We start from the raw sequence: 72,089 nt of genomic DNA, 5'->3' as shown, positions 1-72,089 counted from the left end.
TTACTGTCATTAAATGCATGTTATAGGTTTTACTAATTTCATTAATTTATAAAAAATGAATTAGATTAAAAATCTAAAATCAAGAGTTGTATGCAAATATAGGTCTCAATTAATTTTAAATGGTCTAAAATTAATTCACCTAGACTTATGTCAAAATATTTCTAATATGATAGGAAATAAGTTAAACTTTTATTTTTCTTCTAATAGGATTAATTAGAAAGAATAAAAGATTAAATTTATAAAATAATCATCTATAAGGGACCTTTGTCTAAGGAAGGTTTTGTCTAGGATTGGGATATTTAAGCTGACGGAAACGGATCACCCTACTTGGGAACCGACCTGAAAGGTGAATTAGACAAGTATTTTATAAGCATGCAATACATGGTTACATTTGTTAAAATGTTTAATGAACAGAAATTATATATTGTTAAACTATTCAATATAAACATTATATTGAGCAAATTAATAATAACTTAGTTAAATTAATTAGTCGAATTTACCTAAGTTAATAAACCTTAGGTTAAAAAACACTCAGTGGGAGGAAAAAGATGTATATGATATGTCATTTTTTTTACTCATGTTCTCCCTAAAAAAATTCACACCATGAGATCCATGCTCGGCCTTATTATGCCCTGGGCGCATCCTCCCTTAGGAAGGTATTTGCATGCGTCAATATCAAAGTGAATGGAGAAATTGTTTGTAGTAAGTGGGAGAATGATGTGTGTCAACACATCCTATGATCTCCTTTATTAATTTGTAATGATTTTCTATTCTCGGCCTTGTGGCGCCTTGGAAGCGTCCTCTCAGGAAAGTGTATATATGGAAAGGGACAAATCAAACTCCAAAAATGGATAAAATCGCTAAAGTCAATTGCACCAATTATGTTCTTCCCTAAGGTAGGCTAATTGGGGCAGGGCTATAAGGTTGAAAATGAAGGGTTACACTTAGGAGAAAATATTAAGGAAGTTAATGATTTCTTAACTAAATTCACGGTAAATAAATATTATATGAATAAGAGTTATTCTAGTGTATTGTTTAATTGAGAATGTCTCAATTCAATGAAGGAATAATTGTACATCTTGAGGTGACATTTATTCTAAATCATTGAAGTATCATTGCAAAATTAAATGATATTAGGGTTCATTAAAAATTTTGCTAAATCTGGTTGGATTAAATGAGTTTTTACAAAGATATATAATATAAATTATTTGTTTTGTTCAACAATTTATAATCATGACTAGCACTATAATCACTTTGCTTGGTACCGATAAGTTAACCAACGAAAATTACATGAGTTGAAAAAATACGATTAATACTGTCTTGGTCATCAACGACCTCAAATTTGTTCCAATGGAGGAATGTCCTCCAGCTCCTAGACCGAATGCATCACAAAATGTTCGTAATGCCCATGACAGGTGAACAAAAGCCAATGATAAGGTCCAAGTCTACATTTTAGCAAGCTTAGCTGAAGTCTTGGACAAAAAAGCATGAGGCTATGGTCACTGCACTCGAGATCATGGAGTCATTGCATGAGATGTTCATGCAACCGTCCACACATCTTAAGCATGACGCTCTCAAGTTCATCTTCAATGCCAATATGAACGAGGGATCATCTGTTAGGGAGCATGTCCTTATCATGATGGCCCACTTCAACGTAGTAGAGATGAACGGGGCTGCCATAGACGAGTCTAGTAAGGCAAACTTTATTCTAGAGACTCTTCCAAAGAGTTTCCTACAGTTCTGCAACAATGTTGTAATCAACAAAATAAAATATAACCTTACCACCCTTCTCAACGAGCTGCAGACTTACGAGCCCTTGATGAAAGTCAAAGGATAATATGGGGAGGCAAATGTTATTAGTTCCTCGAAAAATTTCTACAAAGGTTATACCTTTGGGATTAAGTTTGCACCTTCTTCCTCAGGCTCAAAGAAATGGAAGAAGAATAAGAAATGTGGCAAAGGGAATAAAGCTACCCTTGCTCTTACTGTTGCCGCCCAAAAGGACAAAAAGTCCAAGTTGGAAAGGAAACCCATTTTCATTGTAACCAGGAAGGACACTGGAAAATAAATTGCTCAAAATACTTGGCTAAAAAGAAGAAGGCAAAAGAAGGTAAATATGATTTACTGGTTTTAGAAACTTGTTTAGTGGAAAATGACGATTTTGCCTGGATACTTGATTCAGGGGCCACTAACCATGTTTGTTCTTCGTTACAAGAAACTAGTTCCTGGAAACAGCTAGAGGCTGGAGACATGACTCTGTGGGTTGGGACAGAACAAGTCGTCTCAGCAGTTGCAGTTGGGAGCTTCAAGTTATTTTTTAATTCAATATATACATATATTGTTGGACAATGTATTTTTTGTTCTTCATTTTAAGATGAATTTAGTTTCTATATCAATTTATTGGAACATTCATATAATATATCATTTGTTCATGATAAAACATTTTTTCAAAAAATGGTATTGATATTTGTTCATAAATAAACAAAAATAACTTATACGTACTAAGGCCGATAGTATAAAAAATGCTCCATAATGTTGAAGTGTTCAACACTGCAACAACACAAAATAAAAGACTAAGAGTTTCTTCAAAAGAAGATACCCATCTTTGGCATTTAAGACTGTATCACATAAATCTTAATAGGATTGAGAGGTTAGTTAAGAGTGGACTTCTAAAAGAGTTAGAAGAAAATTCTTTACCTGTATCTGAATCTTGTTTAGAAGGAAAAATGACAAAACGACCTTCCACTAGAAAAGGTTATAGAGCCAAAGAGCCCTTAGAACTTGTATATTCAAACCTTTGTGGTCTGATGAATGTTAAGGCAAGATGAGGGTATGAATACTTCGTCACTTTTATAGATGATAATTTAGAAATGAGTATGTTTACCTAATGCAACAGAAGTTTGATACACTTGAAAAGTTCAATGAGTACAAGGCTAAGTTGAGAATTTATTGAGTAAGAATATAAAAACACTTCGATCAGATTGAGGTGGAGAGTATTTAGATATAGGATTCCAAAACTATTTGATAGAACATTGGATCACATTACAACTCTCAGCACCTAGTACACCTCAACAAAATGGTGTATCGGAGAGGAGAAACAAAACCCTGTTAGACATGGTTCGATTAATGATAAGTTATACTTATTTACCTAACTCATTCTGGGGTTATATAGTGGAGACTGCAGCTTATCTTTTGAACCAAGTTCCATAAAAAAGTGTTTCTGAAACACCTTTTGAATTATGAAGAGGTCATAAAAGTAGTTTACAACATCTCATAATTTAAGGATATCCAGCTCACGTGCTAGTCACCAACCTAAAAAAATTGGAACAACGTTCGAAGTTATACCTCTTTGTAGGCTACTCCAAAGAAACATGCAGTGGTCTCTTTTATGATCCAAAAGATAATAAAGTATTTTGTATCGACAAATGCGACTTTCTTAGAGGAAGACCACATTAGGGAGCATAAACCAATAAGTAAAATTGTATTAAATGTGCTTTCGAATGAGACGACTGAAACTTCAACAAAAGTTGTTGCAGAAGCAAGCACTTCAACAAGAGTTGTTGATGTTGCTTCATCTAGTTAAGCACATCATTCTCAAGAGTTGATGGAGCCTCGACATAGTGGGAGGGTTATTACCCATCCTGATCGCTATTTGGTTTAACAGAAACTCAAGCTATCAAACCAAATGATGATGTTGAGGATCCATTGACATACAAAATGTTGGGAATGTCCTAAAACTCGCAGTTCATAAATTTTGTGTTAAACATTCTATTTATCAATAAAATATTATTGAGTATCTTATTAATAAAGTTGTTTATTTTGAATTATATAATGAAAATCTAATAAACATATCCACGGCTATAGTGAATACTTTAACTTTATGTGGTGACATAAACAGGATCAAGTTAATAGTATATAACATAAATGGTCTATAAGTATATGGATGAATTTGGGTATCTCATCCTGGTAACACTATTGGATGCGACCCATTTTGTATAAGTAATACAAATGATGTGATCAACAGATCATTCATGTAGAGACATGTGAGTGGAGGCATCCTATGCAATGAGTTTGCATATAGACTAGACCACGAAATAGTCACTTTTCTTTCTAACGATCGTTTACTGTTAAAACTGACTATTTCATACTTAAGTAACCCTGGATAAGTTGATCTTAATCCTGAGCTAGCTATAAACTCCTGTTTATTTAGGATTATCCTTTGATTTACATGGGTGAGAGTAGTCCAACAACACTGCTCAATAAGTCTTCAATTTTGGGGATAAGATCGGATAGATAGCTGGGGACATAACCCTGCAAGATGGAATTCACTCCTACCCATTTTAGGATTAGCAGATAGGTTATTCTCTTAAGTGTTGATTCCAGGTCTTGAACAATCGGGGCCCCGCCTTCTCATGATAGAGAAGAACATGATTCATAAGTAGTATTATGAATCAAAATTGTTCATTAGAGGGTCAGTGGAAACTTAAGGAACAAGATGCATTTACAGGGGTAAAATGGTAATTTTGACTCAGCTGTAATTACGAACAACCTGTGAAGGATCGACTTACTAATTATGGTTTATATGGACAAAAATATATCTAGAGTGAGAAGAGTGCAACTATCAAGCTATAATGGTGTGTCTTGATAGTTAACGAATAGTAATTCATTTGATTAAAGAGTTTTAACGAATTAATTATAGATCGTTGGAGCTCATGATCTGTAGGTCCATTAGGTCCCTCTACTAGCTCATTAAATTGGAATAAAAAATTGAGTATTGATGTATGAGATTAGGGTTATGAATTTGAAATGTTTAAAATCATTTTTAGGGTTTTCAATTGATTGTATATGATACAATTAAAAACGTTTAGTTTAATTAAAATTAAATGAAATTGGAAAATCAATTAATATTTAAAATGTGATTTAAATATAAAATTTATTTATTGGTGAAATTGATATTTTATTAATTTAATATCTATAAAATCAGTTTTATCTAAATTAGTTATCTTTTGAATTAATTTTGTAAAACTAATTTAAATAACAAAAATGAAATCATTTTTAAGTTAATGGGGTTTTCCAATTTTTTGAGAAAATCCACTAACAAATATGATGGATTGTCACCAAAATCCATTTCTTTTTGTGATGATCTTCAAGCCGGAGCTGCCCTTCATGCAACCCTGTATAATTACATGAATTCTACCTATATATAGAAGCTCCATGCATGAAGATCATTGAGAAATTTGAGTTTTACTTGCTGAAGTAAAAACCTGAAAAACCCCTACACATCCCTAACTTATTCTTCATTAATTCAACTTGATCTAAGTGTTTCCATCACACGTTCCAGCTTGAGCATAGTAGAGAAGATCTCGGTGGTAGTTCTCTTGAAGTTTCAAGCTCTATTATGGTGGATTTTAGTTAAATTTGTGAAAGAAATCTTCAAAGATAATATGTGTTTCAAACCCTCTTATGAATATCATATGAACATCATGCTTAAAACTCAAATTAAATGTAGTTTAAGTGCTTATTAATTCTGAAGTCTTCCATTGCATGTTTTATCATTCCATCAAAACAAGCAATGGCTGATGTGGACAAAGATGAATGGATTAAAGCCATGAATCTGGAAATGGAGTCTATGTACTTCAATTCTATTTGTGACCTAGTGGATCAACCTAATGAGTTAAAACATATAGGTTTCAAGTAGATCTACAAGAAAAAAAAGGGTGTAGATGGTAAGATGAAAACCTTTAAGGCTAGATTAGTGTCAAAGAGTTATACCCAAGTTGAGGGAGTGGACAATGAAGAAACTTTCTCACCTATTTTTATTCTTAAATATATCTGAATTCTCTAGTCATTGCCACATATTATAACTACGAAATATGGAAAATGGATGTCAAGACTCCTTTTTGAATGGTAAACCTAAGGAGACCATTTACATGCAGTAACTAGAAAGATTCATTGAATAAGGTCAAGAGCAAAAGGTTTGCAAGCTTAATCAATCCATCTATGGACTAAAACAAACATCTTGATCATGGAATATAAAATTTGATACTACAATCAAATATTATGGTTTTGATCAGAATGTTGATGAACCTTATGTCTATAAGAAGATTATCAATAATTTAGTAGTTTTCTTAGTGTTATATGTGGATGATATCCTACTCATTGGGAATGTAGGTTTACTGACTGATATTAAGTAATGGCTAGCTACTCAATTTCAAATGAAATATTTGGGCATAGTTTGTTTTAGGGATCCAAATTATAAGAGATCTTAAGAACAAAGCACTGGCTTTATCTCAAGCATCGTATATGAACAAAATGCTTGTTAAGTGTTCGATGCAAAATTCCAAGAAAGGTTTATTATCTTTCAGACATGAAATTATCTTGTTTAAGTAACAGTATCCTAAGACAACTCAAGAGGTTGAGGAGATGAAATAGATTCCCTATGCATCTGTAGTGGGTAGCCTGATGTGTGCCATGTTGTGTACTAGGTTGGACATTTGCTACGCTGTGGGAATAGTCAGTAGATATCAATCCAATTCAGGATTTGATCACTGGAAGGCGGTTAAAACCAGTTTCAAATATCTTAGGAGAACGAGAAATTATATGTTTGTGTATGGTGCTGAGGATTTTATCCTTACATGATATACTAACTCTGATTTTCATACTGATAAGGATTTCAAGAAATCCACATTAGGATTAGTATTGACTCTTAACGGATGGGCTATAGTATGGCATAGCATCAAGCAAGGTTGTATTTTTTACTCTACCATGGAGGCAGAAAATGTAGCTGCTTGTGAAACCACTAAAGAAGTTGTATGGCTCAGGAAGTTTTTGACATATTTGAAAGTAGTTCCAAACATGCCAATACCCATCACCTTTTATTGTGATAATAGCGGTGTTATGGCAAACTCTAAAGAGCCCCGAAACCACAAACAATAAAAGCACATCGAGCACAAGTATCATCTCATTATGGAGATTGTGCAATGGGGAGATTTGATCATCATAAAGATCGCTTTGGAGCACAACATTGCTGATTCATTTACAAAGGCTCTCAAGGCTAAAGGTTTTTAGGGTCACCTGGAGAATTCGGGCCTACGAAATATGCGTCATCTTGTCTAGGGCAAGTGGGAGTATTATGGGGTATAAAATATGCGCTAGTTTATTGTGTTTTATATTATACACCAACTTGCTTTAGGACAAGTGGGAGATTGTTGGATTTAGTGTTCTAAATCTCGTGGATCTCGTAGTTTGTAATTTGTAAATACAATTTATATATTTAATAAAATAAGAAGTATTTTATTCGACATTTAGATTTCATTAGCTCAATCCAATAAACAAAGATCCATTCTTATTTAATGAAGCTTGAACAGTTTGTGGTAGACATACAAGTGGATCATGTTCAAGGAATAACTTAAAAGGTCTACAGTATATGGATAAGATTGAGTGTCTTATCCTGATGATACTACGGATACAACCCACTTTGTAAATTTTACAAGAGTTGTAAGTGTTACAAATGATATGATTCATATTGTTCATATGGAGACATGTGAGTAAGGGTATTCTATATAAAGAGTTTATATAAGACCGAACCGTGAAATAATTGGTTTCTCTTTGTAACACTGTTACTTGAAGAGACTAACACTTCACTAAGATGACCATAGATGACTTGACCTTAATCCCGAGTGAGTTGTGAACTCTTGTATACGGGGGCAATCATTTGATCTGTATGAGTTAGAGTGGCTAGTTTCGTCGACTCAATAAGCCTACCATTTTAGGGATTTGTCCGAGTAAGAAGTTGGAATATAGCTACACAAGATGGAATTCACTCCTTTTAATAGTTAGGGAAAGTAGATGAATTACTCCCTTAATAGTTGATTTTGTGTCTTAAATAATGAGGTCTCACCCTTTTATTAACCCGAGAGGGGTTAGTTTATAATTGGACTATAAACTATTTGTTCATTAGAGGGATCAGTGACACTTAAGAAGTTAGATGTAACTACAGGGGTAAAACGGTAATTTGACCCAACTGTAGTTATGAGCAATTCATGAAGGATCGACTTACTATTGATTGGTTATATCCATGGACAAAGAATTATATGTACAGTATGAAGAATGCAGCTATTGGTCTTTAGTGGAGTGATCGGTAGTTAATGAATGTTGATTAATCTAATTAAGGAGTTGATTAATCTTGTATCATTGGAACTTCTAATCTGTAGGTCCATAAGTCCCCTTGTTAGCTCATTAAGGATAAAAATAAGGAATAATTATTTTTTGAATATTTGAATTATTCAAATTATTTAAGGGAATTTAAGCTATTATTTATATTAATATGATTAACATAAAGTATAATGTATATTGATGCATTATAGTATATTGTTAATTATAAATATGATGTATAATTAAAACTATATAATATGTGAGAGATAAATGTTTGAATAAGATTAAAATATTAGTTATATGAACATGATTCATATAAATATTATATGTTAAAATTAATATGAAGATGATTCATATTAAAACTATAGGTTATAAAAGAGATGTGCATTTTAATGTGATTAAAAAGCATAGAATATGATTGATTAATTAAGTTAGTTATTTAAGCAATTATATTATAAGGTTTTTTATTATAACAATATAATTTTATATTATATTATATTATAAAATTAATAACTCCCTAATACAGGGGAGTTATTCTTCACGTGGATGGGAGTTAGTGTAACTCTCATCCCTTCCCTCTTCATTTTAATATGTATTGAAAATACAGACAATAGGGAGATAGTTTTTACAGAACGTGAAAATCAAAACACTTTCTCATTCTCTCCTCCTCTCTATATTCACTCCCTTTGCCAAAAATAAATTTGGAGCCCACACATCCATCATTTCTTGTGTCCTAAGAACAATGAGGTGGTTGAGTGGTTGTGTCCTCAAGAACTCATTTTACTGAGATTGTGTTCTTGTTGGTTCAAGGGAAGGCTTTCTTGTTCGATCAGAAAAATTGCACTTCGTGATCTATGGAGAGGATTTTTGTAAAGAAAGAATTCTTCAAGAGTAAGTTTTCTCTTCTTCAAATTCTCAGAAGAAAGCATGCTTAGAATTCTTGTGTTTATCTTGTAATAATAGCATATTTTCTTCTCTATATTTAAGGGTTTTTCAAATTGAATTTCAATTGCATGAAAATCATTCGCTTCCGCGAGAAAATTGATTCCTTCATAGTGATTAGTGAGTATTCTGCACCAATTGAATAGTCGATAATGAAGACCTAGAAGGCAGTGATACATCCTGGATATTTTTGTTTGTATCAATTATACCTCATGAAAAGCATGGAGTAGACATGGATAATATGTACTAGTAGTGCAATCCATCGAAAAGCAAAAAGTTGGGTTGCTGGAAACTTAATCAAGTCCAAATACGATCAAGTTGGTCGAATAGACTGTCCAAGGGATATAATTGAAGATGTCCGACGAGATTATGGGGTGAATATAAGCTAGGGGTGGGCTTACCGTACCAGAGAGTACGCATTGGTGTACGTACGAGGGTTGCCGGAAGGATCATATGCTCTTGTTAACACATATGGTGAGGTACTGAAACTTGCAAATCCGAGCACGATCATTGAGATTGAAATAGAAGACGAACAATACTTTAAGTACATCTTCGTGGAATTCGGTCTGTGTATTAGGGGATTCTTAAACTGCATCTGCCCTGTAATCATTGTTGAAGGCACCCATTTGCATGAAAAATACAATGGTATGTTGTTAATAGAAACATGTATTGATAACAATAACAATATATATCCTATCGCATTTAGTATTGTAGATGGTGAAAATGATGCATCGTGGACTTAGTTCATGACTCATTTGAAGGCTTCGATTGGAGACATTCTGAATTTAGTGATTATATCAGATCATCACATCTCCATTGGAAAGACTATCTCAAATATATTCCCTGAGGCATTTCATGCTCTATGTATATACCACATTCGAAATAATTTGGTGGAAAGATTCAAGAATAAGGGCATAATATCACACTTCTATCTTGTAGCCAAAACTTATAGGATGTCAGAATTTTAGATATATTGGACAAGTTCCTAGGAAAATATTTCCCGCCTAACAAAAACGTCAAATATAGAGGAGTCATAATAGCATTCAAGCAATCTTTATCTGAATCTGTCAATGGAACATGGATTAGATTGCAGAAGTTGGTAAGAAAATGCCCACATCATGGACTTCCAGCATGTATCGTGATGGAGCAATTCTACAATGGCTTGAACCAAGCTTCAAAGACAATGGCCAATGCATCTGCGAGGATCTTTGCTTAAAAATTCTGTAAACGAAGCTCAAGAGATCATGGATATGATTGCAAATAACAATCAGAATTGGGGTGTTAGAGAACACACTTCAATCACAAAAACTGTTGCTAAAATACGAGAATTAGACATGCTAGCATCCATGAGTCAACAATTGATGGCAATCGAGAATATGATTCAATTTTTGATGATATGACTCATTCGACACAGTTTTTTCAGATTCTTGCTTCGATACAATAGGCTACAATCTCAGTTCAGCCTCATCCAGTCAAAGAGATGTCCATCTCAGTTCTACCCCTATTTTTTATGCGCATACAGCAACAGATGATGCTTCAGTAGTACCTCCCCAACAGTTGCATGATATTAGTGCTTTCATTGTTACGGTAGGCACTCAATTGGAGAGGTTTATGAGGTAGACCCACGCGTGTTGGCAGTATGTTAGGGACCGTGACGCGGCCTTCAGAACATTCCTTTTTCATGCTCGTCCTAGGTATTATCCAGTTGTTCCTCCCTTCCTCGATCACATCTTCTAGGATCCTATTGATGAACAACGAGACCCTGAAGTTGATAATGATGCTCCAGCTTAATAGGGGAATATCGTGTTCCTTCTTTCGTTCTTCCCTTTTATGACTCAAAACTCTATTTATTTTGTTTTATCTTTTTTTTAGTGTTGTTCGGTTTATTTTCTTTTATGCTAGTTATTTTTGTTTCTAGTAGGTCTTATGTATAATGGTTTCTATTATGAAACTTTTGGTTGTGTGTTATTTGGTTGTTACCTTGCTTTAAACCCGAAGAGGATTTGTCTATTTGTGCAAAACCTTTCTAGGCTAGTCTTCTGCATGCCCACTAGTTTTATGTACCAAGAGATCCTAGCCATACATTTTGCAACAAAGCCAAAGCACCATTCTTTTGGATTTTCCCTATTTGTAGGTTCTCTTTCTTAAACAATGAGGACATCGCTTATTTTAAGTTTGAAGGGGGAGGGGGGAGAACTTTCGCATTATGTTTATCAGTGTAATATTTATTGTTAGAATGTGTATATATATGTATGCTAGGCCTTTAAAGAAAAAAAAATTACAAAAATAGAAAAGGAAAGCTAGGATGGCACTCCTTCTTTCCAAGGTGGCCATAAAAAGTAGCTAGAAGTAGAAAATAATATACTTGTGCTCTCTTTACATGAAAGGTTAGCTTAGAAAGTGAGTGTTTTGCCTCAAATGTGATTCTTACTCATAGTCAGATGCTCGTAGGTGACTCGTGGGGACAAGCTGGAATGAAGATGAGATGACATTGAGGATCGTTCTTAGGCAATAAAACTTTGAAAATGAAGAGAAAAAAAAAAAGAGAAAGAAGAATGTGAAGGCTTGTAAGATGTAAGCCTTAGAACCAGCAAAAGTGTAAGTTTGAGGGAAGAAGGGAAAAAGTTCTTTTTGTTATCCACATTAGTTTGGTGTTAAGTAAGGTTGTTGTATGTCTTAGAGCACCCTAGGGTCAATGATTGGTAGCTTAGCTAGTTTGACATATTTGAGCTAGCTAGTGGGAAAGTTGAGTCGTTGGTTAAACGAAAACTCTAGTGAGGATTCTTAGGGAGTTTGTAGTTTGGCAAGGTATTGGATTAGAAACCCCTTCTGAAAGTTGTTTTCTTTGCACTTATCAAAATAAGCATGCATGTTTAGGCTTTTGATGTTGTTTTTATAATATTTTCATGAGGGCAAGAAAAAATAAGTTTGGGGGTGTGACTCGTGCTATGAATTACATGTTTTTAAGCCATTTTTATGCACCTTCTACTAGGAAAAATGAATTATTGCATGAATTTTCTCTTGAATTTTAGCTTAATTCATAAAATTTTGCTCTTGAAGGTCTAATTGGGCTTTGATTATGATATTTGATTATTTGGAGCTAATTTGGTGAATTTTGGTAGTTCTTAGTAGTTTTTACAGGATTTAATCTGATGCACCCGTAGTACTAGGCCCTAAAATTTCAGATTTCGTACCAATCAAAGGAGGTTTCGATTTTCATGATTTGATCAGTTATTTAGCTCCGATTTCAGCTGGAAATCGTTTAGACCTTGAATTTTGGTCTTCCCCAACCACTTTAGGGCTTATAAAAATGATGGAAGCCCTCGAAATAGAGATCATCAACACCTTAACCGAACCCATGTTCTTCATCACCATTTCTGTCACTTTCCAACAGTCATCTTGGGTTTATTTTCAATGTTTCAAGTCAGAACCTTATGAATGGGAGTTCCTCTAAGGTGTTTTGGCTTTAGGATTTCTCATCCCATGGAAGTGAGTATTGAGGAAAGATTTCCACCTTGGAAAAGGAGAGATTATCCTAGAGAAAAGCTTGGAACTTGAAGATTTATCTCAAGTTCATTGGAGTTGCAATTTTCTAGCATTTATTTTCTTTTATTTATTCCTTGTTTATTCCTTTCTTCTTTTTTCAATCGAACTCTATTGAAGTAATAATTCTTTTATCTAATAAAGAAGTTTATTTTTTCAATCATCATGAGCTAAATTATTCATAGGGGTTCGGTAATGTGAATGCCCTAGGGTCTTTATGGCTTAAATACTGCTGTTCTCGCACACTTTGTTGTTATTGCATTCTCTTTGTTGAAATTAAAGTTAATATTGGTAAATTAAGTTGGCCACTTAATTTAACAATCCAGTGAAGCTTTAGTGCTGAGAAGGCTAGAGTGTAAACAAATCTCATAAAAGGATATGGGACCAAGAACCTAAGAATAGAGGGTCACGTCACCTTAGGAATAAGGGACACCATAGGGTTAAGAAACTGAACTTAAATAAATCTAGGGTTCAGCTACCCATGGGAGCATTCAACAGTAGCTGCTTAGAACTCCTAAAGGAACTGGACACTAGATCAAATAGGTGTAGATTTCTACCCATGCATATTTCACTGTCCTAGTGTTATGTGGCCGCATCACTTTTGATATAAAGTTTGAAAGGTTAAAGCATTGTTAGCCTTGTTCAATTACCATTATTTACTATTTCATTGTTTTACCTCATTTTCTACTCATTCACAACACAATTCATTATGGTTACCTCCAGTTGCATTAAATTAATAGTCTTGATCAAATTAAAACTACTGCTAGTTCTATGGGTTGGATACTCGGAATACCCCGAGATTATTACTTCTTCGATTGTGTATGATTTCATTTAGACCTCGCTCTTCTAAAATATTTTACTTTCTATACATTTGATCGATCACCTAGCATACATACAAATACACATTCTCACAATAAATATAACATTGATAAACATAATGTGAAAGTCCCCCCCCCCCCCCCCCCAAAAAAAAAAAAAAAAAAAAACTTAAAATAAGTGATGTTTTGGAGTTTTGGCTTGGTTGCAAAATGTATGGCCAGAATCTCTTGGGAACAAAACTAGTGGGCATGCCGGAGACTAGCCTAGAAAGGTTTTGTGCAAATAGATAAATATGAAAATCTTGGTTTTGAATCCTTTTCGGGTTGAAAACAAGGTACACATAAAAGAGATATGCCCTAAATATCATCATGAAGAGCATATTTGCACAACAACCAAATAGCATGTAACCAAAAGTTTCATAAAAGCAGCCATTACAAATAAGACCCAGCAGAAACAAAAATAACAACTAGCGTAAAAGAAAAAATTAACCAAACAACACAAAAAAAAAAAAAGATAAAATGAAATAAATGAAGTTCTGAGTCATAAAAGGGAAGAATAAGAGAAGGAACACGATACTCTCCTACTGAGCTGGAGCATCATATCAATCTTAAAGCCTCGTTCTTCATGAACAAAATCTTGGAAGATGTGATCGAGGAAGGGAGGGACAGTCGGATAATACCCAGGACGAGCATGGCAAAGGAATGTTCTAAAAGCCAAATCATGGTCCCTAGCATATTGCCAATACGCATGGTTCTACCTCATAAACCTCTCCAATTGAGTGCCCGTCGCAACAATGGAAGCACTAATATCATGCAGCTGCTAGGGAGGTACTGCTGAAGCATCACTTGCTACTGCAAGCACATTAAAAACAGGGGTAGAATTGAGAGGGACATCTTTTTGATTGAATGGAGGCTGAACTGAGACTATAGCCTGTTGTACCGAAGTAGGAATTTCAAAAATCTTGTCGAATGTGTCCTTCTCGAGAGAAGGCAGTATAGAACTCCCAGATGGAGTTTTCCTGGTAAAAGAAGAGGACACCGAGGATGGGGTCTTGACGAATTTGTCCTTACAAGCTACCCTATTCCCATCACCACCCTGACCCTTTCACACAGCTTGTAGATTAGAGAGGGAAAGAACAAATGTCCTCTCATTCTAGGGCCAGACTCCAGCATCTCTTGATTCATGATACCTCCCACATTAATAAGAAGTTGCATCCTTATACTATATAAAAGCATCTCACATTCCAAAGATACAAAGGTGTCATGGGTAGTGGCATGATTTTGTTGATGCGGGCGCCCAACATTCTATTTCCCCTTTTTTATTTATCTGCATACTCAAGTGAAAAATTAGAAAGTTCAACCAACTAAATAAACTCCCAGGTAGGTTTCCAGGCAAAGGTGTTCCTTACGGTCATCTAAACCAACCTAGACAGAGTCTATTTATTGAAACAGATAAAAACACAAAACTCTTTTTTTTTTTTAACAAAATGGAATAAACAAAAAAAAAACAAAACAACAACGTACCTGTACATTCAGAGCTCGATCTTACTCTTGAAAGAAGACAAAGGTTTTTTCTCAGCTTAACACCTCTTTCCAATATGCCTTCACTTGTCGTCTGATCATTTTGACAGCATTTCTTTCCTGGCACTGAAAACTGGTTATTCTAACACGTGAACTAAATAGTTGCTTTTGTCTCCCATTCTTTAAATTTGTGGTACAAACTTTCTCCTTCTCTTGTGGTTCTTTTCTTCTTTTCTTTCTAAAAACTCTATTTTTTTAGCTCGAATTTTTAAAGGGAATACTCAGATTTTTCAAAGGAGATGATACTATTGATTTAAGTTATGTATTGATAAGTTTCATTACATCTTGTTTTGGTTGGATATTTTCTTCTATAAGCTTAGATGATTTGGTGTTACCTTCCTTAAGAGCATTTTTGGCTCAGTGTTGGCTACATTTTACAAGTAATTAACTTCTTCTACCACATCTTTTGTTTCCTCATCCAACTCATCTCTCGAGCTTTCCTTTTTTACGAACTCATATACCTAACGTGGGGTCAGGCTGTAGGACTCTTCAATTGAAGAACATTCTTCCATGTCTCCTGGAAATTTTAATGCTTTTAACACATTAAAAGTAATCTTCTGATCATTGACTCGCATGGTCAACTTTCCCTTCTGTACATGAATTAAAGACCTTCCTGTCGCTAAAAATGGTCGTCCCAGAATTATCAGTACTTCTCTATCTACTTCACAATCCAAAATTAGGAAGTTTACAGGGAACACAAACTTATCAACCTTTACAAAAACATCTTCGATCTTTCTTACTAGTTTAGTTATGGACCTGTGGGCCAACTAAAGAGTTACAGCATCGGCTTTACTTTCCAATCCCTAGCTTCACAAACACTAAATACAGCATTAGATTAATGTTGGCTCCCAGATCACATAGTGTTCTGCCTATACTTTGTCCTCCAATAGAACACGGGATGGTGAAGCTTCTCGGGTCTTTCAGCACTGGGGGAATTTTGCTGCTAACTAAGGCGCTACAACATGTAGTTAACACAACTATTTCATACTCTAGTAGCTTGCGCTTCCTAGATAGGATCTCTTTAAAAATTTCACATAGTTGGGCATTTCCTCTAGTGTCTCAACTAGTGGAATGTTGATATAAAGCTGCTTTAAAATGTCCCAGAACTTCTTGAATTGTATATCTTAGTTCGCTTTTTGCAATTTCTAGGGAACAGATATTGGCGGCTTGTATACTGGAACTGTATTCTTCTCTTTTGCAACTATTGACGACTCTCCTTCGTCTTTCTTTTTGTCTTTTTCAACCATCTTTTTCTTTTCTTTAGCTACTGGAGTCATCCCTTCCTTAGACTTAACATCAATTGATCCTTCCTTACGACTCTGTTCTTACTCTCCAGGCACTTTCGGTCCTTCATATTCCAGCCTATTTCTTAGGGTGGCAACTTTGCAGTGTTCTTTTCCATTTGACTTTGGAGCCTAAGTAGTGTCCCTGGGGGTTTACTCTGAATCTTTATGGCTAGTCGTCCTACTTGCATCTCCATGTTACGAAGAGCAACTGATAACTTGTAGAAATCCAAGTTATTTATACCATTTTATTTAGATTATGTGGTAAAAAGAAGGAAAAGTTGCGTCGACCGTATAGAAATTGGCTTAGAAACGCGAAAATTGTAAAGTGTCGTATGCACACCCACTAACCCCATTGTGATAGCAAAATGGAATGTCCAAGTCTTTGTTTTCTAGGAAATAGGTCACCGCATGCGATAATTGCTCAAGGACAAAAATGAACAACGCATCCACATTGCATGTGGCAATCGATCAAGAACGAAAAAGAACAACGCAATTGCAATGCATGCGACGATCGATCATGGACTCAAGCGATCGCATTTACACCGCATGCGGCAATCGATCGAAGATGTAAAGAGAAACGCATTTGCAAGGACTTCTGGCAGTGTACGGCTTTTCTATTGTACAATTCTGACAAATCAATCGTGGAGCAGAGCTGGCGTTTCCACCAAGCCATGGCAGGAGTTATCAGATTTTTCAAAGTGGGACCACTAATACAAGAGTCAAGGTCTATAAATAGCTTCCTCAAATTCAATGAAAGGAGGCTGGTCTGAAGAGATAATTTAGAGAAAATCCGGGAGAACGACGAGACAAGACTGAAAGGCACGTCTCTGAGCAAGAAATTATTTCCATTCCCGAAGAAGAAGTTCTGTGCGAGAGGTCACTTCTACCTGGAAAGCAAGCCTGAGAGGTAAGCTTTCCGCTCCATTTCTACCACACGCCGGCAAGCACATCGTCTTCAATTGGGATCTATGTCAAGACATTGACACCCTTTCCGTATTTGTTCTTGTTTTCCATTCATCTACTGTGTTCATCTTTAATCCTTCATTCACTATCTGTAACAAATGTTGATCTCTAGATTTCAATATCATTATCGTAATCATTATCATCTCTATGTTCTTTTCCACACATTAATCATCCATTTTCTTTATCATGTGTCACTAATCCCCTGGGTAAAGAGGAAGGATTAAACGAGTGAGTTAATCCTTGTTAAGGAAATCGGCTGAGTTTAGCTAAAGCATGCTCGACGGAATTTTCACCTGCGAGAGCAGAAGTGAAGATGTTATTTCACCTATCGAAAGAAGGTTGTAAGAATCCATTAACTAAAGCGAGAAGTATTTCCAGAGATGGAAACAACCTTGTGTTCATCATGTTCATCCCTGTTTCACCATAGACATATGGGAACGCGACCGATCACTGAAAGGTGTAAGCCAAAGGAAAGCGGAACCTTAGTCGCGTCCTCAGCAAGATTGACGAACTTGTGATATCCTTTCCCTCAACCAATTCTCTTTCTGACTCATTTCATAAGACTTTCCACCGCATTCATTAGATTCTTTTGCACAACTTCACAGCCAGACCTCAACTTGTATCATTAATTGTTTATTCATTTATTTTATCACTGCAATTTACTTTACCGCAATTTATTTACCATCGCATTTTATTCTTTACCGCAATTTATTTTTTACCACAATTTACTCTTTACCAGAATTTACTTTTCTGCAAACACAATTCATTATCCTTTATGTTTAACCGGTCACATATACCACATTAGTATCGCATTAATCACAACAATTCTCGTGTTTGACCTCAAATCACTCTAAGAAACTTGTGTTGGAATTATACTTTGGTTCCAGCGTAAGAAAACTTGTGACACGCGCACTACACGAACGCATACTACGAAAGCATATCATCGTCATCGCATACATTTAGAACATAGTATCGCATATTATTGTCGCAAAGCGCACATACACATACACAGACATACATCGTCAGTAGCCTAACAAGTTGTTTGATGACAACACGACAACGAATCAATTTTCGGTCATCAAGTTTTTTGGCGCCGTTGTCGGGGACAAGAACTTGAACCATCATTCACCTATTCATTTTTAAAACCTTTACAGCGACATCATTTATTGCCATATATTCTTTTAGTAAATCTACCATTATAGGGCTCTTCTCAGGGGGAAGTGTTGGCGGTGCGCTTGCTACTGCTGTTACATAACTTGAGGGAATCCCAATGGAGCTATCCTTGTCTGCTACTGAGATGTAGTTGCACTGCTGCTAGATTTTGCCCATACAAAATTCAGGTGTAACCTCCATCTTGGGTTATAGGATTTAGAATACGAGTCCCAATGCTCTTGCACCTTTTGGTAATAGGTTTGTGATTGAAGTTCAACTTGGACAACTGCCACTTTTTGTGGTCCCATCATAAAATTTTGAATCATATTTCCGATAGCTATCAATTTTTGGCTCATGGATACAAGTGTATCCAATTCTTGTATTTCAGCAATAGTTTTTTTGTGATTGAAGTGTGTTCTCCATCATCCCAATTCTAATTGTTGTTTGCAATCAATCCATGATCTCTTGAGCTTCGTTTACGGACTTCTTTAGCGAAGATCCTCCCGCAAATGCATTGACCATTGTCTTTGAAGCTTGGTTCAACCCATTGTAGAATTGATCCATCACGATGCAAGCTGGAAGTCTGTTATGTGGGCATTTTCTTACCATCTTCTAGAATCTAATCCATGCTCCATCTCAGATTCAAATGGAGATTTCCTGGATGTTATGATGTCTTCTCTATATTTGGCATTTTTGTCAGGCGGGAAATACTTTCCTAGGAACTTGTCCACTAGGTTGTCCTATGTGGTAATAGAGTTAGGAGGCAATGAATTGAGCCATGCTTCTACATGTCTCTACAAAGAATATGAAAATAACTTTAGTCGCAATGCATCTTTAGAAAAATCGTCAACTTTGAAAGAATGACAGATTCTCATGATGTGTTTCAAATGTTTATAGGGATCCTCATTCGATAGCCCGGAAAATTGTCCAAATGAATTTAGCATTTAGAACATCAAAGGCTTCATCTCAAATGTGGGCACATCTATTGGTGGATATGAAATTCCAATGTCTAAGGTTTGGAATGCATGAGTTGTCTCTATCCTCCACAATAAAGATAGAGTTCTAGGGGTTAGGCTGTGGTGGTAGGTGTTGGTCACCATTCTATTGTACCCATTCACGGGAGGATTTGGAGGATCGACTCCAAGAGGTGGGTCTATTTGAATGTGTCGCACAAATGCAGCTTCAGCAAAATTCTCCTGTGTGCTCAACTCCTTCTACTCCGACGCGTGTTTGCCCATAATTTTGATTCTAAATGTGCTTAGGATGATGAATGTAAATGGAGATGAATAATTATGAATGAGTGAAAATAAATGAAATACTGATCTATCTCCTAGTGTGAAGATAAGGTGATGCGTTGGTGATAGATGCGGACACACCTTGTTAATGCATACAAGTTCTCTTAAGTTAGACCCAAATATAAATCTAACCCAAGTTTCCTGATAAGTCCAGGGTCGAACATAGGGACTCTAGAACTTACTAACGCAGGGTTTACTTTCGGATCTAATACAGAGGTTTGAGAGGCATTGGTTATTTACACTAATTTAATGGCACACATGTAAGAAGAAATAGAAGTTCAGAGGGAGAGAGGGATTTATGGATGAATGGTTTTAAGTGTGAATGATATGCATTGATTTCCTAATAGGAATAGCAAGCCTATATGAGCACAATGAACATGGAATGAAAACGGTGCAGATGTTTGTTTACAATCTAAATGTATGTGTTATGCGTTGGAATCATGTTTTTTAGTTTATGCTAAGTTCAACGTCTCTCAATGAAAATGCCACACATAATCCTATCTCTAGGGTGCATGCATTAGTTACGAAGAACAGACGATAGACATGATCGACTCTATCTCTAAAATTTCTTCATGCCCTAACTTGCTGCATTCAACAGTTAAAATACTCTCTCGAATGACTTAACAACTTTATCACTTTAATCAACTGATCAGAAAGACTTAAGCAACATATTTCATGCTTTCATCAAGCCAGAAAGTTCATAAACATAACAACTTTAAAAGTAAACAGATGGAGAAATGATGAATGGTCAAAGATAAGATTGAATTAAAAACTTGTTCGCCCGTAATTTTGATTCTAAATGTGCTTAGGATGATGAATGTAAATGGAGATGAATAATTATAATGGGTGAAAATGGATGGAGGACTGATTTTTCTCCTGGTGTGAAGATAAGGCGTTGTGTTAATGATAGATACGTGCACACTTTGTTAATGCATACAAGTTCTCTTAAATTAGACCCAAGTATAAATCTAACCCAAGTTTCATGGTAAGCCCAAGGTCGAACGTAGGGACTCTAGAATGTACTAACACAGGGTTTGTTTTCGGATCTAATGCAGAGGTCTCCTTATTAACTGAGAGGCGTTGGTCATTTAATCTAATCTAATGACACGCATGCAAGAAGAAATAGAAGTTCAGAGGGAGAGAGGGATTTATAGATGAATGGCTTTAAGTGTGAAGGATATGCGTTGATTTCCTAGTAGGAATAGCAAGCCTATATGAGCACAATAAAGCTGGAAGGAAGATGGTGCAGATGTTTGTTTACAATTTATGCTATGCATTGGGAATTATGTTCTTTAATTTATGTTAAGTTCAACATCTCTCGATACGAATGCCACACATAATCCTATCTCTAGGGTGCATGCGTTAGTTATGAAGAACAGACGACAGACATGAGTAGGTCTATCTCTAAAATTACTTCACATCATGACTTGATGCGTTCAACGGTTAAAATACTCTCTCAAATGACTTGACTACTTTATCACTTTAATCAACTGATCAGGAAAACTTAATCAATAGATTTCATGCTCTCATCAAGTCAGAAAGTTCACAAACACAACTTTGAAAGTAAACAGATGAAGAAGTGATGAATGGTCAAAGATAAGATTGAATTGAAAACCTGTTCGCCCGTAATTTTATTCTAAATGTGCTTAGAATGATGAATGTAAATGGAGATGAATAATTATGATGAGTGAAAATGGATGAAGGACTTATCTATCTCCTGATGTGAAGATAAGGTGATGCGTTGGTGATAGATGTGTGCACACCTTGTTAATGCGTACAAGTTCTTTTAAGTTAGACCCAAGTATAAATCTAACCCAAGTTTCCTGGTAAGTCCAGGGTTGAACGCAGGGATTCTAAAATGTACTAACGCATGGTTTGTTTTCGAATCTCATGAAAAGGTTTCCTAATTAACTGAGAGGCATTGGTTATTTACATTAATCTAATGGCACGCATGCAAAAAGAAATTGAAGTTCAGAGGGAGAGAGAGATTTGTGGATGAATGGCTTTAAGTGTGAATGATATTCTTTGATTTCCTAGTAGGAATAGCAAGGCTATATGAGCACAATGAAGATAGAATGAAAATGGTACAAATGTTTGTTTACAATCCAAGTGTAGTGCTATGCATTGGAAATTTTGTTCTTTAGTTTATGCTAAGTTCAACATCTCTTGATGCGAATGCCACACATAATCCTATCTTTAGGGTGCATGCATTAGTTACGAAGAACAGGCGACAGACATGAGCAATTCTATCTCTAAAATTACTTCATGCCTTGACTTGATGCGTTTAACAGTTAAATTACTCTCTCAAATGACTTAACTACTTTATCACTTTAATCAACTGATCAGGAAGACTTAAACAATAGATTTCATTCTCTCATCAAGCCAGAAAGTTCGCAAACACAAAAACTTTGAAAGTAAACAGATAGAGAAGTGATGAATGGTTAAAGATAAGATTGAATTAAAGATAACAAGTGTTTATACAAATAATCTCAGCTCAGTGAAATAAAATGGTGAATGAAAATGTAAGATGCAAAGGAAGAAGTCAAGCCACGAAGTTCAATCTCTTTCCCTCTTTGGCTTGTTTTTAATGCTTGTTGTGCCAACTTGGTGGAGGAGTTCAACAAGATATCTCCCTCGAGCTTCTCTCCAGCAACACCTCTTTATCAATGGTGGAATGGTGGTCGTCCCTTCTATTTCTTGCTTGCAGACGGTAGAGAGCTTCAAACTACTAGCTTTTTGTAATTGTCTACTATAAAAAATTGTCTAACTCTTGATTTTGCAGGTGGCTTCCCCTTTTATAGGCAATCTCTCAACAACTTTGTCATTTGACTGCATTAATTTCCAAACCCTATGACAGCCGCCTGCCACTTCTAGATTGCTAAAACGTCGTTAGTCGATGTCCATGCCTGCAAGTGGTGATTTGAAATGAAATGCATGAGCCAACTGTATCCTTCATGTGTTAAACAGTCTGGGATGCGTACCCCTTGCGTTGGCCTTCACTGTAACACTTAGTAAATTTCTTTGATTCGTACGTTGAAATACATGATTGAAGCGGCTTTTTACTTAAAAGGATTCTTTTGTATGATTTTATTACATATATGGAATTGCATGGGTTTTCCTTCATAATGAGTGTATTTACATCACTAAAGATCCTAATTATTCTAACTTTGAGAGAACAATAACTTGTATTTCTACAAGTTATCAACACTTTCGCCTTTGTTCTTGTCTCCGATGGTGAAAGGTTCTTTCTATTTCGGAATTTGGTTGAAAAAGGCATGGTTTTCTTCTCATGCACCGACTCTTCCTTGAAAAAAAAAACAGCCATAGAAAGGAGTTAGATTTTCTTACAAAGGAAACAGAAACGATATGAATTTAATCACAAAATACAACATGCTGAAAAAACAAAAAAGAAAAAGAAATAAGAAAGGAAGAAACACTTACCCTTGAAGAACTTTTCTTCTCATGAGAAATCTCCTCTGCCAAAAGGCCATGAACTCGAAATCCTAATTTATCTAAAAAAGCCACCACTAATTAGTTTCCTCTGTATTCTCTAGGATGAGAATTCAGCAGTTTTATGGGCTCTGGCTTTTTGGTGAGGGGAAGAATTAGAGATGAGAAGAGAGTTGAGAGATTGGGAGAGATTAACTATTACAGAACTCTTCTGTAAAAAACTAAAGGAGGAAGGAGATGAAGAATAATATTCAACCAACCTATTCCCACTATCACGTACATTGGTTGAGAGAGAATAGGGGAGGGAAGTTATTTCGCTCCCATTAATGCAAATTAAATAAATTAAATTAAATTATAATTAATTTAATATTAATTAATTAATATTATATATATATATATAGTAACTAATTTATTATATATATATATGTACATAATTATATGTTATATCATATATAACATGTAACCATAGTTTCTATATTGTATCAGATACAATATAATCTATAGTTTCAATTCTCTCACTAATGAGATCTAATATAAATTCCATTTATATTAAATTTAATTATATGAATCCAATTCATATAATTAATATTCGAATCATATTCAAATATTTATTTCCTCTCAATTAAATTTTGTATTATAATGTATCAAATACATTATAGTAATTATATCATATCTAACTAAATTAAATAATTATATCACATATAATTAATTCCTTCAATTAATTTGAACAATTCAAATTAATCCCAAAACTGATTCTCATAAATTCCCATTAAGCCATAGAGAGGACCTCATGAACCTATAGCTTGAAGCTCCAACAATATGTGAATAATAAATTAAACTTCTTTAGTTAAATTATTCACCATCCGTTAACTGTCGGGCACTCCACTAAAGACCGACAGTTGCACTCTTCGGACTACAGATATATTTATGTGCCTATTGGATAAAATTAGTCAATAGTGCGATGACCCTTCACAAATTAATCGTAAGTCTAGCTAGGCCAAAATTACCGTGTTACCCCTATAGTTACATCTATCTCCTTAAGTACCACTGATCCCTCTAATGAACAATAAATCATAGTCCAACTATGACTAAACCTCTATCGATCTAAGAGAGAGTGTAGCGCCACATTGTTCAAGCCCGAAATCAGCCCTTAAGGGAGCAATTTATAGCTAGGGAAGGAGTGAATTCCTTCTTGTGTAGCTGTGTTCCCAACTCCCCAATTAGACAAATCCCTAAAATGGTAGGCTTGTTGAGTCGGAAGTATGGTCACTCTCACCTATACAAATCAAAGTACTATCTTCATAGGCAGGAGTTCACAACTCACTTAGGATTCAGACCATGTCACCTATGATCATCCTAGTGAAATATAAGTCTCCACTATGAACGACATTATATAATGAAACTAGTCATTTCATGGTCCAGTCTTATACAAACTCCTTTGTATAGAATATCCCCATTCACATGTATCCACATGAATGATCAGAATCAGATCATTTGTAGCACTTTACAACAATTGTAACATCTACAAAGTGGGTCGTACTCGTAGTGTCACCAGGATAAGGTATCCAATTTTATCTATCTACTATAGACCATTTAAGTTATCACTTAAACATGATCCACCTATATGTCTCTACATACATGTTTAAGCTACAGAAGATAACCTTGGATGTTAGTTTATTGGTTTGTGGATTTAATGCTACTAAATGTCAAATAAAACATCTCATATTTTATTAAATAAATAAAATGTTTGTATAATACAATTATAAACTACAATACCCTACAAGATTTAGGGTACTAAACCCAACAAAAATGCCACATGTCTCCAGCAGGGCACCAAAAATTTGATTAACTAAATGTATGAGAAGTAAAATATTTTAGAAAAGTGAGGTCTAAGAGCAAGCATACATTGTCGAAGAAGTACTAATCTCGAAGTATTCCGAGTATCGAACCCATAGGACTAGCAAATAGTTTTACTTTGATCAAGATTGTAAATTTAATGCAACCGAATGTAACCAAAATGAATTATGTTGTGAATGAGTAGAAATTAAGATAAAAAATGAAATAATAAATAATGGTAATCGAACAAGGCCTACAATGCTTCAACCTTTCAGACTTTATGTCAAAAGTGAGGCGGCTGCATTACACTAGGACAGTGAAATATGCATGGGTAGAAATATACACCTATTCGATCTAGTGTTCAGTACCTTTAGAAGTTCTAAGTAGCTACTACCAATTATTTCCATGGATAGCTAAACCCTAGATTAATTTAAGTTCAGTTTCTTTACCTTATGGTGTCTCTTATTCCTAAGGTGATGTGACTCTCCTATTTTTAGGCTCTTGGTCCCATATCCCTTTGTGAGATCCATTTACACTCTAGCCTTCTCAGCACTAAAGTTCCGCTAGATTGTTAAATTAAGTGGCTAATTTAATTTACCAATATTAATTTTCAAGTCAACAAAGAGAATGCATAAATCAAATTGGTGTGAAGTGCAATATTACTTAAGCCATAAAGACCATAGGGCATCCACATTGTTGAACCCTTAAAAAAATTTAGCTCATGATAAATGAAAAAATAAACATTTATATTATATAAAAAAATCATTGCTACAATGTAGTTCAACTAGAAAGAAAACAAAGGAATAAAAATAACTACGCGGAATAAATAAAAGAAAAGAAAAGCTAGAAAATCACAACTTCAATGAACTTGAGATAAATCATCACATCCCAAGCATTTCCCTAGGAAAATCTCCCTTTTCCAAGGTGAAAATCATTCCTTGACACTCGCTTCCATGAGACGAGAAATTCTAGAGCCAAAACACCTTAGAAGAACTTTTGTTCGTAAGGTTCTGACTTGAAATGTGAAAATGAACCCAAGTTGACTACTAGAAAATGAAAAAAAAAAACGATGATGAAGAAACTGGGTTTGGCTGAGGAGTTGATGATCTCGATTTGGAGGGCTTCCATCCCTTTTTATAAGCCCTAAAATGGTTGGAGAAGACTGAAATTCAAGGGTCTAGACGATTTTCAGACTAAATCAGAGCTAAATAACATATCAAATCGTGAAAATCGGAACTTCCTTTGACTAGTACAAAACCTGGAATGTGCCCAGTACGGCAACCACATCAGACTGCTGTGGGCGCATCAGATTAAAATTCTGCAGAAACTTCCAACAACTGCCAAAATTCCCCATATTAGCTCCAAATCATCAAATATCATAAAGCATAATTAGACCTTCAAGAGCTAAATTTTGTGAATTAAGCTAAAATTCAAGATAAAACTCGTGCGATAATTCATTTTTTCTAGTAAAAAGTGCATAAATGGCTTAAAAACATGTAATTCATAGCATGAATCATAAGATAATGATGAATATAGTAGAATGCCTTGATGGAGTGTTAAAAGACACACGAGAACTACCAATCACACAGTTATTGGATCATATACATGAGTGGCTACATGGTTGGTTCTGAAGGAATTGAATTCCTTAGCAGAAGCGCGTCAACGCGTGTGCAAGGGAAATTCATTTTGGAAATCATGAAAAAACAGACACATACATTATAGGATAAACATAAAATAATATATATGTCACACCTCTCCCAGATTACCCTCTTAACCTGGAAGAAGATGTGACAGTAGCAGTTACTAGCCTTATCGCCAACACTTACTCCCTTTACTTACTTACTTAACTCCTTTAATGCCAACCTGATAAACATTATTAACTTATATAATTAGCCCACATCAGGAAGGCTCAACATTAACTTCCATACACTCACATGCTTAACAAACCATAACACAATATCTACAGATAAAATATTTACAGCTGGGCCCAAACTTTACTCACAAAACCCTGACTCCCCTCACAACATGTGTACATCGTTATAGACCATTAACCTAAATTCTTTTAACTAGTCGGGTCTTTCAGTGGCAAGCAGTAGCAGGATCAACCTTAAGGAATCTAATTGCTACCTGGGAAAAGAAAAATATAGGAAAACTGTAAGCTAGTTGCCTAATGAGTGACTATAGAAATCATATTATGTCATGCTTTACATTATTATAAATATATAAACATACTAGAAAATGTTTCAAACAACTTCTAATAAAACCTAAACATAATCATAATCTCATGCTTTATGAAGGAAAACTCATCAATCATCAATAAATCTCGTTAAACCTTAGTTGAGAACGAGCATACATCGCTCTAGCTCCCAACGTCTGTACCCGGCCAAGAGACCCATACTTCGGCCTCAGGTTGCTGGTATAGGCCTAGGAGACCCATACTTCGACCTCTCATTCAGAACTACCTACGTGCACGTGGAGTTTCTAAGTATTGTAAACACCTTAGGTACTTTTTGGATACCTTCTATACCTTCAGTATCTAGCTTACTAAACATATCATGCTTAAGAAAAAAAAACATATACATTAAGAATCATTTAATCATAGCCTTTAACATAGCATTTGTAGAAACATAGCTTTTATCTTAAAAATACATGCTTTATCATAGATACTTAGCTTTTGTAATGAATCAACATATAACCTTGGCATGCGATAAATCATACATATGCTGGAGAAGAAATGCTATGCAGTTCATAAAACTTGGTTGCTTGAAGATGTAAAAACTCATCATCAAACATCATTGAAATTGCATGGTCTTTTATGCACAAAAGATCGAAAACATTAAGTTTATTTTAGTCACTCACTACTCGTCTGGGCTCTTAATGGTTTGTAGGCTTCTCCTAGCTCCTCTTGGTCTGAAACAACATAATTCCTTGTTAGATTCCTTATAATTCTTATCAAGGTGCTTCATATAATTTGCTTACTAGCAAGACCTTTACTAGCGAGATCATCACTAGTGAGACCAACACTAGCGAGATCATCACCAAGGAGATCGTCACTAGTGAGATCTTCACAAAATTTAGTGAGACTAGGCAGAAAATTAGCAAGATTTGAGTGACCAGCGAGATTTACACAATCCTTGTCTCGCTCTCGCTCCTCAGGTGAGCTGCTTGCTTGATCTTCCCAACCAGCTGCCTGCTTACGCAACAAATTCCTGTTTCAACTTCAAAAATTTATAACTCGAAATCCAGACCCATTTTGAGAAACTTTCTTCTACAAACTTGTTACTATTTTGCCTTAAAATTTCAGCCCTAAATTTCTCGTGGTTTAGCCTAAAGCTTCCAATCTTCACCACTGGCCCCAATTAATCTGAGAACATGGCTCTTCTACAATTTCTTCACTTTTCAACCTTCTTCCTATGTGATCTTTCTCCGAAAGCCTTACCTCTAAAAACTAGACTCTTCCAGCTTTCAAATGGCACCAATTTCACTTAGATTGCACGAGTCAATTGCCTAAATCGAGTCTTTGAAATGTTTTTTTTTTATTCAACTGGCTGCCTTCTCATGCATGAAATCATCAACCGTCACCTCACCCACTAATAGGTTTAGTGTTTCGGCTAGGAAGACTTAATTTAAGTTTAATTAATTAATCTTTTTTTTCTTTTCTTAACCTATCTTCTTTGTTCCTACTTTCTTCTTTTCTTCCTTCTTCTTCTCTTCTTTTCTTCTTACTTCCCTGTATTAAACCATAAATTTCACTTATTTCTTATTTAACATAATATCCTCATGGCTAAACATACTTAAGTAGAGAATGTAGGGTCCAAGGTTTACAATTTACCTCCTCCTAAAAGAAATTTCATCCCTGAAATTTACCTAAAATATCATCTGAAAAGTTGAGGATATCTTCTTCTCATTTGCTCTTCGGGTCCCAAGTTGCTTCCTCAATTCCATGATTACACCATAATACCTTTACCAAAGGTATCGTTTTGTTCCTGAGTACTTGGTCTTTCCTGTCTAAAATCTCGATAGGCTCTTATTCGTATGATAAATCTTCCTTGAGCTGTACTGGTTGATCTGCTAGTATGTGCGTAGGATCAGGCACATACTTCCTCAACATCGACACATGGAATACCTCACAAATACGAGTTAGCTTCGGAGGCACATACTTCCTCAACATCGACACATGGAATACGTCATGAATATGAGTTAGCTCTAGAGGTAATTGCAATCTATAAGCTGCTAGGCCAACTTGTTCCACAATCTCATATGGTCCGATGTATCACGGACTTAACTTTCCTTTTCTCCCAAACTAGAGAATTCCTTTCCATGGAGACAGCCGAAGAAATACCTGATCTTCGACTTCAAATTCTAGTTCTCTTCCTCGCTTATCTGCATAACTCTTCTGTCTATCACGAGCACCTTAAGTTTATCTCTGATAAACTTCACATTCTCAGTTGTCTGTTGAACTAATTCTGGACCCAATAATTTTCGTTCTCTAACTTCGTTCCAACATATCGGGGTCCTACAAGGTCTGCCGTACAATGCTTCATAGAGAGCCATTCTGATACTTGAATGATAACTATTGTTGTATCCAAATTTGACCAACGGTAATTACGTATCCCAACTTCCTTTGAACTGTAACATGCATGCTCTTATATCTTCTAGTGGTTGTATAGTTCTTTCCGACTGTGCATCCGTCTGTGGATGAAAAGTCGTACTGAAATGAAAATTAGTGCCCATAGCCTTCTACAGACTAGGCCAAAATTTTGAAGTAAACCTCGAGTCTCGATTTAACACATCAACACTGGGACTCCATACTGACTGACTATTCTGTCTACATAAATCTTAGCTAGACGTCCAGCGTAAAGGTAACTTTTACTGGTATAAACCTGGTCGTCTTGGTCAGTCTATCATATATCACCTAAATGGCATCATATCCTGAGGGCGTCCTAGGAAATCCAAAAAGAAAGTCCATTGTCACATGCTCCCACTTCTACTCAGGCACTGGGAGTGGGTTTAGTAATCCTGCTGGCCTTTGCCTCTCAGGTTTCACCTGTTGGCCGACTAAGTCCATATACTCTCCACCACGATCAAATCGTAGTGTTTTTATCTTCTTACCTAACAAGTTTTCAACTTCAACCTTAAACTCCTTGAACTTTTCAAGAGCGTCAGACTTATGTTGCATTAGGTATAGATATCCATATCTTGAATAATCATTTATGAAAGAGATGAAATATTCATACCCATCTCGAGCTCTAACACTCATCGAACCACAGAGATCTGAATGTATAAGCTCCAAGGTTTCCTTGGCTCTATAACCTTTTCCAGTAAAAGGTAGTTTGGTCATTTTGCCTTTAAGGTATGATTCACATACCGGCAAAGAGTTTTCTTCTAAACCATTTAGAAGTCCACGTTTCACTAATTTCTCAATCCCATTAAGATTGATGTGACCTAACCTTAGATGTCAAAGATGGGCATAGGAGAAACCTTTGGTCTTTTTGCAAATGTCACTGTTTTGAACATTTCAATATTAAGCAAGGCTTTTATGACTAATGGCCTTAGTACATATAAGTTATTTTCCATTGAACCAAAACCAATCTCCATACCATTTTTAAAAATAAACACTTTATTCCCAGAAAAGGAGATGGAATAACCTTGTTCAATCAAACAAGAAACTGAAATTAAGTTCCTCTTGATATGAGGAACTACATAAACATTATCCAGTAACAGATAACGTTTCTTGTCCAAAAATAACTTTAGCCTGCCTATAGTAACAACTAAAACAACCTCACCAGTACCGACTCGAAGAGTCAACTCTCTAGCTTCTAACATTTTCCAGGAACTAAATCCTTGATAGGAAGAACTTATGTGATTAGTAGCACCTAAATAAAGTATTCAAGCAGAATCATCATTCTCTACCAAACACGTCTCAATGACAAATAAATCACATTTACCGTCTTTAGACTTCTTCCTCTTCTGGAGAGTAGTGGGATCAGTATCAAAACCTATATAAGCTCCAAGTTCCATTTCAGAAAACAATTCTCGCCGATGAACTTCATCTGAGTCAACAACAATTGCTTTCTCTTTTAGCCCTTTGACATTCAAGAAAGACTGGAGGTTATCTTGGGAATTAATACTACTGGTGTTTTTGTCATCTATCCCTTTTTGCTCAAAAAATAAGAATTTATGTTCAAACAATTCTTGCAACGAGTCCATGATCTTACGTGCAATGACCATGTTCGTAACCCTTTTGGCCAATGCATCAGGTATGCTAGCCAAAATGTGAAGTTGGGCCATCGAATTAGCCTTCATCCACATCTTATATGCATTACGAACATTTCGTGGTGCATCAGGGTTTGAGACTTGAGGACACTTCTCAACCATGAAAAACTCGAGGTCGTTTACCACGAAATACATTTTAAAAGACTTTTTCCAATGTATGTAATCGGTCAAATTAGAAAATGAAACTAACGAAAAATCATACAATGACATGTTGCTGAAAAAACAAACATATTGATCTACATTAGATTTTAGCAAATACTCTTGAAAAACAAATCCAATCTGGTTTAGCAAAATCTAAATGAACCCCGTGTGACATCTAGTTTTGCAATGACGCTTCAATGGTTTAGGAAAAAAAGCCACCGAAGGGTAGTCAATTTATCCCTCCCCTGAATTGAGACACCCTCAACCAATTATTACACCAGAACAACTCTTGTTCTTATAACGATTAGTCATCATTGATTTGGTCAAGAAATCATTAACCTGCTTAACAATTTCCCGTAAGTGTGACCCTTCATTTTAGATCCTAGAGTTCTACCCCAAGCAGCCAATCCAAAGGGAAAAATCCGATTAGGGCAAAAACTAAAACGACCCTATCCATTTCTGGAATTCACCTTGATATGGACCAACCACACAAACCATCCAAAGGATGACACTCTCAACGAACGTCTGAATGGACCTCGATCCCAATCGAGTCCAACTTGATCCTCGAATGGAACTAAAACACCACCACAATGGTTACCTTGGTATTCTCGGTGTGAGAATCCAAGAATTTTTGGCTTTATATGATTTTGGATTGAGGAAAGCCGGAGGTAGATGATCAAGTAACTGGGAGATGAATGTTGTCTATCGTATAGACGAAATACTCAATCGTTTAGAAAGATGAAACCTATCGTATAGACTTTACTACTCGATCTTGTAGCAACGAGTAAACGAGTAACTATCGTATAGTGAACTCATAACTCGATCGTGTATGCTCTCTATGCTATCGTTTAGTAAAACCCTTTTACACGATAGCCTTTTTGTGAGATTATTTTGAATGAATCATCAACTTAATTTTTGAAAACCATTTTCCTTTTATCTCACAGTCACCATAAAACTTCCAATAACCTCCCACTTAATTCGGTTACTAGAGAAAAAGAATAATTAATTATCATATAGTTAATATGTTATAAATAAATATAATAACCAACTTATCATATTATATTTATAACCTATAGTTTTAATATTTCATCATATGAAACATATAAATCATAGTTCTTTTTCTATTTTATGGTATTTAATATAAACCATATTTATATTAATTCCTAATTAATGTATCTAATACAACATATGAATTATATCACATATAATTAAACTTTCTCTTGTTAATTTGAACACTTCAAACTAACCAAAAATCTGATTCTCAACTTGAACCCATTGAGCTACCAAGGGGACCTCATGGACCTGTAACTTGAAGTTTCAACGGTATGTGAATAACTAATTAAACTCTTTAATCACGAGATCCACCATCTGTTAACTGTTGGTCATTCCACTAAAGATCGATAGCTACACTCTTCGCACTACAGATATATTTTTGTGTCCATATGACCAATCAACAGTGCTATAACCCTTTATAAATCACTCGTAAATACAACTGGGTCAATTCACCGTTTTGCCCTGTGTAGTTACATCTAACTTCTTAAGTACCACTGATTCCTCTAATGAACAATAAGTCATAGTCTTACTATGACTAAGTCCTCTTGGGCCAGGAGAAGGTGTGGCCACTAGTTCAAGATACGGAATCAACCATTAAGGGAGCAATTTATCTACTTACCCCTGCTTTAGGGAATGAGTGAAATCTGTTTTGTATAGCTGAGTTTTCAGCTCCCTAATCAGACGAATCCCCAAAATGGTAGGCTTGTTGAGTTGGCAATTTGACCACTCTCACCCATACAAATCAAAGGACTGCCCTCATGAGCAGGAGTTTCCAACTCACTCAAGATTAAGGTCATGTCACCTGTGGTCATTTTAGTGAAATGTAAGTCTCAATTTATATAAAGAGACTAATCATCCCGTGGTTCGGTCTTATCCAAATACTTTGTATACGATACCTCCCTCGCATGTCTCCACGTTAATGGTTAGGATCAGACCATTTGTAGCACTTTACAACACTTGTAACATCTACAAAGTGGGCCGTATTCGTAGTGTCATCAGGATCCATCTACTACACACCATTTAGTTTATTACTTAAGGCATGATCCACTTTGTATGTCTCCACATACATGCTTAAGTTATATGAAATAACCACGGATCTTAGTTTATTGGATTTGAGTAAATGCTTATAAAATATTTATTTTATTAATAACAGTATGTTTACAAACTACGATACCACCAGAAGAATTAAGACACCAATCCCAACATATAGCACACTCCAAGTGCCTCTTACCACAACTAGGGCACATCGGTTCCCTGTCCGTACTGACTATAGACTCACCAGCTTGTGGCATCTCTGGCCAGCTGACTGCACTGGCCATGGGTCTCAATTTCCTCTTTCTAGATCCCTGCCAACTTATACCCCTGAATCGGCTTCCACTAGACTGACCTGCAACTGGAGGTCGGGATCCCCTATCTTTCAGCCCTACTACAGCCTCACCACCTCTTTGCAACTGCTCATCATTGCTAGACTCCACTCCACTCGTATCACCATTTCTACTAACTGGTTAAAGTCTAATATGATGCATATTCATGCAAATTCATATGGTATGATCATGCATGATCTTGCCTTTTCATTAATTAATATAACTCTTATATTAATACTAATGAATATAATAAGCATGCTAGCATATAATATAACACTTATATTAAAAAAAAATGCATGACATGCTTATTTAAAATGTGCAGTCATATAACATAACATTTATATTAAATATAATGCATATGCATGCTTATTATATCATGCAACCATATAATATAACACTTATATACAAAATTATGTATGAATATGTTTATCTTAATGTGGGATTTTAATTTATATAACATATATTATTCAATATACTTTAATTTAATCAAACATCACATGTATTAATTAAATTAAACAGCAATGACACACCAAAAAAACATAATCAAATTAATATAATCATATTATATTAATTTAAGTAATAAAAAATGAAAATTACATTAATTTCCAAAAAAAATAAAATAAAATAAAACAAAACTATTTCCACTAAGGTTTGATCCCACCAACTTCTTACATTTTAGGCATATTTTCGACCACTAAAGCACCCAATCCTAAAATAATATATAAACTTTGTATCACATTTTAATGACGCTTCAGCGCTTCGGCACAATATTGCGTCGTTCTGCTCCAATTTGCACCTAAAAAGCTCCGCTTTTTCAACAATCTCCTGAGAAATGATTATCCCTCTATCGACACGAATTTACAGACTCATTACAGAAAAAAAAAAAAAAAAAAAAAAAAAGCGTCCAGAACAATGGGCCCTTACATCGATCTAATCAATACAAAACTGTAATCTAAATACCAAAATTTAAAATTACCTATTTTGCAAACTCATACATCAAATGTATAGAAAGCTACCCACCTCTTCTCTATTTCAGTCCAAAACAAAAATCAAAAGCACGATTTAACTACCAATTGTAGGAATAAAATTCCTCAATAGAAGCATGTGAACGGATGTGCAATCGAAATTTATTTTGGAAAGCATGAAAATATAGAGACACATACATTATAGGATAAATATAAAATGATATATAAGTACGCTTTTACATAGAAGAAGAGGTTAGAAGAACTAACCCTTGAAGACAATCTTCAATGCTCTCCTCTCCATGTCACGAATACTTCGTACCATGAAAATCTCCCTCGAACTTTGATGTCCTTTCCAAGAACACGAACAGATACCACCACCGGGTCGTCCTTGCTATTCTCATGAAAAGGAATAGGATGGTAGGATCTTTTCCATTTTCGGAGAATCGAATGGATGAGTAGAGAGATTGTAAGACTTTTTTTTCTTTTCTTTTTTTTGGTGATGAGAGAAAAATTCTTTCGGTAACTTTTTCACACAAACATTATATTATGAGTATTGTGAGTTGATGGATAGTGAGGGAGTTATAATTCCCCTCCATTATGTGTAGAATAACTCCCAAGGGAGTTATTCAAACTTTATATTACTTACACAATATATTAAATCTAATTTAATATATGATTAAATCATATTAATTATAATAATTACATATCATACATTTAATTAAATTTGAATCATATTCAAATAACATCTCACAAAACCTATGGTTTTCATATGAATCTCATTCATAATAATTTTAACCTATAGTTTTAATATAAATCTTATTCATATTAATTTAATATTTGAATGTTATTCAAATATATATCTCTCATGTAACCTATAGTTTCAATATGAATCTCATTCACATTAATTATAACTTACAGAATGTTTATAAATCACATTCATATAATTAATATTTGAATCTTATTCAAATATATTTTTCTCATATATTATTAATAATTATTATAATTCATATTTATAATTAACTATATATTATAATGTATTAATATACATTATATTAATATGAATCTTATTCAAATATTATCTCTCTTATATATATAGTATTAATTATAAATCATATTTATAACTAACTACATATTATAATGTATCAATATACATTATACTTTGTATTAATTACATTAAATTATAAATTATACCTCTATTGCCCTTAAATTATTTGAACAATTTAAATTATTCAAAAAAAAAATTGTTCCTTGTTTTAACTTCTTGTGAGCTAGCAAGCGGACCTAATGGACCTATGTATTAAAAGCTTCAATGATATGAGAGTAATTAATTAAACTCTTTAATAATATTAATCAACATTTATTAACTTCAGGTCGCTCTACTAAAGATCTACAACTGCACTATTCGCACTGTAGATATTTTTTTTTTGCCCATAGATATAACCAATCAACAATAAGTCGGCCCTTCACGAACCACTTGTAATAACAACTGGGTCAAATTACCGTTTTACCCCTATATCACATCTAACTTCTTAAGTACCACTGATTCCTCTAATGAACAAATAGTTTATAACCCAACTATAAACTAATCCCTCACGGGCCCGTGAGAAGGTAAGACCTCAGTATTCAAGACCCGAAATCAACCCTTAAGGGACCAATTCATCTACTTACTTTAAAGACAATAAAAAAGGAAATCCAGCTTGTGAAGCTATGTTCCTAGCTCCCTATTCAGACAAATCTTAAAAATAATAGGCTTATTAAGTCGGTCAATCTAGTCACTTTCACCCATATAGATCAAAGGATTGTCCTCATAGACAGAAGTTCATAACTCACTCAAGATTAAGGTTGAGTCACCTATGGTCATCCTATGAAATGTTAATCACTTCGATCAATTATTTTATAAAGAAAGACTAATCATTTTGTGGTCCAGTCTTATACAAACTCTTTGTATAGGATATCCTCATTCACATATCTCCACATGAACGATTAGGATCAAATCGCTTGTAACACTTTACAACTATTGTAACAATTACAAAGTGGGTCATATTTGGTGTCACCAGAAAGGTATCTGACCTTATTCATATACTATAGACCATTTAAGTTATTACTTAAACATGATCCACATGTATGTCAACCACATACATGTTTAAGTTACATAAATAACCTCGTATATTTTTTTAATGGATTATTGCATAAAATAATCAACCATTATTTCAAATAACATATAACTACGAGACTTTATGGCATACATCCCAACAGGTTATATGTCTGATGTACACATGTAATAGCATGCATGAACATTGTAGCTGATTATGCAACGACTATTCTTAAGGAGGCAGAATTGATGTTTAGAACATATTGTGTTTCTCTTGTGGACATGTATGTAATGTTGGGGTTGGTGTCTAAAATCTCTATTGTATTTTCATAGTTTGTAAATTATGTAAACAAATTATTATCAATAAAATAATTGTTATTTTATGTGCATATACTCAATCTAATAAACTAAGATCCTAGGTTATTGTATGTAATTTAAACATATATGTAGAGACATATAAGTGGATCATGTTTAAATGATAACCTGAACAATTTGTAGCAGATGGATAAGGTTGGGTACCTTATCCTGGTGACACTACGGATACAACCTGCTTCGTAGTTGTTACAAGTGTTGTAAAATTTTACAAACGATCTTATCCTAACCATTCACGTGGAGATATGTGAGCGGGTGTATCCTATATAAAGAATTTGTATAAGACCAAACCACGAAATGAATAGTCTTTCTTTATAGCACCGTTGATAGAGAGACTTCCATTTCACCAAGATGGTTATCAGTGACTTGACCTGAATCCTGAGTGAGTTGTGAACTTCTGCCTATGAAGGTGGTCCTTTGATTTACATGGGTGAGTTGCCAGTTTCCCTGACTCAATATGCCTACCATTTTGGATATTCGTCTGATTGGGGATTTGGAACACAGCTACACAAGAAAGAATTCACTCATTCCTTATTGTTAGGGTAAATAGATAAATTACTCCCTTAAGGACTGATTCCTGAGCTTGAACAATGAAGCGCCTCACCCTCTCCTGATAAAAAATGAATTCAGTTATAGTTGGACTAAAACTTATTATTTATTAGGGGCAAAATGGTAATTTTGGCCTACTGTACTTACGAGCAATTTGTAAAGGGTCAATGCACTGTTGATTGGTTATATCCAATGGACAAAGAAATATATATAGTGCGAATAGTGCAGTTGTCAGTCTTTAGTGGAATGATCGACAGTTAATGGAGTTTGATTAATTTAATTAAGAGTTTAATTAATTAATCAAGTACCATTGGAGCTTCAATCTATAGGTCCATAAGGTCCCCTCGTTAGCTCAATTAAGATTAATGAGAATCGAGTTAATTTTGGATTAATTTGAATTGTTCAAATTAATAAAAGGGAAATAATTATCTGAGATATAATTAATATATTGTATATGATACATTATAATATAAAGTTTTAGTAGGAGAAATAAATATTTTAATATGATTCAAATATTAATCATATGAATATAATTCATATAAAAACTATAGGTTAAAATTAATGTGAATTTGATTCAAATTAATTCTATGGGTTGTGTGAGAGATTTATAAACTATAGGTTATATTATATGTGATATAATATAAACTATAGGTTATATGTTACATGTGATATAACATATAGTTTTATTAAAATTGGTTTTATTAATAGTTTTTTTATTTAATTTAAATATTAAATGATAAGGGAGGAAGTTAATTTTAATAACCTCCCCCTTTAATCTCTCATCATCTCTTAGTACGTGGGGGGAGTCCCTACTTTTCACAGTGAGGTGGTTTTTTTCCTTCTTCCTCCTTAGACTTCACGCAAGCCCTGTGCTCTAAAATTTCTCTGGAATAATTTCTTCTATGAATTATACTGTGCTCTAATCATTGTGAGCCCACAACTCTGCATTGATTCTTTTTCTTGAGAATAACGAGGAAGTCTCGTAGTGGTGTTCTCCTTGATTATACTGTGTTGCTGTGTTGGTGAGACCGGAAGGGATACGAAACGTGATCATTTGTGAGATCGGGAGAGGAAATACGAAGAACTTTTGTCTTCAAGGGTAAGCTCCCAAATTTCTCTCTTTCCTTTTCAAAGCATGCTGTATGATTTGATATACTATTTATCCTATAATTTTTCATATGGTTCTCTGAGTTTTCTGTTTGTAATCAATTGAAAATTAAAACGTATGACGTTCACACGCTTCTGCTTGGGATTCAATCCCTTCAATTGGTATCAGAGCCAATCGTACGATTTTATTTAACAATTTGATTTGAAATTCAAAGTACAGGTGAGATATTTGTTCTACATTGGGAATGTACAAATGTGTTGAATACCTCTATTTATTTTATGGAATGAGGTTTGCAATTGGCCGTTTTCGCCACCTTGGCACCTTAGGGTTTATTTTCTTTAATTTGATTAAAGATCTGTAAGGGTCTGTTGTTTTTGGGCATTATTTTTACTATTATCGAGTTTTTAAAGTTCGAGTCTCATGGTGGTAAGTGTTGCTGATGATTGGGATGAAGAATGGAGGAATTCGGTGCCGAATCAAACTGATATGTTGCATTTTGTGCACCCCAACGCTATGCCCTAACGTCGCAGCGCTCCGACGTAAGTGGACGAGACTCAATTTCCATAGTACTGCAACGTTAGGATACAACGCCACAACGCTCTGAGGAGGTTAGTGCACATGGTGTCCATCTGTGAGATCATGTGTTCGAGGCCAACATTGGTTTTTTTTGGCAATTTTCTCTTGTATTTTAATTTTTTATCTATTTTACTAATTAGATTAATGTAAATTAGTTATATTAATTGAATTAATTTTTTTCAGTGCCAAATTTCGGTCTAATTTGTTATTTTAATTTAATTTTTACATTTTATGTATGGTAAAATTATTTATATGTCATAATGTATGCCATATAGTTTTATTTAAAATCCTATCTTAGAATAAACATTATTCATGCATCATATTTAATATAAACGTTATATTATGTGGTTGTATGAATATTCAACATGCTCATGTATTTATTAATATAAAAGTTATATTATAAATGCATGTTTTATATAGTTTCATTAGTATAATATAAGTGTTATATTATTAATGAAAAATATATCCATACATCATTTATATAATAGTTTTATGATATGATAGCATGCATTAATAACATGTCCATGCATCATTTATATTATAATTATTATATTATATAATTTAGATATATGAATGGATGTTATTTATTTTCATTACTTGATTATATAAATGTTATATATGTAGTAATGAAAATGGAAAGCATGAAGCACGACATCACTTTAGTAAAACATAATTGTTATATATTTTGTTTAAAGAAAGTTTGTCATTAGATGCCTGGAAATATGTTTTAATTATTTCATTCAACCTTATAATAGTTATAAGTTAAAATGAAATTAGAATTAAAATCTATGATAAAGATGCATGCAAACATAGGTTAAATTAATTTTAAAATGGTTTAAAATTCATTTCACCTTTAGACCTATGTTCACAATATTTCAATATGATTATAAATAGTTTTAATCTTTTAATTCTATTTAATAGGATTAAAATGGATTGAATAAAATATTAAATTTATGATATAATTATTTATAAGAGACCTTTGTCTAAGAAAGGTTCTGTCTAAGGCTGGGATTTTTAAGCTGGCGGAAACGGAATACCCCTACCTAGGAACCGACTTGGAAGCTGAATTAGATAATTATATTATAAGCATGCAATGAATGATTAAGGTTTATTAAAGTGTTTAATAAACCAAAACCATTATTGTTAAACTATCCAATGTAATAGTTACTTTGGACAAAGTTAACAATCACTTAATTAAATTAATTAGCCTAATTTACCTAAGTAAGAAACCCTAGTTTTTAAAATACTCAGTAGAAGGAAGTGGATGTATATGATATTGTTGGAAAAGTAGTAGCACGCAGCAGAAGCGACGAGGATCGATAAATACTCTAATTCATTAGTTTTGGCAGAAAAGAAGACATACTTAAACAGAATTTAATGGGTTTCAAGAACATATCTTTGAAGAACCTTTGAAATCTTGATTTCCAGCTGCTAAATCCTCCAAATCTTTGCGCATACCACCACAAGATTTTCTCTACTATTCTCTTAGTGCTCTTGATTGAGTTGTGGGAGTCAAAATAAGCTGGAATCAAAGGGAATTTGGAGAAAGCTCACTGCAACATCCCAAATGAAGAACACTTTCTTCTACCCGAATTTTTCAGAAAAATTCATTTGGTTGTCTCTCTTCAACTTCACTCCAATCACTTCAATATATTGCAGACTATCATGTAAAGAGATTTTTTGCATGGGATGCAGCTCATGCTTGAAGTAAATGAAGGTTGAAAGAGTGGGTTCTTTGTGAGCTACTTGAAGATGAAGATGAAAAATCATTTTTTTTTCTTTTTGTGTACTTTTTCTATTTCCAAAATCCAAAAATTGATTTTAAAATCATATTTTATTTCTAAAATCAAAATTTATTGATTTTACAAATTAATTTTCTAATTCATAAATAATTATTAAAAAAATTTAAATAATTCTAATTAATTTAATATCCAATATTAAATTAATTTTTACACAAATCCATTTTCATATATTTAAATATATATTCTCCAATTCCGTTTGATTCTAATTTGAACGTTTCAAATTAACTTACCATACTACTCTAGAGCTAATCCATTTCCGAGCTAGTAGGGGGACCTCGTGGACCTACAGATCATGGGCTCCAATGATCCGAGATCAATCGGCTAAACTCATTAGACCTATCTAACCCTCATTCGTTAACTAATGGGTCACTCCACTAAAGCCCATAGTTGAACTCCCCTCACTGTAGATATATTATGTCCACCCAATATAACCATGATTAATAAGTTAACACTTCACAGGTTGTTCGTAATAACGGTTGGGTCCAATCTTTATTTTACCCTCGAAATTACCTCTTGTTCCTTAAGTCCCCACTGATCCCCTAATGAACAATTTTTTTGTGATCCAATCAACAAAACCAAGTCCCTCTCGAGCCAATGAGAGTGTGGGATTCCTTGTTCAAGACCCAGAATCAGCACTTAAGGGAACAACCTCTCTACTATCCCTAAAAGTGGATAGGAGTGAATTTCATCTAATACCCTATGTCCCCAGCTATCTATCCAGTCTTACCCCTGAAATGGGAGGTTTATCGAACCGACGCTGTTGAGCCAACCCTAACCTATGCAAATCATAGGATAATTCCAAATAAACAGGAGTTCATAGTTAGCTCAGGATTAAGGTCAAGTTACCTAGGTCACCGCTTTGAAATAATCAGTCTTAAACAGTAAACAACGTTATAAAGTAAGAGTGACTATTTCGTGGTCCAATCTTGTACAAACCCTTTTGCACAAGAACACTCCCACTTCTCATGTCCCAACATGAACGAATTAGGATCACTTCATTTGTAGCATTTTACAACTCCTTGTAACAACTACAGATCAGGTCGCATCCAATAGTGTTCCCAGAATAAGGTACCCAACCTTATGCATATACTATAGATCATTTTGACTATTTACTCGAACCTGATCCACCTTTATGTCTCCACATAAAGTTCAAGTACTCGTCCAATAGTCAAGGGACTTTCAGGTTTATTGGATTTCTTATCAAGCAATAAATCTATTCAATAACACCTTATTGAATTCCAGAATAAGTTCTATTGTTTACATACCACGAGTTTTAGGACATAAGACCCAACAGATATGTCATTTTTTCTACTCACATTCTTCTTTAATATTCACACTTTGAGGCCTCCTGAGAGCATCCCCCTTCGGATGGTGTTAGCATGGATTAATATAAAGGTGAATGGAGAGAGCATTTATAGTAAGTAGGAGAGAGATATGTGTCAACATGTCCTAGCGTCTCCTTCATTGGTTTGCATTGTGAAACCTTCTTGCAAGACCTCGAGGCGCTCTGGGAGCGTCCTCCTTCGGATGGTTTGTGCATTAGGTCAATATCAGGGTGAACTCCAAAAATGGATAGGATCGTTTTGGTTTTTGCTCCAATCGATTTTTTCCCTTCGATTGGCTCATTGGGATGAAATGGGTCTAAAATGAAAGGCTACACTTATGAGAAATTGTTAAGCTAGTTAATGATTTATTGACCAAATCAATAGTGACTAATTTTTATAGGAATAAGAGTTATTTTGGTGTAATGATTAGTTGAGAGTGTCTCAGTTCAGTGAAGAGGCGACTGGTCATCTTTCGGTGACTTTTGTCCTAAATCACTGAAACATCATTACAAAATTAGATGTGAAATGAGGTTCATTTAATTTTTGCTAAAATTGATTGGATTTATTAAAGTTATGCTAAAATTTAATGAAGGTCAATTTGTTTCATTTTAGTAAAATGTCAGATTCTGTTTTTCCATCGTTTGCCTCTTCTTGTTTGATCAATATTAATTATACAACTTGGAGAGATTCGATTAAAACTATTTTCGTGGAAAACGGCCTTGACTTCTTTTTGACTGAGGAATGTCCTCCAGTCTCATACCTGATGCAACACGAAGTGTTCATGATGCATATGAAAGGTGGATGAAGGCCAATAATAAGGCCCGGGTTCACATTTTGGCGAGCATACTTGATGTCTTAGTCAAAAGGTTTGAGAGCACAGTCACTACACTTAAGATCATGTAATCAATGCGGGAATTGTTTAAGCAAAAGTTCTCACAACTCAGGCACAAATGGGTTGATTATGACAAAACCAATAATGTCAGCTCCCTAAACGAACTCTGGTCTATCTATATTGAATGTCAAGAGACTAATAGAGAAGGCAAATGTTGCCAACTCTAGTGAAGTTAATAAAAGAGGTTCGTCCTCTAAGATAAAACTTGGAGTTTATGATAAGGGGTATAAAGTTGATCCCATTACTCTCCAGAAAATGAAGAAATCCAATGATGGTAAATCTAATTTACTTGTCTTAGAGAGTGCTTAGTAGAGAATGATGATTTTTCCTGAATAATTGATTCATGGGCTACTAATGACGCATGTTCTTCCTATCGAGGATTTAATTCCTAGAGACAGTTGGTAGCTAGAGAGATGACTCTTCGAGTTGGTACTAGTGAGGCTATTTCAATTGTTGTCATAGGCAGACTTAAGTTATTTTTAGATAAGAAACGATCTATGTTATTATATGACGTATATGTAGTTCCTAATATCAAAAGGAACTTAATAATTATTTCTTGTCTAATTGAACAAAAGTATTCTCTATCCTTTTCTGAAAATAAAATTTTTATTTTTAAGAAGAATGGAGATAGGCTTTGATTCAATGGAAAGTAACTTGTATGTACTAAGGTCGTTGGTTACGAAGGCTGTCCTAAATACTGAAATGTTCAAAACGACAATAACTGTTAAAAGACCAAGAGTTTCTCCTAAAGAAAATGCCTACCTTTGGCATCTAAGGTTAGGTCACATTATCTCAATAGGTTTGAGAGGTTGGTGAAAAGTGGACTTCTAAATGGTTTAAAAGAAAACTCTTTATCTGTATGTGAGTCATGTCTTAAAGGAAAAATGACAAAATGACATTTTACTGGAAAAGGTTATAGAGCCAAAGAGACCTTTAAGCTTATACATTCAGACCTTTGTGGTTCGATGAATGTAAAAGTAAGAGAAAGATATGAATATTTTATTTCTTTCATAGATGATTATTCTAGATATGGGTATCTATACTAATATAACACAAACCTGAAACACTTGAAAGTTCAAGGAGTACAAGACTGAGGTTGAAAACTTATTAGGTAAAAAGATAAAAATACTATGATTTTATTATGGTAAATAGTATATGGACATAAGATTCTAGAACTATATGATAGAACATGGAATAACGTCCCACCTCTCAGCTCCTGGTACACCTCAGTAGTATGGTGTGTCATAAAGGAGAAATAGAACCCTGTTGGACATGGTTTAGTCTATGATGAGCTATGCTCAACTTCCTGATTCGTTTGGGGATATGCATAAGAGACTGTTATCTACATCTTGAACAATGTTCCCTCAAAGAGTTTTTTTGAAACACCTTATGAGTTATGGAGAGATCGTAAAGGTAGTTTACGTCATTTCAGGATTTAGGGATGTCCAACTCTTGAGCTAATGACAAATCCCAAAAAGTTGGAACCTTGTTTAAGAGTCTGCTTATGTATAGGCTACCTCAAGGAAACGAGATGTGGATACTTCTTTAATCCAAGTGAGAATAAAGTGTTTGTATTGACAAATGCTACCTTTTTGGAAGAAGACCATATGAGGGACCACAAACCACAAAGTAAAATAGTTTTAAGTGAAGTTTCTAACGAAGCTACTGACACTTCAACAAGGGTTATTGCAGAGCCTAGTACATCAACAAAAGTTGTTGATGTTGGTTCATCTAGTCCAAACGTATCCATCTCAAGAGTTGAGATTGTCTCAACGCAGTGGGATGGTTATGAAACCATCTGTACACTATATGGGTTTAATAGAAGCCCAAGACATCATATCTGATGATGGTGTTGAGGATCCATTGTCTTACAAGCAAGCAATAGAAGATGTTGACAAGGATGAATGGATTAAAGCCATGAATTAAGAAATAGAGTCTATATACTTCAATTCTGTCTAGGAGCTTGTAGATCAACTTGATGGGGTAAAATTATAGGTTGCAAGTGGATCTACAAGAAAAAAAGAGGTGTAGATGGAAAGGTACAAACCTTTAAAGCTAGACTGGTGGTAAAGGGTTATACCCAGGTAAGGGAGTGGGCTGATAGTACCAAAAATGTGTTATTTTCCTCCTTTTAATTCTAGGTCGTTACTATGTTTAATGTGTTTATTTAATGATTTTATAGGTATCAAGCATCATGGAGGTAGAATCAGTCGTTACGAGCTGTTCAAAGTTAATTTGGATCAATTATGAGCTAATTTGAGCATTCGAGCTCCAAAAGGATGTGAAATGACAAAAATGCTAACGCTCAACCAAACGTTGCGCAATGCTACAAGATAGTAGCCTTCATAATGCTGAAAAATAAGGTAACGTTGCAACGCTACACACTCTGAATTTTGACGGAGGCGTGCGCTACGGTGCAACTGCTGTATAAAACGTTTCTTCTTCGTTTTAGGGTAGAAGATAATCAAATAATCGACCTTTCCATCGACTCTTATAATGATTTTCTCCTCTTCTCACCTCTTCACTTGTATTTTTCTTCATTTTTCTCCCCATCTCATGTAATTAGTGAAGACATTTTCAGGTTCTTCTCTTCTTCATCTCCATGGGAAGGTAAGACCTAACTCTCTAGTTTAGGGATTTGGAATAATGTAATTTTGGGAGTTTTGTGAATGTAATTTCTATATTCTTATCTATGGGTTTTAATCTAAATTTTGTGTTTATGAATTGCATAATTTTATTATTGATTGATAACCAATAGTTTGTTGTGTAATTTGAATGCTTAGAGATAACTTATAATATGTGACATATAATTATAGGATAATCTCAAAGGAAGCAATAGGTTAGTTAGATTTGCAATTCATTGTGTAAAATGAATAGTATTGCTCCCATCAACCTAGAGAGAAACCACATTGAATGTTTGGTTAGACGGTGGAAATTAAATATTCATTATAGCGTAAGCCCTAGAACTTAAAGTGGTTGGTTAATCATGTTTAATATAGATTCATCTGAGCATGTTTAGATAATTAGGTAATTAAGACCGTTGGTTGGATGTCCAATCAATTGAGCTAGGCATAGTTAAGAAACTAAAATTACATTATACAATTCGAGATAGGGCAAATGGACGTCAAGACTGCCTTTCTGAATGGTAATCTCGAAGAGACCATCTACGTGAATCAACCAGAGGGATTCATTGAACAAGATCAAGAGCAAAAGGTTTGCAAACTTAATCGATTCATTTATGGACTTAAACAAGCATCTCGATCTTGGAATATGAGATTTGGTACTGTAATCAAATCTTATGGCTTTGATCATAATGTTGATGAGCCTTGTGTTTACAAGAAAATCATCTACAGCTCAATAACTTTCCTTGTGTTGTATGTGGATGATATCCTACTCATTGGGAATGATGTAGGTTTTCTGACTAATATAAAGAAATGGCTAGTCGTCCAGTTCCAAATGAAAAATTTGAGAGACGCAGTTTGTTTTATGGATCCAAATCATCAGAGATCGTAAGAACAAAACGTTGGCCTTGTCTCAGGCATTGTATACTGACAAGATGCTTGCCATATATTCAATGAACAATTTCAAGAAGGATTTATTACCTTTCAGGCATGGAATTATTTTATCTAAGGAACAATGTTCTAAGATTCCTCAAGAGGTTGAGGAAATGAGACAAGTTCCGTATGCATCGACTGTTGGAAGCCTTATGTATGCAATGTTATGTACCAAACCTGAAATTTGCTATGCAGTAGGGATTATCAATAGATATCAATCCAGTCTAGGATTAGATCACTAGACAATGATCAAAAAAATCCTCAAGTATCTACGGATAACGAGGGACTATATGCTTGTGTATGGAGATAAAGATTTGATCTTTACAGGATACACGAACTCTGACTTTCAGACTGATAAGGATTTTAGGAAATCCACATTGGGGTCAGTGTTTACTCTGAACGGAAGAGAAATAATTTGGTGAAGCATCAAGCAAAGATGCATTGCAGACTTCATTATAGAAGCTGAATATGTAGCTGCTTGTGAAGATGATAAAGATGTTTTTTGGCTAAAAAAGTTCCTTACTGATTTGGAAGTTGTTCCAAATATGTCTTTGTCCATCACACTATATTATAACAATAGTGGTGTTGTGGCAAATTCTAAGGAACCTAGGAGTCATAAAAGAGGCAAACACATGAAGTGGAAATATCACTTGATTTGGGAGATCGTGCAACGAAGTGACGTGTCATAAAGATTGCTTTGGAGCACAACATTTTGATCTGTTTACAAAGGCACTCGTGGCTAAAATGTTCGAGGGTCATCTAGAAATTTTGGGTCTACGGGATATGTGGCATATTGTCTAGGGCATATGGGATATATAACTGGGGTATAGATATGCCTTAGTTTATTGTATTTTTTTACTTTATTTGTATTGTACATTTCACTCCATAGCTTTATGACAAATGGAGATTGTTGGAGTTGGTGTCCTAAATCTCTCTTTGTAAACTTTATAAACAAATTGTTATCAATAAAATAGTTGTTATTTTATGAGCATACACAATCCAATAAACTAAGATCATAGGTTGTTTTATGTAATTTTAACATGTATGTAGAGACATACAAGTGGATCATGTTTTAATGATAACCTGAACAGTCTGTAGTAGATGGATAAGGTTGAGCACCTTATCCTTGTGACATTACGAATACGACTGCTTTCTAGTTGTTACAAGTGTTGTAAAGTGCTACAAATGATCCGATCCTGGTCATTCATGTGGAGACATGTGAGCTAGGGTATCCTATACAAAAATTTTGTATAAGACCATTGCTAGAAGAGACTTACATTTCACCAGGTTGACCATAGGTGACTTGACCTGAATCCTAAGTGACTTGTTAACTTCTGCCTATGAAGACAGTCCTTTGATTTGCATGAGTGAGAATGACAAGTTTCGTCGACTCAATATGCCTACCATTTTGGGGATTCGTTTGAATTGGGAGCTCGGAACACAACTACACAAGAAGAAATTCATTCATTCCCTATTGTTAGGATAAATAGAGAATTGCTTCCTTAAAGGTTGATTTCAGGACTTGAACAATGAGGTGCCTCACTCTTTCCTGATAAAAAAAGGTATTCAGTTATAGTTGGACTATAGCTTATTGTTCATTAAAGGGATCAATGGTACTTAAGGAGTTAAATGCAACTACAAGGGCAAAACAGTAATTTTGGACTAACTGTACTTGCGAGCAATTTGTGAAGGGTCAATGCACTGTTGATTGGCTATATCCAATGGACACATAAATATATCTATAGTGCGAAGAGTGCAACTGTCGCCTGTCAATCTTTAGTGGAGTAATCGACAGTTAATGAAGGTTGATTAATTTAAATAAAGAGTTTAATTAATTAATCAAGTACCATTGAAGCTTCAATCTATAGGTTCATAAGGTCCCCTCGTTGGCTTGATTGGGATTAGTGAGAACCGAATTAATTTGAATTGTTCAAATTAATAAAAACGAATTAATTATATGAAATATAATGTATATGATACATTATATTATAAAGTTTTAGTGGGAGAAATAAATATTTGAATATGATTCAAATATTAATTATATGAATATGATTCATATAAAAACTATAAGTTAAAATTAATGTGAATTTGATTCATAGGTTATGTGAGAGATTTATAAACTATAGGTTACATAGGATATATTATATATGATATAATATAAACTATAGGTTATATGTTATATGTGATATAACATATAGTTTTATTAATAAACTCGGTTTTATTAATTATTATTTTTTATTTAATTTAAATATTAAATAATAAGGGATGAAAATAATTTTAATAACCTCCTCCCCTTTAATCTCTCATCATCTCTCAGTACGTGGAGGGAGTCCTTACTTTTCACAGTGAGGTGGTTTTTACTTTTTTCTCCTTAGACTTCATGCAAGTCCTGTGCTTTGGAAGTTCTTTGAAAAATCTCTTCCATAAATTCTCTCATGAAATCTTCCATTCCTTTTTCCAAAATTTAATCATTGCAAGCCCACAACTTCGCATTGATTCTCTTCCTTGAGAATAATGAGGAAGTCTCATGGTAGTGTTCCCTTTTATTTTACTATGTTGCTGCATTGGTGAGACCGGAAGGGAGACGGAACGTAACCGTTCATGAGACCAGGAGAGGAAATACGAAGAACTTTTGTCTTCAAGGGTAAGTTCCCAAATTTCTCTCTTTCCTATTCAAAGCATGCCGTGTAATTTGATTGACTATTTATCCTATAAATTTTCATATGGTTCTCTGAGTTTTCTATTTGTCATCAAATTGAAAATTAAAACGTATGACGTTTACACATTTCTGCCTGGGATTCAATCCCTTCATGTAATTAATGTGGGCGATAGATATTTATCGTTGAATGTGTGCTTGTTGCTTATATTGAACCGATCTACCTAGTTGGACATAGACAAAAATGGAGACAAAGACCATAGTTTGAAGATTTTGAAATTCTATCACTACGAAAGGTACCAGGTGTTGATCGATGTCAAATTGTTAGAATACCTTCTATTGGTGAGGAGCCATAACAAGTTCACAAGTGTACACGATGTGGTCTGAGAAGACATAACAAGAAAAAAATGCAGATAGGCACTGATAACACCTGACATGGGTCCATCTAGGCTGCATGATATGTAGTGGGAACATCTAAGCGATCACTTATTACTTACTACACGATCTCTTATATTATATTATATTAGGAAATCACTTATTACTTACTACGAGATAACTTAATCCAGGTTGGGCGATTGCTTAACTAATACTAAACGATCGCCCAATGTTTACTACACGATCTTGTATTAAATTATGGGTGATTGCTTGTAGATGTTTTTTTTTCTTTCTAATATGATACTTATGGTTTAATTTATATTAAAATGCAAATGTAAAATATATGATTTCATTCAACAGAAATATAAATTACCATAAATATTTATTTACCTATATTTGGGCAACACATTGTTTCCTGAACAATGACATATGATCTTGTTATAGACTACTCGTATCCTTCTTAGTTACAAGATATTCAACAAATATCACATAAAAAATGCCACAGTCAAGAGAGATTTGCCCGTTTAGAGGGTAACCTTCGATCATTTCACTTCCCATGACATGTACTTAAATTTTCGATAATGTTTATCAAACTCAACTGCTATCAAGATGGACAGTGGCCACCAGTTGTAGATTATCATTCATGACGTCTTCACCGATGTAGTTTGGCATGGAGTCGAAAATGTATATCATGCAATTGTACAAGTCAAAGCCATAAGCCAATGTTGTTTGATGTTGATTGGCCCAAATATGAAATCCACCTCTATCCATGCAGGTTTGTGGTTCTCATGTTGTCTAAGCGCATAGTCAAGGAAGTAGTTGTCTGCCAATAACTTCATACGTGCTCCATAATTATGAGAGAATATGAGAGATTGCGAACGATCCCTTAGTAAAATGATGGAATAGGCATCGACTTCAGTTGTATCATTTGATTTTAAAAAGAGAGGTATAATTGATATTTTACACCACGCAAATGTCCGAGGAAATTTGTACGAATGACCCAAAAATTGGGCCGAAAATGTCAAATGACTCAATTTTTTTAAAAAATACCGAATGACCCTTTCCTAACATCAAATTAAGGTGAAATTACCAAAATACACTCACGCGCGCACAAAAAAGTATCTCGCTCTCGCTTGGTCTCACTCTTTCTCTCTTTCGTTCTCTCTCTCTTTCTCGCTCTCTCTTTCTTTCTTTCTCTCTTTCTCGTTCTTTGTCTCTTTCTTTCTCACTCTCTATCTCTTTCTTTCTTTCTCTCTCTTTCTCTCTCTCGGTCTCGATCTCGATCTCACTCTCTCTCGGTCTTGCTCTTGCTCTCTCTCGGTCACGATCTCGCTCTTTCTTGGTCTCGGTCTCTCTCTCACTTTCTTTAGTTTTATTGACTTTGGTTTTGCTGAAGTTGGTTAGAGAAAAGTCGCGAGCATCATCGGCAGAACAAGAATAAAGAATAAAAGATTTTCGTCGAGTTCGTCCGCTAGAGAAGATGAAGAGGAAGTAAAAAGGAAAAGAAAAAAGAAAAAAAGATCGAAGGTCACGCCAGAGAAGAAGAAAAGAGAAGAAAAAAATAAATCTAAAAGGCAAATTTATAACTTCACTCATCTTTGACATCAACAGAAGGTCATTTGACAATTTTTTTAAAATTTTTTTTGGATCATTTATCATTTTGGACTCAATTTTTGGGACATACATACAAATATTCCAAAGGTCAAGTTTTTAGGTTATACACGAAAAAGTTTTTTTTTTTTTTATTTTTGAGTTATTTTGTGAAATTTGACAAGTGAGAGAGAAAAACGTAAATCGGTAAGTGGCTCGGCTCGGCTGACTCGTCAACTGCGGGGGGATGAAAACAAAGAAAAAAGAAAAAAAGGAAAAACAAAGAAGAAATTGGCGTTGCAGCTAAAGCTCTGTTCGCTCGTTTGCAAGAGTCAGGTCCGAGATCCTGAAGCTTGTGTATAGATCTATCAACGCCTCGCCTTTACTTGTCTCTTACTATTTCTTCAATGGTTTGCTTGCATTTGTTAGCTCGAAGATCTTTTAATTGTCGTTTTTTTTCTCATTCATTATGGGAAATTGTGATGTATTGGATCTGTTTGAACTTGCAGAAGTTTGAATCGACCTGATTGATTCGATTGGCGCGGTCTGAATCGACCTGACTGAGATCACTGCCATTGGAAGAGAAAGCAATTGGTGATAGATATGGCTGCTGGTGGTTTTGTCACGCGGGCTTTCGAGTCCATGCTTAAAGAATGCTCTGGCGGCAAGAAGTATCCGGCTCTTCAGAAAGCTATTCAGGCATTTCTAGGTCTCGTTCTCATTCGTTTCTCGAATTATCCAAGTTTGCATTATGGATCTGTCTGTTTCTTCCCGTGAATCTACGGAAATCTTCTTAATAACCGTTTTTCTTCTGCCTGGATTTTTTTTTTGGACTGTTGTTCGTCCTATTTCCACTGGTTTTACACTTCCATTGGTCAAATGCATTGGTTAATTCTTTAACAGAAGTTTGGCATCTATTATCGCATTCCGAATTAGCGAGTTTAAGAATTTTGTTCGGTGTTTCGTGCATGTGTATGATTTTCATGAAAATTCTCCTAGCCGTTTTGCACAATTTTCTTACTGACGAATTCCAGCGACCGCTTTTCAGATGGTACGAAGGAGGTCAATCAGAGTCAAGCTACACCTATCGAGACAAATCAACCGGCAACTTCAGCTGGAGATACCAGGTCTTTCTCCGTGAATCTCCTTTGTTCTTCGTAATGTAGCTAGTATCTTTCATTTCATTATTCCAAGCACTTTCAGATCACAAAAATGATCTAAGAAAATGGATATTAGCTCCTTGTTCTTTTCAATTGTTTCATTATATATGAATTGGCGTGCACAAGAGTTTAAATTCACTAATTCATTAGAAAAACAAGAAAAAAGTAGAAAAAGTCTTTGACAGACAGGTAACTTTTCAAATCACTGTTGGTTATAGTGAAACTGGAGGGGAAGCAGATGAGTCTCGGACAGCACAAACTGCACAGGAGGTTGAGAATGATGGCAGGAAAGTTGCTCCACGTGAACATATATCAATTGTGTTAGCAAATGCTGGCCATGTCTTGCATGGAGATGATGCAGAGCTTGTTTTGAATCCACTTCGCCTCGCATTTGACACAAAGAATTTGAAAGTCCTAGAACTTGCTTTGGATTGTCTCCATGTACGTCTTTAATTGTCTATGAAACTTTAACCTTTGATTGATGATTGCTTCTTTAAAAAGCAATATTTTCTAACGATCATTCATGAGATTTTTATGTTATTTTGAGATCTCTCGTTGTATAATTCACAGAAACTCATTGCTTATGATCACTTAGAAGGTGATCCTGGTTTAGAAGGTGGTAAAAATGTCTCTCTTTTCACTGACATTCTGAACATGATATGCGGTTGTATTGACAATTCATCTCCTGATAGGTATTTGCCATTGCATATTCTGAACATTTTTCACACTTCTGTTCTGCTTTTTCGTGACCAACTATTTGCATTGGATGATGTGCAGTACAATTTTGCAAGTGTTGAAGGTTCTTCTTACTGCAGTTGCATCTGCAAAATTCAGAGGTACATGGTTATAGATAGGTGGCTATGGTTGTTTGTTGCTTAATCATGTTTTGAAAAATGGAGCATGGATGAATGGGATTTTATGCATCTTCGTCTGGGTTCTTTTCCACTATCTTGCCTTCGAGTAATTTTTTAATTTTGAGATTCTCTTCCAATTTAAAAGTTTATTAGAACCATGAATTTTATTTCAGAAGTCTCATTAATTAAAGCCTTTGGTGGTGCATTTAAGTTATTATGAAGTCGACTTGTTGCGACTCTTGTAAATGAACTATAGCATCATTCCTACAAAACCAGCCAAACATATTAAATGTTGTACATTTCTTCTTTTGATTATTTTGTAAGGCCGTGCAATATAAATCTTCTTGGTGATCTTCTAACTATAGGAAATTCTTTTGTAATTACAACCATTAGATTACTTTTGATGGAAGACTCTTCATTTATAGTTTTTTGGTTAGAGTTTCCTCCACATGCCCCTTAGGCTGTTTGCATTTTCTCATAAATTTATTTTTCTGTTTCTTATTAGAAAATGAATGCATTCTTTTAAGGGCAGTGCGTGATATGTTATATGATACCATTTTCCTTAGTAGCTACAACAAGAATCGTTATGATTTTGAATTTTTCTCTAAAGCTAGGTGATTGCAGTTTATATCCCTGGACTTAAGTATTGACCTGTGGGCAGGAACGCCAGATGTACTAGGCAATTTCTTCTTGAGCCCTTTAACTAACTAGAGTTGAGCATATGTATTGTATCTTGTCACAAGTCCTTTCAGGTAACCTATTGGTAATATTTGTCTTGGAACATGATGTTGGGGGTTCTAAATTCCTTGACTTTAAAGAGACATCCACACAGTAGCTTGTCTCTGAGTTTTTTATTTCCTCTGCAAGCAAATGCAATAAAAAAAATCCCTAAGCTGGTTGGCATAGGTTTATTACAGTAGTCTAGAGAGCCTCTGGATGGCCATAGCTCAGTGCAATGCCCTCATTGAGATTTTATCTATATTCAAGTTGGGTAATGATGAGGTGAGGTCTTGGGAAGACGAGTGAGTGGGAAATGAGCCTCTCTTTTCTTCATTACTGTACTTTCTGGACAAGAGCATCTCTGAAGAAATCTAGAATTCTGAGAATAAGAGAAAATTGGGAGGTGTATTGACTTCAAGAAACATCTCAAAAGGAGGGAAATCAAATACTGAACCTTGTTTTTTGAGGTGGGAAGTGCTAGGATGGATTATTGAAGAGAGGCTAGGTGGTGGCCGTGGGTTCTTCATCAGGGCATTTTCCTATAATTTGACCATTGCATGAAGCGGTTGATGATTTTTAGTGTTTGTAGAAGTCTTGTTAGCCTAACAAAGGGCGTTTTCTTGATTCACAGTTCTTGGTGTGATGGATTATCATTTGTTCATCAATAATTTCTTCAAAGACAAGGCCATGATTATATGTGTTATTGCTCATTTCACCATCCTTTTGAGGTGATGGAGCGAAAGGGTAGGCCAGTCTTCAAATGTTCTTGTGCATGCACTGATAACGAGTTTGTCATATGCTTTCTTGAGTAGTTCTCAATACTTGTTTATTGTGGGCTTTTCTTCCTTACTGTCAATTCCTTTATGACTAAGTCTTCAGTTTTCTAAATTCAATTTATTCTCTTCTTGAAATGCAGTACACGGGGAGCCTTTGTTAGGAGTCATTAGGGTTTGCTACAACATTGCTCTCAATAGGTAGTTTGCATAATGGCGTTGTTTGATCTCTTATTGTCAACCTAAAATAGTAAAATTGAATCACTTCCTTAAATCTATAGCAAAAGTCCCATAAATCAAGCTACTTCAAAGGCAATGTTGACTCAGATGATCAGCATTATATTTAGGAGAATGGAAACCGACCAGGTATGTAATTAAACCTAGGTGCAAATACCTTTTTCCTAGTAGTTGACAAGGACATAGATAGAATAAAATGCTTCTACCTCGATTGGAAAGTGAGTGACAGAGAATTTGATGGACATTCAGGTTAGTTTATCTACTTCCTCTGGGGCAAAAGATTCTGTCTCAGCAGAAATTTCTTGTACGGTAGATGAAGAAACTACTGTGAACGAAGAAAATGACAAAGAGACTACTCTAAGAGATGCACTCAATTCAGTTAAAGACACATCCCTTGCATCAGTAGAGGAGCTTCAGAATCTTGCAGGTGGTGCTGATATCAAGGTACATATTCTTTTTCTGTAGGTTTTGTTTGGAATCCTGTGAACAGTTAGCTTCTTGCTTCCTTTGTTCCTCAGCTTCCAGGAAATTTGCATTGTTATGTATGAGTTACAAAAGATCTTGTGTTGAACAGGGTCTAGAGGCTGTTCTTGACAAAGCTGTTCATATTGAAGATGGTAAAAAGATGTCACGGTATATACTATAATGTGCCTTAGACTGACTGTCACTCAAATGTAATTATGGACAATGATACTTAGTATTTTCTTGAATGATTAAAACCCTTGTTATTCACATTCTTCAAGAGGGATCGATCTGGAGAGTGTGAACATTGTTCAACGTGACGCTCTACTGGTATTTCGCACCCTTTGCAAGGTTGGTTGTCTCAGAATTCACTCTGCATTGTTGTGTTTATCATTTTAAGCCTCTCATTTGATTCTGCAGTGCTATGTTACAGATGGGAATGAAGGAGGACACTGATGAAGTCACAACCAAGACTCGCATTTTATCTCTTGAGCTTTTGCAGGTTAATCGTGTAGCTTGCTTAATGGTTTTGCATAATTAATTATATGTTCAGTATATGACACAGTAGAGCACCGATGGCCTCCAATACTTAGTTTCAGTTCAGAAAATTAATCCAGTCCTTTCAGCTTAACTGCTATTTATTGACAATCAGTATACTGTTTAATATCAATCTTGCCCATGGCTGAATTAATCTATCGTGATTTTGAGAATGGAGTTCAAGTGACTGTCCTGATTAAGTTTTATGAATGGAAGGCGTTTTTGGTTCTAAGAATGAAAGATATAATTTGATTTTAAGAATAAACAAAGAGCTGCAAAGTTCTATTTTCTTTCCAGTTTAGGTTTCATTCCACCTTAGGTTTGCAGCTCCAATTTCTCTCTAGCTTAGATTTCATTACTTGGATATTTTTAAGGAGGAAACATTATTTTCTATAAATTTTGCTAGTATTAACATAATAATGTTACATTATTGTTCATTTCGTTAAATTAGTAATATTGATTATCAATATTTACTATTATTTTAATTACTTAATTATACTGTTCTAACATTGATATTATTTAATCTTTAATGTACCATTCACCAGATTTTCTACAATATTTTAACATCTTTACATTAGCTATATTCTTATTTTCTCGAATGTAGTCATTTTGGCAAAGCAGTACACTCATTTTGAGTACATCCTATTCAGAAAAATTTTAATATTAAAATGGCAGGAAGATTGTAAATTTTATAGAAATGAACATTTGATTTGATATTCCAAGTTATTATAAAAAATTGCTTCTATCTGTAATAGCTATTGAAATGGTAACGATGACTATTCACAATAAATCACGATCATCATCCAGTGAATCATTAATGCTTCTAATTATATTTATGCTTCAAATATAGGAAATTTGTCTATTATTATTGAACAGATACGTTTTACTTTTACCTATTTATATTTGTTTGTGATATAACTTTAATGTATTTTAATATTATAACTGCGAACTGGAAGATTCTTCTTTTATAGCTTGATGAGGGGCGGGTTTTCTACACTTGGCCCCTGGGCTGTTTTTTTCTCCTTCTTGTTAAATGTATTTATCTCCGTTTCTTATTAGAAAAATCAATATTATATTATAATATCACAATATATAATTAATGAATGTGCCAAAGTAAACTTAGTTTAATGGTAATTGGCATGACCTTCCATCTTAGAGGTTGGAGGTTCAATCCCCCATCCCCATAGTCAATAATTCTGAGAAGGCAGGATGTTGGAAACCAACTAGTGTTTTTTATTTTTATTTTTTTAATTTGCATTTGGGTGAGATAAAAGTTATTTTTGGACATTTTCTTGCTATTATATTTGTTTAATATTTAATATTTAATATTTTTTGGTTAAATTTTTTTTTTCTTTCTATCACGTATACGACTCTACGAAAACCCATAGAAAGGTTTGCTGAACTTAAATTTCAAGATTTCTTTTTACATGCGTTGAATACTGAAAGTCCCTTCCCCCCCCCTCATGTACTCAATATGATATGATCTCGCAGGGTTTATTAGAAGGGGTTAGCCAGGCATTTACAAAGGACTTCCATTTTATTGACTCAGTGAAAGCATATCTTTCATATGCTTTACTAAGAGCTTCTGTTTCACAATCTCCTGTAATATTCCAGGTGTGCATGCTTAACAATCAATATTTACTATCTCATTCAAGTGAAACAGTGAGATATTTGTTTCTGATCATGCATTTTCTCCTGACAGTATGCAACTGGAATATTCTCTGTGCTTTTGTTGCGATTCAGGGAAAGTCTTAAAGTATGTATCTTCTTTATCCTGATGCTTAATTAAAAATTGTTAACTAGTTGTTTATAAAATTTTCTTTTAATTAGATAGATGCAGTCAACTCAATCTTTTCATTTTCAGGGTGAAATTGGCATATTCTTTCCCCTGATAGTTCTGAGATCATTGGATGGCACGGATTTTCCTGTTAATCAAAAAATAAGTGTTTTGAAGTATGACTCTCTAATGCTTATTAACATATGTTACGTTTATGTCATTCAATCTGATTATTCTGTTCTGGTTTCGGAACTTCATCTGTCAATTTCATTTTTTTCTTTCTGTTTCCAGGATGCTTGAGAAAATATGTAGGGAACCTCAAATCCTCGTTGACATATTTGTCAACTATGACTGTGATCTTGAGGCTCCAAATTTATTTGAACGCACGGTATGGTCCTGTTTAATTTATTCTGATTTCAAATATTTTTTTTGGAGTCAAACATATTGTTTTGGGCTTATTCTTTCTTTTCCTCCGTTTTATGTAGGTAACCACTTTATCTAAAATTTCTCAAGTCACCCAAAATGCAGATCCAAATATGGCAGCTGTATCCCAGACTTCTTCAATTAAAGGATCATCACTTCAAGTGGGTCTTATACTGCCCATTCTCCGATTTTGCTATAATTTGTGCTTTATTTTGCATGACTACTTATTGGTTTGATAGCCCTTTCTTTTTTTCTTGACCCTTTCAGTGCCTTGTGAACGTGCTTAAATCATTAGTTGACTGGGAGAAGTCACGTCTTCATTCAGAAAAGCAGAGTTTAAGTATTCATTCGTCAGAAGAAGAGTCTTCAGGCAATGAAAATCTTGAGGTTAAGAGCAGGGAAGATGTAACAGGTAATTTTGAGAAGGCAAAAGCTCACAAGTCCACGGTGGAAGCTGCCATCTCTGAGGTGATTAAAATTTAATTTACGCCTCTTTAGTTGTGAAAATATAAATTTTTAATATCCTACTTTTGGCTGATTACTAAATTTTCTGATCTCTTTTATTGTTATGAACGTATTTCAGTCCCTAATCTGTAGTTTTTATCCAATACAGTTCAATAGGAAACCAGTAAAGGGTGTTGAGTATCTGATTTCAAATAAGTTAGTGGAGAATACACCATCTTCAGTTGCCCAGTTTCTCCAAAATACTCCTAGTTTGGACAAGGTAGAATCTCTTTCTTCAAAGAACGTTGGTTGCTATGTTTTATTTGGCATCTCATGACGAAATGGCTCATTATAGACATGTTGCCACTTTTTATTTCCAGACTATGATTGGCGATTATCTTGGTCTGCATGAAGAGTTTCCTGTTGCGGTCATGCATGCATATGTAGATTCCATGAAATTTTCAGGCATGAAGTTTGATGCTGCAATTCGTGAATTTCTCAAAGGTTTTCGTCTTCCTGGGGAAGCTCAAAAAATTGACCGCATCATGGAAAAATTTGCAGAACGGTATATTTACATCTATGTGCATGTGTTTTTAAAGATAAGAAATGTTCTTTCGTTACTAAAGAAAGAGTAAAAGAGGGGAGGATAAGGAATTCACTCAAAAGGGCAATGAGTTTACAAGAAAAAGCACCCTGCTTGGCACAGATGAGAGAAAAAGATAAGTACAAAAGTGATTGCAAAGAAAACATCAGAGAGAAGCCATTGCTTTCACGATCTCCCAAAAGTTACCTTAATAGAATAATGATAAATTTTCTAATTTCGTTTGAATCTTAACTCTAGAAAAAAACTTTTCTGCCATTTTGGACCCTCCCCTCATTTTTTTGGACAAATGGAATTGCATTCCTTTGTAGAATTGGTTCCAACCAGAACGTCAGACTTTGTGGTTAGTTTACATACTTCATAAGCTTCGTTCCTATCAGACATGTTGGTTTTTTGCGTAATTTGACATGTGCTGAAGCAAGATATCTTGCGTTCAGATCTTTGTTTTCAATTTAAAAAAAAAAAAAATTGATCATGTGTTGTCTTGCTTTTCAAGTAGTCTTAAACCATATGGGAGGAGAGTGTTGAGAAAAATCTCAGTAAGCAAAGTCTAATAGGATCTAATCCCTTAGGTAAGATGTTATTGTTATCTTTTTTCCATCTCGATAATTGAAGAGATTGTTCAAAACTCATGCTCGATTATTTTCCTTTTGCTGAGATGATTTTCCCTTTTCTAATGCTAGCTGGTGATGTGTCTGTGTTCTATCCATGGCAGATATTGTGCAGACAACCCAGGCCTTTTCAAGAATGCAGACACTGCATATGTTCTAGCTTATGCAGTGATTATGTTGAACACTGATGCTCATAACCCTATGGTGTGGCCTAAGATGTCGAAGTCTGATTTCACTCGCATGAATGTCACGAATGATCCAGAAGATTGTGCCCCTACAGAACTCCTGGAAGAGATATATGATTCTATAGTTAAGGAAGAGATCAAAATGAAAGATGACTTTATTGACAAAGCAAAAAGCCGCAGGCTGGAGGGTGAAGAGAGGGGAGGCCTTGTGAGTATTCTAAACTTGGCTCTTCCAAGAAGAAAGTCCTCTACTGATGCCCAATCCGAGAGTGAGGCTATTATTAAGCAAACACAAGTTATATTCCGAAATCAAGGAGCAAAGAGAGGTGTTTTTTATACCTCGCAGAGAATTGAACTTGTAAGGCCTATGGTTGAGGCTGTAGGATGGCCTCTACTTGCTACCTTCTCTGTTACCATGGAGGAGGGTGACAACAAACCTAGGGTTGTTCTTTGTATGGAGGGGTTTAGAGCTGGTATACACATTACACATGTTCTTGGGATGGATACCATGCGCTATGCATTTCTAACATCTCTTGTTAGGTATAATACCTTTCTTAATTAATGTTTTATTAGTTTGAGAAGTTAAGGAAAAAATCAATTTATACCCCATGTGTAAGACTTCTTTAAATGCAAGGGTTATTGCAATATTAAATAGAAATGCTAGAATCAAGAGGATAATGGCGGTTGTCCTTAATAAGAACATTTGTCTTCTTCCTCTATCGTTCTTTACTTATTTAGGTAGAACCGTGCGATGATTTTTCTTGCTACTTTGCTAGGATTTGGGAGAAAGAATTATTTAGGTAAGCTTGGGTTGATTTTAAATGGAATCAAATGAAAGTATTTATAAACCACTTCTAGATGGTCTAAATTGATTTACTTATTAAAGTTCAAGATTTTAACCTATTCAATTATTAGTTTAGAGTTTTAATTGATACAACCTACAAAGTTTAAAGATACAAATTGATTGTTTTTTCCCACAAAATTTAAAATATAATTTTACACTTATCTGAGTTTTTATCTATCTTTTTTATTGCATCTGCTACTGCTGTCGTTTGTTTAATTTCATGTTCTAGCGATAATAAGGTTTGCATTTGACTTATGGAACTAGTTTGTCAATTGTCTTTTTGTTTAAATTTTCGGAAAACTGATGAATGCCGTAACGTTCTCTTGCTAGGTTTACTTTCTTGCATGCGCCAAAGGAAATGCGTAGTAAAAATGTGGAAGCATTGCGCACGCTATTGGCTCTGTGTGATTTAGAGACAGAATCCCTTCAAGACACTTGGAATGCAGTTTTAGAATGTGTGTCCCGTCTCGAATTCATCACATCAACTCCTTCAATCGCGGCAACTGTCATGTATGGATCAAATCAGATCTCCAGAGATGCTGTTGTTCAATCCCTAAAAGAGTTGGCTGGGAAGCCTGCAGATCAAGTATTTGTGAACAGTGTCAAACTTCCCAGTGACTCGGTTGTGGAGTTTTTCACTGCTTTATGTGGTGTCTCTGCTGAAGAACTGAAACAAACTCCTGCACGTGTTTTCAGCTTGCAAAAGCTTGTTGAGATAAGCTATTATAATATGGCTCGTATTCGAATGGTATGATGAGTTAGAAGCAAGTTGTTGATTGATAAATTTAACAATATTTATCTACAAATTTCTTGGGGGTTATGTCATCCTAATCTGATCAACTGAGGATCTTCATAGTTCTGACAAGGATTCTTTGACCTATCTAGTGATATATTCATTAATCCAGGGGACTTAAGTAACTGGGCCAAATGTTTAATATTCTCTTACAATAGTGATAGGATTATCTCCGGGATGTCTTGTCATGTTGCTTGCAATCTTGAATCCATTGTGATGATTAAAAAATGTTTATGGGAGTGGTGGTTGCAGGCTATTTAAATGGTTATGCATGTTCAATTTCTTGCCTATAGTTTTCTTTTCCTTTGGTTAAAATACTAGCGTCTAAGGGCATGTCCTCATCACCACCCTAATATTTCTTTGAACTGCATAGGGACTGAGAATTTTAGAAAAAGAAGTATATGGGCACACCAACTGTGCAAAGTGTTGACTTTCTCCTTCCATCATGTTGCTTAACCAAGTATATTGCGATTCCAAGTGATACAATGTCCATGAAGTTTTTCTTTTACTCAGAACTATATGCACTGTAAAAAAATTTCTTTGCTAACTGTTAATTTAGCCAAGCAAATACAATTATCAATTTTGTTTTCACCGTGTTTATTGTTGTTTCCTAAGCCTTACTTTTAATATAAATAGTGTATCTTGAATTATAGGTGGAAGAATGATCTCCTCTTGATGCAAGGATGACTTTTGGAACTTCCTTTTAATTGCTAAGATAGTTTTCTGCATAACTTTATTTTACTTAATGAATTTGATGGCAAACTGAGACATTGAATTTCATGTTGTAATTTTTCAATATATGTGAAGTCTTCATTGTTTACATGGACATTTCTTCTTTTGCCGCCTCTGTATTTGGTACTTTTCTTTATCTTGATGTAGATGCTATTTTAATTTGTTAATTTCAATATTTGATTCTTCTGGAAACGATTACAGTGTAGACAATGGCCTATGAGCTTTCTTAGAAAACCTTGTGTAGGAGTTGGTTATGTATCACTTACTTCTATACATTCGCTCAGTTCTTAATATTCGAAGTTTCTACTTGTGCATCTTCCAGGTTTGGGCTAGGATATGGTCTGTCTTGTCAAATCACTTTATTTCTGCCGGGAGTCATCATGATGAGAAGATTGCAATGTATGCTATAGATTCTCTGAGGCAGCTCGGGATGAAGTACTTGGAGAGAGCTGAACTTGCCAACTTCACATTCCAAAATGACATTCTTAAGCCATTTGTTGTTCTCATGCGTAACAGTCAAAGTGAATCTTTAAGGAGCCTCATTGTTGACTGTATAGTTCAGGTACGTCAAACTATCAACTTTTATAGCATTAAACTATCAGCTTTTATAGCAAACTTCAAAAATCACTTTGTTATATATGATCCTACTGGAGGTTTCTAGCACATTTATTGGATTATTTTTTATCATAGATGATCAAATCAAAAGTTGGTAACATAAAGTCTGGATGGCGAAGTGTTTTCATGATTTTCACAGCATCCGCAGATGATGAATCTGAGTCAATTGTTGAAAGTGCCTTTGAAAATGTTGAACAGGGTAAGCATTTTGTTTTCTGTTGAGAAATATTTATATTTTGGCATATTACTCCACAGAGTTTGAATATCTAATGCTGAAGAGATTTGCAGTTATATTGGAGCACTTTGATCAGGTGGTTGGGGACTGTTTTATGGACTGTGTCAACTGTCTTATAAGGTTCGCCAATAACAAAAGTTCCCATCGTATAAGTTTGAAAGCTATTGCACTCCTACGTATATGTGAGGATCGATTGGCAGAGGTTTGTTTATACTATCTTGTAGTGTGAGTTGTTAGCAAATCACTTGCATCTAAGATGCTATGCCCAAATACTCTGTTATTTACATGAAAGATTGTCTTTTTCTTCTTGTTCCTCTTCTTTTATTTTATATTATTTTCTTTCTTCTTCTTCTTCTTCTTCTTCTTCTTTTTATTATTTATTTATTTATTTATTTTTAAGTTTTGAGTAGCGAACTTGATGTGCAGCCTTGAGTAGTGGTGTTAGCACAAAAGGATCAAGTGGAATCGGTCCATGAGAAAATGTGGGAGACTTGATATATTAATTCATCAGGAGTACACTTCTAGATAATATGGCCAAAAGAAAATATGGGAGACTTGATTTGTTTCCATTAGAAGGAAGCTTGTGATTAAAGAATTTTTAGGTGCACTGTGAGATCACTTTAGACTTCAGAGTAATCTCTTTAAAGTTAAACTATTTATTCAACATCATTTGGATTCACTAATACAAATAATAATAATAATAATTTGGATTCCAACTTGATGTAATCCTTCTTCTGGGAACTAAGGGTTGCATTCACTACTGAGGACTTTACGGGTATAATAGCTGCAGCATATACTTAAGGTTTCTTCAATTAGTTATGATATGAAACACAAGTTTCGGATGAATCTTTTTTTATTTGTATAATATTTTGGGGATAATGATAGTAATGAAGCTTGTAATAACTATGCCGATACTCAGTTTTGGATAATTCAATAGTCTATCTATTCAAGTCAACTGATTTAATGCATAGGGCCTTATACCTGGTGGTGCTTTGAAGCCAATCCACGATAATGATACTGCTGATCCAGCATTTGATATGACTGAGCACTATTGGTTCCCAATGCTTGCTGGGTTGTCAGATTTGACATCAGACCCAAGACCAGAGGTCAGAAGTTGTGCACTGGAAGTTCTGTTTGACTTGCTGAATGAGAGAGGTGACAAGTTCTCAACGTCATTTTGGGAGAGCATTTTTCATCGTGTCCTGTTTCCAATTTTTGATCATTTGAGACATGCTGGGAAGGAAAGCTCGACTTCTAGTGGTGATGAGTGGCTTCGTGAAACGAGTATTCACTCGCTTCAGTTGCTTTGCAATCTCTTCAATACATTTTACAAGGTATTACTGGGCTTAAATTTGGGCTTTTGTTCCTCCCCCCATCAAGTTTTAATTTTCAATTGTACTGGATCTTGTCTATGGCGTTAATAAACCATTGACCCTGATCCTCCAGTTCCTAGAAACCTTAGCTGAAGTCTTAAATAAACATTTCAAATTTGTTAAATTACACAGATCTACCAGACACAAAAATTGGAAGTTTAGGGTTCCCTTGGACATAAATCTTAAGTTTAATATAATAAGTCAATTAATTTTTAAAAATTTCAAATTTGTAAGAGACCTATTAGACACAAAATTAAAAGTTTAGAGATCAAATAGACTCAAATATAAAGCCGAGGGTAAAAAATACCATTTTATCCCTGCACTTTGGGATTAATCCCATTTGGCCTTGTACTTTCAAATGTCCAAGCCTCTATACTTTAAATAAATCTTAAAACTAGTCCTTAGTGTTAGTTTGAAGTTAGTTTTTATCGCACTTGCTAAATAAAAATAAAAATTTTATTTAAGAAAAGACAATAGGGCTGCTAGCAATTTCTTTCTTATGAAAAAATTTAACCATAATTAGCAGTAGACCAAATGGTATTTTTAACCTTATTTGAGTGAGTTTATATGCCTCTCAGTGAGGTGGATAACTGCCATACAACTTTTCTCATTAGAGAAATGAAAACTGCCATACATACAACCTTTCTCATTAGAAACATAGGATTTCAAGTGTGCCTTGCTTCTTAGCTTTCTCGTATTCGTTGGAGCCAAATCCATGATAGTGAGGGGGTAATATTTTTTCTGTGTGGTCTAAAATGCCTCTGTTTGCTTCTCTGACCAAGTTACTGAAAAATATTCTTTTGTGATTGCTGTGATGTTTAAGATTTGACTTCTTTGTTAAATAGGATTCGTGGTTGGTAAGTATTTTTAATTAATAAATTTTGTTTTCATGAAAAATGCAAATGTGATCTAAAAAGTTTTTCACTGATTATTAGCGGAGTTGGGACATTCAGTATCTAAATTATGCTTTTCAATCGATTGTAGTTGAGTTTTTCTGTAAATCTTTTGCGTTGACGTATATTATTTTCTCCTTTAGGAGGTTTGCTTTATGCTACCTCCACTGTTGAGCTTGCTATTAGATTGTGCAAAGCAGCTGGAACAATCAGTGGTTTCATTGGCTTTGGGTGCTTTGGTGCACCTAATTGAAGTGGGTGGACACCAATTTAGCGAGGATGACTGGGACACATTGTTAAAAAGTATAAGGTGAACATTACTTTTTTCCCCTCCTCTCTCCCTCTCCCTCTTCCCCCCTCTTTTTTGTTTTTTTGTTTTGTTTTGTTTTTTGTTTTTTTTTTTAAAGAAGACATGAAGCAAACTTACTTTCCGTTGATGTGTGAAAAGTTACAAAAAAGTAAGGAGCCAAAAGTTACGAATTAGTGAAGAGCGAAAAAGTTTACAAAAATGAGTAAAAACAAGAAAGTTAAACCCCAAATGATTTTTTTTAAAGAAAAGAAAAAAAACAAAAACCAAGTGTATAACTGCCGAACACCCTATCAATGAGAACCCCCCAAAAGATGTTAGAGATTTAGCTGATTCATACACATTCACCAATCTTTTGCCTTTCTGGTAACCTGAAATGCATGAAAATTCCCGTGAATTGCTTGACAAACAATCAATCTCCCCCTCTTTGGGAGTGAACTTGTCAAATTTTCTAGTTTTTTTCTTTTACCCATGAGTTCGTTAATGGTGACTAGAAAATTTCTAGTTTATACATAACTTTTTCCTTACTTCAATCTTCTAAGGCCAACATCTAGAGCCACTTGTTAAAGTGAGTTTACCTCAGCAGTAATTGGCATGATCTTCCATCCTAGAGGTGGGAGGTTTGTTTCCCATCTCCACAATTGTTGTAGAGCCACCCCCCAACTTCTCCATCCCCACAATTGCCCCCTCCCCCAACACAAAATAAGAAATCTGGAAATTGCAAGTTCTACATACCAATCTTTTAGCCACAGAAGGTATATTCATGCCACGAATTTCATTTTCTTCTCACAATTTATCTCTAGGTCCAAAGAAATTTAAAAGATTTGAGAACTTTATAATATATTTGTTTACACTTCCTCCTGATCTTATTCTTTAAATAAAAAGCAATATGCCATCCCCAAATTGAAAATATGTGAAAGTGAATATTACCATTATCATTGCAAATGTCCATTCTTTTGCTTCTGTTTCTGTCTTTTCTCAGAGATGCTTCATACACAACTCAACCACTTGAATTACTAAATGCTTTGGGTTTTGAAAACCCAAACCATGATGAGTTGAATATTGTTGATGGTACTTCCTTGAAGTCGTCTAGCCAGCAAGAAGCAAAGAACCATCATTTTGATGTCGGTGACCATGGAAAGGTATCTCCAAGACTCTCACCAAGGGTTGCAGAAATCATTACTCGGAGTCCCATTGAAGAGTCTGGGTTACAGTTTACCTCAGATGAATCTGCTGAAGGTTATTATTCTTTTATATCAGTGACAAGCCACATTCCTTTGATTTCCTTGTCACCTTTGTAAATTACATCTGTTTACCATTTAAAATTGTCTAAAGAAGTAAGGAATGAAATTCTTTATATTGTAGGTATTCCATCACCGTCAACAAGAGCTACAAGAGCTGCTGAAGCTGGAAATCTACAGCGGAGTCAAACAATAGGCCAAAGAATTATGGGAAATATGATGGACAATATCTTTGTTAGAAGTCTAACTTCAAAATCTAAGGGACGTGCATCAGATGCCTCTGTGCCATCTTCTCCTATAAGGGTATTGTATTATGGAATATACTTCCATAAGTTGTCTTTGACTTTATCACATATGTAGGATAGGGTTGTTTGTAACCTTTTGCTTCGGAACTTCGTTCACTTTCCTTCATATATTTCTTTTCTCACGAAATTGCTTATTGAGAGGGAAAAAAAAAAGGATTGAAACGACCTAGACACAACTTTTTACTTGTTCAAATAACAAAGTAAGGCGAAGCATGGTCAGGAACTACAAATCTCTTTATCATAAACAAATTTTCTTTTGCAAACTCGTTATTACGGTAGTTCCTACAGAGGATCGAACTAATGACATACAATACTTGAATTCTTTGATGTAGATGCCACATAATTTGTTCTCACCCTTTGAATGCCAATTGGATTTATATTATAATAGAATCCTAGGCTCAAACAATCCTTCGATTGATGATCCTTAAGGGAATTCTTGGTTAAGTTTTCCACCCTAACAAAAAACAAAAGAATTAGGCAGATTCTATTGTCCGACTTATAGATAAGAATGACTTTGGTTATCAAATGATTGTACAACTTGGAGTAATTTACTTTTGATACTTAGTTGACATTCATAAAAAGTATCTCATGATTGAGAGATTAAGATCCATTGTAATACATTTTAACAAAATTCAAGCAAAGACTTGAGTTTTCTTGAGCATGGGTGCTGCCATAAAACTAGGAGACCAGGGTTCAGTGCAGTATTAAAAAGCATCTGCAATATCTGCACTTGAAATAGTTGACAAGTAGTGACAAGGAAAAAGACCTGCGAAGTTTGATGTCCCTCTATCAACACTGATTTTCTCCTTCATTGGCTCCTAATTTCTCTAGATATGCTCTCTGCTTGAGTTACTGCCCTGTGTTTAATCAATCAAGGACTGGTAGTTGTTCTTCTAGGTTAATGTGTGTTGCAGCTTGCTTTCCATGTTCTCGTTCATTTTATTCAATATGTATTTTATGCATTCTTTTTCCTAGTTTGAACCTATGGAAGTCTTTGTAGAAGCTAAACACTGAAACCTAAAAACATCTCTTATATGTTCTTGGTTTGTTGAAAAGTTTACATTACTCGGTTGTAGCTTCCTCCTGACACCGTGGATCCCGAGGTGAAAGAGGATGAGGAAAGTCCACTATTGGGGATTGTTCGGGGCAAGTGCATTACACAACTACTACTTCTTGGTGTCATTGATGGAATTCAGGTTTGAAGCTGACTCAGTAATGCTTTTTTGTATTATTGTAAGAAATTTCGTTCATTGCTACCTCTTGTCACCTGCTGGTGGTAATATGATGAGTGAGAAATTTTCATTGAATATGGTGGGGATCATGGTATGAAGGGGAAAAGGAGTGCTATGAATTGTATTATAAAGTATTCACATTATAATACTGATGCATTCTTGCAGAAGAAATACTGGGTCAAGCTGAATGCACCACAAAAGATAGCCATAATGGACATTTTGTTATCTTTGCTGGAATTTTCTGCTACATATAACTCATACAACAATCTCAGACAGCGCATGCATCATATTCCTGATGAGAGGTAGGCTGATAAAGTTGTTAATTTTGTATATTATATTGGATATAATCAGAATAATATTGACCAATCAGGATCATAATCAACCAAGAAAGAAAAACGTATCAAAGGAAAATACTAATTTGGAACAAATTCTAATTTACTTTAACAAAATTTTTGTTTTTTCTTTAACACATCTAGATTTTTGTAATGGAAGATAATCATAGTTCTTTCTTAAACAGGCCTCCACTGAATCTTCTTCGTCAGGAGTTAGCTGGAACTTCAATTTATCTAGACATCTTACTTAAAGCAACTTCGGGATTTAATACGATTGAAGCAGGACATGAAAAAATTGTTGCTAATCTGGAAGTTGATTCTGAATCGGCCAGCAATGATTTAACTTCCACACCAGATTCTAGTGCAGTAAACAATGTTGACGGAATAGCTGAAAACCGGCTAGTATCATTCTGTGAACAGGCTCTACGGGAGGCATCTGACCTGCAATCCTCTGCAGGGGAAACCACTCACATGGATGTTCATCGAGTTTTGGAGTTACGTTCTCCGGTGATTGTTAAGGTATCGATCAGTTGGCCTTGACCATTCAACTTTTAAATGTACTACATAAATGTGATACTAGAATTGTATCTTTTATTTTCTATGATTGAAACAGTTGGTTTTTTTTCTACCAAGATGAAATGCATCGTCTGAAAGGTAATTGTTTTGATTTTTTTTTTTCATGCAGGTGATCAATGGCATGTGCTTCATGAACAGTCAGATATTCAGAAGACACCTGAGAGAGTTTTATCCTTTGCTTACTAAACTTGTATGCTGTGACCAGGTATTCTCCTGCAAAAAGTTCAATATTCTCAGTGATGGTTATTATTTTCTTATATGGGTCTTATGTGTGAACTATATAGGAACCTTTTAACACTATCTGATAGAAGTTAGAACTATTCACTATTGCTACTTTTATCAGATATTGGTGTTTCTTTTTGGTACCTATCTATGGTTTTGTTGTGGCCCCTGTGACTTTTACTGGCTCTTGGGAGCATTTATTATGATTGCCATAATTTTTTATTGTTTTCTTCTAATATTTGTGCTATTCATACTTTTATCATAATTTCTTTTATTTTAAAACTTCAATATACATGCTATTCATGGCCATCTATTTACTTCATTACAAACAACTTTCTATTATCCATAATAGTGGAGTGGAGTAGTTCTATAATTTATTTCACACAGCTGGATTGGTGATCTTCGATCAGTTACTTTGTCCAAGTCAACATTTTGGACTGTATTTATTGACTGTATTATTTTTTTTTAAGTACAATTGGAGGTAGGAGGATTCAAACCACTGATTTCGTGGTTATTAACATACTTGCATGCCAATTGAGTTGTATGCTTACTTTGGCTATTGACTGTTTTATTAATCCAATACACAATAAACGTGAGAGATTCACTATGTTCATTAGGGACATGTTGTTTCTGATTACTTTTTTCTTGGTTTGTTCAGATTGATGTTCGTGGAGCTCTTGGTGATCTCTTCAAGATACAATTGAAAGCACTATTGCCATAGTTTCTATTGATTCTTTGTTCTCAAATCTCTCAAAGAGTGCTTTTAAGCATTGTTGCGCACATTCAAGCTGATCATCATTTCATCACTCTCCTATATCCGCCATATATTTCATGTTCCTCAAAATTGAGTTCTCACTCTTCGGATGACAGTTATTTCATCAATGTCAGATTTTTTTTTTTCGGTAGGAAATGGAAGGAGAGGGTAAAAGTAGAAGTTAACCACGGTAAACGGAGGCAAACAGCAACATATTTTATCACGAATGAAGTGAAATCATTGTCTCCTTGGTCTTACTGCGTGGTCATGGTAACTTGGGTAAGAATTTCAGATATTATGCCCACTCTCCAATTTTGAGGTGTGAATTTATTTCTTGATTATTGAAGTATTAATTTTAATGACTTGTAATTATTCATAATAGTTATCATCTAATTTGAGTATAAAGCTTTTGTTTTATTTCTATATAATCTACTTATATATATGGTTAGATTAGACACATGAGATTACCTCGTCTTAGTTTAAGTTGGTACAAATATGAGAAAGAAATAGGGTAGTTAGTGATGAAGAAGAATATAAATGCATATATGTGTACATATATTTTGAGTTCAATGGTTGTAGGATGTGGGAATTGAACCATCGACCTTTAGAATAGTATTATTGTCTTTTATTCATCGAGATATGTTTAGATTGAATGATAGAGAAGTATATATTGATTGACAATTATTAAATTAAATTATTCTTTTAACAGCGAAGAGAAATTGGAAAATGGTAAGTATGAAAATAGGGTTTTTCATATTTGACCTTTTTCAAGTAATTGAAGTCTATTGCATGTCACATTCAGACGATAAATTATAAACTTTTGGAACCAAGATGGATTACACTGATGTAAATGGATCTTTAATTGTGAAGAATATTATGGCTGGTGGCTGATGAGAAGATTTCAAGTCTTGATAATTATTTTTCATCATTGTCCTACCACATCTTTTATTTGGTTTCTCGATTAAAGTTTTTTTTTTTTTTTTTTTAAATACTAGTAATAATCTTTGAATGTTAAACCAATTCCACAATCAATTGCCAAAGATTATGTTATTGGACATAAAACGTTCGAACAAGTCACCAGGAAGAGAACCTCTCTTAGATATTAAAGGTTTTAATTTGGTTAAATTGCAGTTTAGTTTGT

At 34.7% G+C, this 72,089-nt stretch overlaps 1 protein-coding gene across 6 annotated transcripts; it reads left to right on the top strand.

The window, feature by feature from the left end:
* Positions 1 to 51,908: 51,908 nt before the first annotated feature.
* Positions 51,909 to 71,371, top strand: ATMIN7 (HOPM interactor 7). Of its 6 annotated transcripts, none has more exons than XM_039021728.2 (34): positions 51,909 to 52,046; positions 52,220 to 52,419; positions 52,759 to 52,837; positions 53,089 to 53,311; positions 53,441 to 53,562; positions 53,648 to 53,706; positions 55,361 to 55,418; positions 55,499 to 55,583; positions 55,704 to 55,898; positions 56,029 to 56,087; positions 56,198 to 56,267; positions 56,350 to 56,418; positions 57,945 to 58,067; positions 58,156 to 58,209; positions 58,318 to 58,406; positions 58,522 to 58,618; positions 58,716 to 58,814; positions 58,921 to 59,121; positions 59,267 to 59,377; positions 59,478 to 59,662; positions 60,414 to 61,034; positions 61,669 to 62,086; positions 63,186 to 63,425; positions 63,554 to 63,677; positions 63,767 to 63,915; positions 64,685 to 65,047; positions 66,123 to 66,289; positions 67,269 to 67,525; positions 67,652 to 67,830; positions 68,909 to 69,028; positions 69,230 to 69,366; positions 69,582 to 69,915; positions 70,082 to 70,177; positions 70,853 to 71,371. In XM_039021728.2, exons 2-34 carry the CDS (start codon positions 52,314 to 52,316, stop codon positions 70,913 to 70,915), a joined length of 5,352 nt encoding a protein of 1,783 aa, XP_038877656.1. In that variant the 5' UTR covers positions 51,909 to 52,046; positions 52,220 to 52,313; the 3' UTR covers positions 70,916 to 71,371. The 6 variants fall into 6 exon arrangements, with proteins under 6 accessions (XP_038877656.1, XP_038877638.1, XP_038877647.1 ...); XM_039021710.2 differs by having other exon boundaries at positions 51,942 to 52,067; XM_039021719.2 differs by having other exon boundaries at positions 51,962 to 52,098.
* The last annotated feature ends 718 nt before the right edge of the window (positions 71,372 to 72,089 follow it).

This window comes from Benincasa hispida, chromosome 1, assembly GCF_027475165.1.
Source record: "Benincasa hispida cultivar pf3 chromosome 1, pf3_genome.v1.1, whole genome shotgun sequence".
NCBI lineage: Eukaryota > Viridiplantae > Streptophyta > Magnoliopsida > Cucurbitales > Cucurbitaceae > Benincasa > Benincasa hispida.
Note: the sequence above shows the minus strand (reverse complement) of the source record. Positions and strands in the feature narration are given on the sequence as shown.

Coding starts and splice junctions, on each gene's coding strand:
- ATMIN7 (XM_039021728.2), top strand. CDS start 52,314: ATGGCTGCTGGTGGTTTTGTCACGCGGGCTTTCGAGTCCATGCTTAAA. Junction 52,420..52,758: donor AGCTATTCAGGCATTTCTAG/GTCTCGTTCTCA, acceptor ACCGCTTTTCAG/ATGGTACGAAGGAGGTCAAT. Junction 55,584..55,703: donor GGAGAATGGAAACCGACCAG/GTATGTAATTAA, acceptor ATGGACATTCAG/GTTAGTTTATCTACTTCCTC.